General features: G+C 36.8%; 5 protein-coding genes and 1 long non-coding RNA gene across 11 annotated transcripts in view; 5 read left to right on the top strand and 1 right to left on the bottom strand.

Annotated features, from left to right (window-relative positions):
* LOC105970607 (uncharacterized) overlaps positions 1–3,757 on the top strand; it is a 4,138-nt gene extending 381 nt beyond the window's left edge. Inside the window, exons 2-4 of the mRNA XM_012995437.2 lie at positions 104–174; positions 2,705–2,785; positions 3,504–3,757. Coding sequence (XP_012850891.1) covers positions 104–174; positions 2,705–2,785; positions 3,504–3,527 — 176 coding nt within the window. The 3' untranslated portion in view covers positions 3,528–3,757. The remainder of the gene's footprint in view (positions 1–103; positions 175–2,704; positions 2,786–3,503) is intronic.
* A 9,308-nt stretch (positions 3,758–13,065) lies between these two features.
* LOC148768581 (uncharacterized) lies at positions 13,066–13,482 on the top strand. The gene has a single exon (XM_088821279.1). The coding sequence runs from the start codon at positions 13,066–13,068 to the stop codon at positions 13,480–13,482; it is 417 nt and encodes a 138-aa protein (XP_088677405.1).
* Positions 13,483–17,443: 3,961 nt separating this feature from the next.
* LOC105970630 (folic acid binding / transferase) lies at positions 17,444–19,366 on the top strand. The gene is made up of 2 exons (XM_012995464.2): positions 17,444–17,951; positions 18,685–19,366. The coding sequence occupies exons 1-2, from the start codon at positions 17,549–17,551 to the stop codon at positions 19,206–19,208; spliced, it is 927 nt and encodes a 308-aa protein (XP_012850918.2). The 5' UTR covers positions 17,444–17,548; the 3' UTR covers positions 19,209–19,366.
* Positions 19,367–32,228: 12,862 nt separating this feature from the next.
* On the top strand, positions 32,229–34,571 carry LOC105970600 (formiminotransferase cyclodeaminase-like protein). 2 transcript variants are annotated; one of them, XM_012995429.2, is made up of 3 exons: positions 32,229–32,576; positions 32,679–33,093; positions 33,818–34,571. In XM_012995429.2, the coding sequence occupies exons 1-3, from the start codon at positions 32,547–32,549 to the stop codon at positions 34,342–34,344; spliced, it is 972 nt and encodes a 323-aa protein (XP_012850883.2). In that variant the 5' UTR covers positions 32,229–32,546; the 3' UTR covers positions 34,345–34,571. The 2 variants fall into 2 exon arrangements, with proteins under 2 accessions (XP_012850883.2, XP_088678057.1); XM_088821931.1 differs by having other exon boundaries at positions 32,508–32,576; positions 32,685–33,093.
* On the bottom strand, positions 33,212–39,250 carry LOC105970599 (putative disease resistance protein At4g27220). 5 transcript variants are annotated; one of them, XR_016033165.1, is made up of 4 exons: positions 39,124–39,250; positions 35,150–38,191; positions 33,770–34,288; positions 33,212–33,484 (listed from the first exon to the last, which is right to left on the bottom strand). XR_016033165.1 is itself a non-coding variant. In XM_012995428.2 (3 exons), the coding sequence occupies exon 2, from the start codon at positions 38,180–38,182 to the stop codon at positions 35,195–35,197; it is 2,988 nt and encodes a 995-aa protein (XP_012850882.2). In that variant the 5' UTR covers positions 38,183–38,191; positions 39,124–39,214; the 3' UTR covers positions 33,212–34,288; positions 35,150–35,194. The 5 variants fall into 5 exon arrangements, 3 of the variants coding, with proteins under 3 accessions (XP_012850882.2, XP_088678055.1, XP_088678056.1); XR_016033166.1 differs by having other exon boundaries at positions 39,030–39,174; XM_012995428.2 differs by having other exon boundaries at positions 33,212–34,288; positions 39,124–39,214.
* A 1,110-nt stretch (positions 39,251–40,360) lies between these two features.
* LOC148768580 (uncharacterized) lies at positions 40,361–41,142 on the top strand. Its single transcript, XR_016032866.1, has 3 exons — positions 40,361–40,681; positions 40,757–40,865; positions 40,982–41,142. It is a non-coding gene; the product is annotated as an uncharacterized LOC148768580 (long non-coding RNA).
* The last annotated feature ends 30,947 nt before the right edge of the window (positions 41,143–72,089 follow it).

The following is a 72,089-nucleotide window of genomic DNA, read 5'->3' as shown; positions in this document are numbered from 1 at the left end:
TTCGATAAATGTAATTTTTACATTTGACCTTCTTCGCTGGCTATTATTATGATTTGATATAGATCTCTTGGAAAAAAATGGGTTTTTATTTCATTTTTTTTAGATCACCATGGGCCGCCAAAGGTTAATTGCTGGTCGAAACCATCGGATCCAGCCAACTGGAAGGAAGAGCATGTGAGTTCTTTAAGTGTTCCTTTTTTTTTTTTTGCCGTAATTTGGTGCCGCTTTTCTATATCAATGGATTGTAGTTATTTTTTTGTTAATTGTTACAGTTTAAGATAAATGTTTGTTTTGCTGTAGCATATGTGGAACTTTTAGAGTAATGGTTTTACCAGTTTGACTGAAATAAAGATCTATTTTTATGAACATTGGAAGAGGAATTAATGAAGCTGATAGGTTAGGCATGAACGTTCCGATACTACATATAATTTGAGGCAAATAAGCAAGATTACTAGACATACGTATGGAACGAGTATTCCAATAAGTGGACAATGAACAAGATCTTCATGACTAACCAATTCATAACACTAGAGATTATTTGTTCCAATGACTTAAATCCAGAGAAAATTCCACGTTCCTGCTCCGTAATCAATGATAATGGAATTCTTAAGGAAGAAAAAACAGATAAGCTCTTAATATTTATTGATGTACCATGGAGGTTAAGATATATGGGTTAGTGGTTTAACAAAGCTACGCTTATTACTTTAACTGGTGACATAAATCTGTATATCTTGATGAATTAATAAAGTTGCGTCTGAGATCATCATTCTTGTATGCTGAGGATGATATGTAAGCTTGAAGTAGAACAGTTTGAAATTCTTGAAAAATCTCCGGGCATTTTGAAGGAGGTGGAAAGGTGGGTGGCGTGTGAGCCGGCCATCCGTTGTTCGGCTAATGGACTTATATAAGTTTAGCAAGATGAAGGGGTTTACAAATAATTACTTAACATTTGGTTTTGTCAAAATGCAAAACCACGGTGAAGCAGAATAACTTTAGTGCTATTCTGTCAACAGGGTTATATCTCTAACTCCTAGAATATAAGGGACTGTCAGAATCGAAGAGTCTCGAGGTGTAATTATTTGGGGGGGAATTTATATAGCATCTATCTTATGACAAAATTTCTTGATGAACCTTAATATCATCATTAATGATTACATATATGTCGTATAATTCGTTTTAGATGATGTCTTATGCTCATATGTTTTGTAGAATCTTTTTCTATTCATGCCGCAATTGGCTTGAAATTGAATTAATTTTTTTATGGAGACCTTAGACTACATGAGGAATAATGAACATGCTTCTCCTCTTTCAAACTTAATCCTGCTAGTTGGTTACGATGTCCTTCTTAGAGTAGAAAGCCCATAGGACAATGCTTCAGACTAGAAAAGGCCGTATGGTTAGTATTACTTAAAGAGCACACTCTTGTATAGAGACAAGAAAAGAGTTATAACAAGGAAATATTTTTTTCCAAGACAGACAGATTTTTATCTCGTACTGTAAGATAGACACAAACTACTAAACTGACACAGATCCCCTATCTCCTAACCTAAGAAATGCTCCTTAATATTATTTAAAACGTCTTCTCAAGATGAAACAATTTGATCAGACAAAAAGATGCAAAATTTAAATATTCCCTAATACTCCCTTGGTTCATGATAGCCACCAGTTGTCTTCCTCGTCTGAGAAGCAGTAAAGATACTTGGAGACAGGATATTTTAACACCTTTATCAGAGTCTTGGCGACTTAGCGCAACCATATTAGATGTCAAAGTTGATGGCTCAGTTAGCTGAAGTAGGAGGGGCCAGTCAAGTTTGCCAAACATGATTAAGTATTTATCAGAGACATGAAATTTTTTGATTTTCGAATGTTACAGTTTAAAGCCTGATAGAGCAGAATTTTATTACCATCCTGCTTCACAGATAATAACTTCTCATTCAACCCCAGTACCCGAAAGTTTTGTTTTTCTGAGAGTACATATCATCAACAACATCTCACATCTCTTTGACAAAACTCGAAAACATAATATAGGTACTAACTAATACCTCCATTGGTATTGAGAAGCCATGTCATAACAGACTAGTCATATTGTTGCCAAGTGGCAAATTTGGCATCTTTAGAATGTAGAGGGTGCAAACATATGTGTCTACTCACTAAGAATCAGGAAAAAGTTTGAAACCGACATATATTTTTCCAACCATTCAATTTTACAGCTGTACTTGGGGCAGTTGAACCAAGGAAGAGTTTGTAATCTTGAAACCATAATAGATTTATGGTTTTCTTAGAATACGGTTTCTGATATTTATTCCTTTCTTTTGGTGCTATTTTAGGAAATCTAATCTCTTCTAGTACTATGATACCATGTTAGAATAGAACAGGCAGGACAACCGAGTCTAGTGTTTAACAACAGAAAAGCCAAATGATTAATATTATTCAGTTGGCCCTTGCATATAATGAGGAAATAGTTCTTCCAAATATAGACGCATGTCTCCTAACCTAAGATAGATACAAATTACTAAATAGACACAGATCTCCCATCCTAAGATAAACTCCTATTATCTAACAGTTACGATTGTTATTAGACATTCTTTATCATTTTAATGTCGTCCTCATGATAATAATTGTTTTTTATTTTTATTTCTTCAATTGGCTGTAGATTTGTTTGCAATTTGTTTATATGCATTACTGATTACTTTTGGTTTTGTAGTTTGTCATTGTCTCTTTAACTGGCTGGGGTGTGCTTATCTTCGGAGGGTACAAGTTGTTCGCAGGAGGAAAGAAGGAAGAGGTACTTGTTCACCCTTTTCGTATAATTAGAGTGCAGCGTGAGATGTGGTTTTATTAATAGTTATATACTACGACCTCATAAAGATTGATGCATTTCTTAATGTTCTTTTGAGACTCTGATTGTGATCTTCTCTGTCAGCATCGACTTTAATATTTTCTTATATATGCATGTTAATAGCTGTAAAATTTGCATTTTTGTGAACACCTTTTCTTCACGAGTCGTGTCCTTCATTGTATGTATAGTTACTAAATGATAAAGAAACAGCTCAAAAGTAAATTCAGATTAAACAGATATCTACGACTCCATTAGTGTTTTGTAACCTTGTCTTTACATGCTTGGATGTAACTGCTTAGTGATGATTTTACCGCATAAATTGTTTAACTCTAGGGTTTACTAGAGTAGCCGAGTTGCAAATGACAGTCTTGTTTTTTGTCGAAATTTTATCCATCAGAAAACACCCACCAGCTACCGAGAATTTGAGTAACACATAGATAGCACAAAGCCGTTGGCTTCAAAGACTACGCTCGTACTTTTGCTTTTAACTTTGTAACATACCATTAATAAAATAAAAAATAGAATTCCTTTGCTGTACACCACAAGCTTTAATTATATGATAATTATCATTTGATATCCAAATATGATGTCTTAGATCATCTTGATTGTGTTAACTGTTGTGATATTATATTAGTTATACTGACGGTCGAGATCTTGCCTGCAGAAACTAGTGGAAGCAGCACAATAGGCTGGAGATCCATCCAAAGGTTCATTAAACTAGTTTTATCTTCTAATAATATGTGCTTCAACTCGATTGTTTGTATGGAGAAAGTTTATCTCCGGTGATATTTGTTATCTTTTTTTACTGAGGAAGAACGATGCTTTTTTTCTTATTGTCCTGGCGATTCTTGTTCGTTTTACTACACCTTCCTGTTTGTTTTATCTTTTCGTAATAATGGAAAAAAAGAACATTTGCCATTTCGAGCTGTCATTGTTAGCATTTTGTCTCCTCCTGTTTTATTTAGTGGCTATGCATTGCTAATTTAGTTACTCGGTTGTGTCTTCAAAGAAAAAACAACTATTGTTAAATATGCTCAGGATATCTCGCCTTGTCCACGTTTCCGGGTCTGTGCCACATAGGTTACTGCACATATGGGCGTTGCTTCTTATTCTGTTCCATTTCAAATTACTATTATTATTAAATTACCGTTGATGACTTTTCTAATATGAGAAGAATGTAACAATTAAACAGCTTCAAAGATGATAATATCAGGAAAAAAAAAATGCAATAAAACATCAAAAGTTACAATGTTAGAAAACTTTTGAACCTAGACTTAAATTGTCAACTATTCATTTTGCATATCATATGTATGTGTGTATAATTTCTCTCATCATATATAGGTACGTATTTCTTCTCCACCTTTTCTCATTTCATTTTCCAATTCTGGGAATTGTAGACTCTTGAGCAATGTTGTCAGAATCAGACCGCCTTGTCTAAGACCAATAAGTCCGATTCAACACAAAAAATCTGAAAAGAAAAAAAGAAAAAAAGAAAGAAAGGGTTGAATCATGTATAAATAAGACTGAACTAGATTTGATCAGGTATTAAAACCGAGCTCGATCAAATAAAATTGGGTTTGACCTAATAAAATCGAATATTTGTAGTTTTAAATGATAATATTTAATTTTATTATCTTTATATATAAATATTTATGTGTATGACTGATAAACTGAATTAGAGTTTTTAGATTGATATTTTAAGGGTGGTTATATACGCAGGCGCTATTTTGGCGAACGTGCATTTTTTTACCATAAGTTTTTACCTTTTTACTTTAAGTTTTTACCAACTTACATTTTTATTTTCAAATCCTATAATGCTTTAAAAATCGAATTTCAACATTCATTGCAAAAAAATTAGATATTCAACAATTTCTGAAATGGATCCAACAAATATAGACCCAGAGGTAATATTTTCATTTTTTCTCGAATCTTCAAGTACTCTTGTGACATTACGCGAGCACATGCCATGTGCTCGCGTAATATCACACGAGTACTTGAAGTTTTTTTTTTTTTTTTTTTTTTTTTCTTCTTCTTGTGTTCGTGTGATTTTACACGAGCACATGGCATGTGCTCGTGCAAAATCACACGAGAAGATGAATATATACATATTTATATTTTTTTTTGTTCGTGTTATTTTACGCGAGAACCTTCTCAGTGCTCGTGTAAAATCACGCAAGACCTGAGTCGGTGCTCGTGTAAAATCACGCGAGCACAATTTTTTTTTTTTTTTTTATTTCATTTTTTTTTTAAATAATACATATTTTGCTTACTTTATTTATTTGAAAACAAGAAGTATACATAAATGTTGATGAAGATACGGAAACATCCGAGTTACATGATTTTAGTCAATTTTTCATAATTTCTACTGCATTCGAGAGTAAAGATGCACTGGTTGAGTGGGCGATGAACATGGCCGTCAGTCATGGTCATGAGATTAGACGACATTCTTTCCACGAAGACAGATAATATCTGACGTGTAAAAGGGCCTATAAAGGACGAGGAAAAAATTTCGGAGTCGTAACAAGCCGGAAGTCTGGTTCAATGAAGTGCATGTGTCATTTTGCGCTATGGGGTAAAGAGGGTCGAGATGGATTATGGCGTCTTACCATAAAAAAATGGCAATCATAATCATAATCCTCATAAATATCCACAAGGAATACGTTCGTTAAGTCGCTTGACTCAAGAGCAACGAGAAGTTACAAAGTTACTGAAGAACAGTCACGTGAAGCCGAAGGAAATTTTGCATCACTTGAGACAGACTAATTCGAATACGTCTGTGGCTTTGAGGGATGTGTACAATGAATCTGCTAAAATTAGACGAGAGGAAATGAAAGGAAAAACAGTTGTGCAACATCTGTGGCACAAAGTTAGTGAAAGTGGATACAGCAAATGGCATCGAACAAACTCAGCTGGCGAGACAGTGCAAGACGTTATGTTCGCGCACCCCCATTCAATCAACCTTCTGCAATTATTTCCATACGTTATACTGATGGATTGCACTTACAAGACTAACAGGTAATATTTATTTAAATGTGAATTTTAATTTATTATATTATATTTACGAGTTGATAAAATTATAATTACCTTCATGTAGATATGAAATGCCTCTCTTGGAAATTATTGGGATTACTCCGGTGGGAAGGAACTTCACTATTGCTGTTGCTTTTATGTCACGTGAAGATGAGGACACTTATGCATGGACTTTGAGATGTTTGCGAGATATATTACCGTCGGAAGCAGAACCGGAAGTGATACTGACAGATCGTGAGCTGGGCCTATTGAAAGCATTGCCTAACGTGTTTCCACAGTCGAATCACATGTTATGTTTATACCACATAAACAGAAACGTTGAGGCAAATGCGACGAAGTTCCTGGACAATAAAAATCACGGCGTATTGTTCCGGAGGACGGTCTGGGAAAAGTTAGTGAATTCGGAGACTGAGGAAGAATATGGATTCAATTATAGCGAGATGGTAAGTTTGTACGGGGAATATCCCAAGCTGATAACATACGTCAATCACACGTGGTTGATTTACTAGGAGAGATTTGTAAAGTATTGGACTAGCAACATCCTCCATTTTGGTAACACGACGACAAACAAGTATACAACATGTTTTTTTTTTTTTTTTTTAAATATTTGTTATGTAAAATGTTACATGTATGTATTAATTGATTATTTTTTGAAACATGGTGGAGAGTGCACATCGTGCATCGAAGAGTTGGTTGCAATCATCGAGTGGAGCTATTGACACTGTGCAAAATCAAATAAATACGCAAGTTCACCTTCAAGTTAATGAATTGAAGGTAAAAAACGAGAGAAGCAGAACAGTCAGAATGTACGGTACTTCATATCCCTGTTTTGGTGCTTTGATATGCAACGTATCACATAATGCATTGGACCTTTTGGATGAAGAGTTGGAGAAATTGCAACAGAATCCGGACACATGTAACTGCTACCTAAGTAGAACACATGGTCTCCCGTGTGCATGTCAAATTGCAGTTAAAATTGCGGAAGGAGATACTTATTACCCCCAACAGATACATCCATTCTGGAGAACATTGGCCGTTGAGCCGATAACAATTCCATACCAAGATGAGGAACCGTTTGATCGCGCAATTGCAATTAAGAAAGTTCTTTTTGACGAGTTCGAGAAATTATCGAAGATGGATTACATGTCCCAAAAAAATGCAACCAACTATTTACGGGACATAAATAATCCTGCCTCAACACATTTGGAAGAGCCGTCATTTGTGAAGGCCAAGGGACGACCCAAGAATAACGTGATGAAGCGTGATTTGTCCGGATATGAGCACATCATGAATCGAAAAACGGAAGTTAAATCATCTTCGGGGTCAAGGGGGCGCAAAATCCCGACTAAAGAACCTACTGAAGGAACGCCATAATCGAAGCTCAAAGGTCGTGGTCGCGGACGTACTAAATCTACGGTGTAAAGAAATACTCAGCAAATCATAGAAGAAAGAGAATAAATTTATTATTCAGAATAGTAGAGTAGAATTGAAGTTATGATAAAAATTCAAGTTACAGACTCTAACTTTTATAGATAAATAAAAATAACTAAAACACCTAAATAAACTCAATCACTTTGACTAAACTATAAACGTGCTTCCTAAATAAAATGATAAATAAAACAAACTCTGACTTATTCATAAATCCTAAAGACTAAGAAAGATTAGTAAGTTTGACTAATTCTCAACACTCCCCCTTAGTGCAAACTTACTGCCAACTACACCTAGAGCCAATCGAAAAACTTCAAACTTCATTTTAGGTAGTGCCTTTGTAAATATATCAGCAACTTGGTCATTTGTTGCTAATTTCTTCAGCTCAACATCTTGTGTGAGAACCTTCTGCCTTAAAAAATGATACTGAGTTTCAATGTGTTTTGTGCGGGCATGAAAAATTGGATTTCCGGCAAGCTTTATTGCACTTTCATTATCACAGTGTATGACAACGGGATAATCCAAGACTGAATCCACTTCTTCTACCAGCCTCTTAAGCCAAACACACTCTTGAGTAGCCATAGCAGCCGCTACATATTCTGCTTCACAACTGGAAAGAGCAACCATCGTTTGCTTTTTGCTACACCATGAGATTGCCGTTGTACCTGTACTAAAACAATAACCGGTTGTGGAGCGCCTGTCATTTACGTCACCGGCCCAATCTGCATCTACAAAGCCACTCAAAATAAATGGTATATGCTGCTTGTACATGAGACCAAAATTCAAAGTGCCTTTTATGTATCGAAGAATCCTCTTAGCTGCAATTAGATGTTTCTCACATGGTTTATCCATAAATTGAGCAATAACACCTACAGGATAAGCAATGTCCGGTCGAGTGATAGTTAAATAAATTAAACTACCAACAAGTTGCCTAAAAGAAGTTGCATCTTTAAGAAATTTTCCTTCTTTTCTTAACTTCAAGCCAGGTTTCATAGGAGTTGCAATCGGTTTTGACTCCCCCATACGAAAACGAGTCAATAGACTTGTTGCATAACCTTTTTGAGATACAAAAAATCCATCTAACTTTTGAACTTCAAGACCAAGAAAACAACTAACTTCACCCAAATTTTTCATATCAAAACGAACAGACAATGCATCTCTAAGACTAGATATTTCTTCATTATCGTCACCAGTTATTATCATATCGTCCACATATAGGAGAATCATTGTGCACACAGTAGAAGTTTTCTTAATAAATAAACTAGGATCAACATCAGACGACTTAAAACCACAAAAGTCAAGATATTGAGCAATCTTACCGAACCAAGCACGTGGGGCTTGCTTGAGACCATATAGGGCTTTCTTGAGTCGGCATACATGGTTTGGATGCTCTTTAGATGTAAATCCATGTGGTTGTTCCATAAAAATATCACAATCTAACTCACCGTAGAGGAACGCATTTTTCACGTCAAGTTGCCACAATTTCCAGCTTTTATAAGCTGCCAATGAGATAACTACTCGTATTGTCACCATTTTTGCAACCGGGCTGAATGTCTCCTCGTAGTCAAGGCCGTATAGTTGGGAAAAGCCGCGAGCAACGAGTCGAGCTTTAAACCTGTCGATAGTACCATTGGCCTTTTTCTTCAACTTGTAAACCCATTTACAAGTAATTACTTCAGCATTTTCTAGTTTTCGAACTAACTCCCAAGTATCGTTTTTGTGCAAGGATGCAATTTCTTCATGCATGGCCTTTTCCCATTCAATAATGCCCTGAGCTTCGCTGTAAGACTGTGGCTCATCTTCATATGAATCTCCAACCATAAAACATGATAAGACTGAGGAATGATTCGTCTGAACTTCATAGTCGGCTAAATGAGAAGGTTGCCTTCTTACTCTAGAAGACCTTCGTATTCCAGCCTCAACAACCTGTTCTTGTTGAGCATCTTCTTCGGTTGAAATTGAAGAGTTGTTGTCTGCCTTATCGAGGAAAGCCTCTAAATGGAAATTATCGCTCTTCTCATTTTCATTCGAATGGTGCAATGATACTTCATCAAATACCACATCTCGGGAGGTAACAATCTTCTTTGTTTGCGGATCCATGCATCTCCACCCTTTCCTGTGTTCATCATAACCGACAAAAATGCAACGTCTGGCCTTCGGATCGAGTTTAGTCCTGTTACTTTTTGATACATGGACATAACAAATTGAACCAAAAACTCTAAAATAACTCACATTTGGTTTTATGTGGTATAAGGCTTGAAACGGAGATGATTTTGTACCAGACCATGGAGGCAAACGATTTCTGACGTGGCAAGCCGATTGAATAGCTGCAGCCCATAATTCTCTTGGAAGATTCTTAGCATGCAACCACGATAAGCAAATGGCTGTCAGTTGTGCTAACTTACGCTCAGCGACCCCATTTAGCTGTGGAGTTTCTGGACATGTCATTTGACGCCGAATCCCGTGCTCCTTGCAATAGTTGAAAAATTGATCAGACATGTATTCCCCACCATTGTTTGTGCGTAGACATTTCAGTGACAACCCAAACTTTTTCTCCACCTCTTCTTTAAACTGTACAAACTTGGAGAAAACCTCACTTTTGTGTTCTAAGAAAAACACCCATGTAAACCGAGAAAAATCGTCTACTAAAATCATCACATAACAAAAACCAGAGTAACTTGGAATTTTTGTTGGTCCCATAACATCAGAGTGCACCAATTCTAATGCAACAGAAGCTCTATTCTTTGAATTAGAAAAAGGGAGTCGATGTGATTTACCGTATTGGCAGCCGGCACAAACCACGTTATGATGAAATTCTTTAAAAACAGGAACTCCATCAAGAAGTTTCTTCGAAGAGATTTTCAGCAACAATTGGTAACCAACATGTCCCAAGCGAGCATGCCAAAGTGTCGCACTTGCATTGTAACCTGTCTTTTCAACATATGCCTCACTTGCAGATAAAACATATAGCGACTCTTTCCTTTTTCCAGTAAATAAAACATCACCAACAATGTGTTTTACATTAGCAAGAATTTTGACATCATTTGGGCCAAAAAGTGTATACCTTCCATAATCGGCAAGTTAAGACACCGAGGCGAGATTCTTCTTTAAGTCCGGAACGTGATACACATCTTTGAGAGACACGTTGCTAGTAAAATTGTCAGATTGAACATCAAAATTTCCTTCCTTCACTATTGGATGTAATGAATTATCAGCCGTCACTATAACTCTTCTCCCATGATGAGGATGAATGTCTGACAACAACCAATCATTTCCAGTTGCATGATGAGAGCAACCGGAATCAATAATCCAATCCTTTTGGTAATCTATTGAGTCACTGGCATTTTTGGTTGTGCCAATTCGGTGCTCAACGGAAGACATACCAGCCGATTCCTCGGCAACTTCAATAGAGAAACATTGTTCCCATACAGCCTGATCAGACTCAGTAGCTTCATGTGAAACGTTTGCTTCTGTTTCAGCGAGCTTAACACGAAAATTTTGTTTGATATGACCCGCTTTCCTACACCGATTGCAAGCCACCTTTACACGGCAATCTCGTTTCATGTGGCCCAACTTTCCACACCGATAACAACCTTTTGAATTGCCTTTGAATTGTCCTTCACTTTTGGGTTGCTTGTAATCAGCTTCTTTGGAATAGACATTCTTTTTCTTATGATCCTTAGTGTAAAGAGCATCCTCCATTTGAGAGTAAGTCTTGTTGTTGCTGGTCATCTGTTTCACCAAAGCTTCCTGATTTGAAAGCAAATTTTCCAACTCAATAATTGAAGGTTGGGCTGCCCACCCTTGTACCTAGGGGTGGAGATCGGACGGATCGGATCGGATACGGGCTCTTCGGAAAAATTCCGATTTTTTTCGGAACTCTAATATCACTTCCGATTCCGATTCCGAAATTTTCGGAATCTGAAAATGAGTTCCGATTCCGATTTTTTCGGAATTTTCGGAATTTTCGGAAATTTTCGGAATAAAAGGGAAGAACAAGAAATTTTTTTCGAAAACCGAAAACGCAGCTTAAACCCAACAAAAATCGACGGCAAATCTCTCCACACAGGAAAACAAATCAAAAATTTATCTTATCAAGAAAAAATGAACAGATTACACACAAATAATTCCTAAAATTTCTACCAAGGTTAGAAAAATAGAAAAACATATTTGTAATTAGCTGAGATCCGTGACCGCCAAGGCTTAAGACAGCCCGACAAAGACGTCTTTACCCTTTGGGTGCTCGAAGAAACGATCATTATCATATGGAATGCAGCTGAATGTTGAAGAAGAAGAAGAAAAAAGTCTAGTAAAAGAGAAGCAGAGCAGCGCAGCTAGGAAGTAAAATAATTAGGTTTGAAGCAAAAGATGAGCTGGATGGTGGGTGGGTTTATTTTGTTGAATGGGCCAATAACTTAAAATTCTAATATTTGTAAGACTTTTTTATGGCCCAGCCCAAAGTAGTGGCCTACTTTTAGTATGAAAATTTATATTAATAATCCGGAAAAAATCGGAATTATTTCGGAAAAAATCGGAATTGTTCGGAAATATTTTCGGATCGGAATTCGGAAATTCCGAAAATTTCATATCAATTCCGATTCCGATCCGATTTTTTTCGGAAAATTCGGAAATCGGAATTTCGGAATTCGGACTACAAAAAATCGTTCCAAAATCGGAAATTTTCGGATCGGAATCGGCGGAAATCGGAAACTTCGTTCCGATTTCCACCCCTACTTGTACCGAAGAGATAAAGGGCATAAATTCTTTTCGTAAGCCTCAGATAAGATACCGACGCAAACGTGAGCTACTGATAGGCTCGTCTGTATCTAATTCTGAAATCTCGGCACATAAAGTTTTAATTTTCAGAAAATATTCTGAAATTGAGAGATTTCCCTGAGTCATTCCGGCGAGCTCATTCTCCAAAAACTGCAACCGCATCGTATTCTTTTGAGTGAATAGCCTTTCGAGTGTCTCCCACACACGTTTCGGCGATTTTTCCTCACGAACATGCTCGATGTACTCCTTGCTGATAGATGTCCGCAAAGCAAACAAAGCTTTACCGCATTTTATCTTCCACTTCCTCCGCAACTCAACATTCTGTGATGTATCTTCTGGAATTACAGATTCATCACCAGAGATAAGATCCCACAAATCTTGCCCATGTAGATAAGCTTCCATACATAACTTCCAGTAACTATAATTGTTACCATCAAGCTTATCTACAGATGATGCCATGCCTCCACTATTCATTTCACTGAGTAATAAAATCAAACACTTGATAGGCAACCAAGCTCTGGTACCATGTAAAGAAATACTCAGCAAATCATAGAAGAAAGAGAATAAATTTATTATTCAGAATAGTAGAGTAGAATTGAAGTTATGATAAAAATTCAAGTTACAGACTCTAACTTTTATAGATAAATAAAAATAACTAAAACACCTAAATAAACTCAACCACTTTGACTAAACTATAAACGTGCTTCCTAAATAAAATGATAAATAAAACAAACTCTGACTTATTCATAAATCCTAAAGACTAAGAAAGATTAGTAAGTTTGACTAATTCTCAACATACGGAAGAATCGGTTGTAACTGCCGGAGAACGGGTCAATTTCTTTTCCTTTTTTCCTTCATTTCTCGCACAATCTATAGCCTCATATGTTAATGTGAGGGCCGATGGTAATTGTGGGTACCGATTCATTGCCGAAATTATTTATGGAAGTCAAGAAAGATGGCCACAAGTAAGAACAGACTTGGTTGCAGAGTTTATGGAGCGTCATCATTTATATGCTGATATGTTTTGTGGAGATGAAGAGGGTCGTAATGCAGTCGCTGATCATATTCTGACATGCAGTCATGAAAGCGGGCCTGCGCCACAGACCAAATGGATGTCAACAGATATTGGACTGGCAATTGCTACGAGATACAACGCAATGGTGATAATATTCACTGAGTTCGGTAGTTTTACTTGTCTACCTCTAGTTGGGAATCCCGCGTTATCAAATATTATTCCTATGTCGTTATATAACTATCATTTCATGATTCTTCGAGTACCGATTTACTGCCCTCTACCTCGTCTCCATCCTCAGTGGAGGTATTACGCAGCTCCCAATTTACTCGCCATACAAGATTTTTACGCTGATCGACTAGCTTTGTGGACGACGTTAAGTACTAGGCATGGGTAGATTTGGCGTATTTTCTTATGTTTTTGTATGTCGAACTTTGTTATTGTACTTGGATATTGAACTTATCTATAGTATTTGGATGTTGAACTTTGTTATTGTATTTGGATGTTGAACTTATCTATGGTATTTGGGTGTTGAACCTTGTTATTGTATTTGAATGTTGAACTTTGTTATTTGGATTGTTTTTTTATATTTTGTAAAATTAAAAAAAAAAAAAGTATATATACGTCTACTCGCGTGATTTCACGCAAGCAAAACATCCCTGTTCGCGTGAAATCCCGCGAGTACCTTAATTAAAAAAAAAAAAACTTACTCGCGTGATTTCACGCGAACATAGATGTTTTGCTCGCGTGATTTCACGCGAGCAAAACATCCCTGTTCGCGTGAAATCACGCGAGTAAGTTTTTTTGAAAATTAATAATAAATTAAATCCGAATTAAAAAAAAAATTGTACTCGCGTAGTTTTACGCGAACAGAGAGCTTCTGCTCGCGTAGAATTACACGAGTACATGGTCTCTGTTCGCGTAAAACTACGCGAGTACAATTTTTTTATATTTTTTATTCCAATTTAAATTATTCAACATATTTAAAATACAAAATAGAAATAGAGTAATTTTTTGACACAATAAAAATAGAAAATCGAGTAATCGTCCAAACACAATCAAAATAGAAAATTGAGTAATCGTTCAAAACAGTAAAAATAGAAAAATAAGTAATTGTTCCACACAATCAAAATAGAAAAACGAGTAACAATCATCCTAGTACAGAACCAATGAAAATAGAAAACAATAGTCAAAATGAGAATTAACTGTCATAACCATCCTACTGAATAACCCTCGATCCTCTACCCCTAGTCCTCGGTCCCCCACGACCCCTCCCCCTCCCGGGTACAAGATGGAGATACTGAGCATGGGGCATCATCAAATCAAGTAATTGTGGCTGGATTGACATCAATTGTTCTGCCGCATCAAGCCCATTTTGTCCGTACACGATCGGAAATCGGAGACGAACTATCTCGTTCGCAAACGGCTGATCTGGTGGGGGGGCAACAATGGGCTGAACTGAAGCTGACGCTCTTGCTGGGTTGCACAAATACTGGAGCGTACGTTTCACATACCACTTCATATAGTTCGGATGAACTGTTTCAGGAGGCCACGCTTCCTCGTAGTTCGATAAGTTAATGAAGTTGGCGTTTTCTTTCTCCCACATGCCGCCGGGTGCGTGAAATGTGACCTTGTAGCCCTTAGCATACATACCGCGGTGGTGGGGCTCAGCAGATTCGATAATGTGAAACGGGATCATCTGGACTCTACCATATTGCTCTATAACACGGTCTAGCATGTACGGCTTCACTATCTCCATGAGTTGTATAGTGCCGTAATACATACTACGAGGAATCTGGTAATGTGCATCAGCCCCGTATGGTGTCCAGTGAACCTATACAAGTTTGGCACAAGTTAGAAAAAACAAATTACGAACGCATGCTGTATCTAAATTACAAACTAACTTACATCTCTTTCTGACATTTCGTCGAGCATCTTCCGATAATACTGCAATTTCTGCCTACAATTACCGCCAGAGACCCACTTTCTGCACCGAGGCTCGAACTCTGTATATGTCGGGGAAACCTCTGGTCGAAAGCAAGGGAAATACTCAAATATCCAACACTGCAAAAAAAAAAAAAAAAAAAAAAGCCACAATACGTATTAAAAACACCAAATATTGTACAAAAAAATAAATAAATAAACAAAAAGTTAGAAAATAGTAATATAATTACCAGAAGGAGAATCGGGCACCCACAAAGTCCGTTCATCCCAGCGCGAGTAGCAATACCCAATTGTCGGTACATGTTTGCTAAGCAAGCCGCAGCCCACGAATACTGGCCGACTCCGTCGATATCATTCGTATAATGTATCCACCACGGCTTCATCATCGAAGATGTTTTGTCTACAAACAAAACCAACCCCAATAGAAACATCAGATATCCTTGCATCTTCTTCTTGTCCGTGGCAGATGGCTTGCTCAAGAGCTCTTGCACCTTTGTCCAATTAATTCCCTTATTTCGAAACATGTCAGTCGTAGTCATCACCCCGAGCCTCAACAGAGATGCAAGACTTTGGGAACACTCTAATGCTTGGGAAACTTCTGCCACTAACGGTCCGTCCACTCGCAACCCCATGATGAAAGCAACGTCGTGGAGCGTGATCGTCATCTCTCCCCACGGCATGTGGAAGCTGTTCGTCTCCGGCTGCCACCTCTCAAGGAACGCTAACATTAATTGTTGATTCATATTGGGGAGCCAACAGTGTCGTAAGTGGTAAAGCCCGGTTGCCTCCAACCTGCTAATCATCATGTCATCCTGCGGGCCGAGGTAGGTTTCCAGTGCTCTATTTCTTGACTCGACCCGTCCAGTAGCACGACGTTCCTAATTAATTGCATTCATTAGATAGCACAAAACACAAATTATAAAAATATATAAAACACGTATTAAAAACAAACTTACATGTCCATCCCAAACATAGATCGCTATATGCCACTTGAACCAACGCATAAACTCCAAATTTTCCGGCCCTCCCTCGCACGGACCCTCCAAATACGGCGGACCATCCAAAACTTTAAAATTTATGCCACGACCACCTTTACGTGTCGGCTTCCCTCCATCATGATCATCATTGCCGTCATCATTATCCATCATCTCCTCGTCATCATTAGCCACCATCTCCTCGTCATCATCGGACGCGTACTGCAACTGAGTACGAACATGACCGACTCGAAGATCATTAGAAGGCCCGACTCCGACTGCAGTAGCTTCTTCCCGCTCTCTTTGCTTCTTCTCTTGCCGTCGCTTTCCTTCTACGATCGGATGCAACAACTCCCCGATCTCCAATACGATCCAGATTGTTCGACTTCCGACCCAAAGCTTTCATTAAACTCTTACCTTTTCCCGTAACTTGACTCATTAAACTTTTCCCTCTACCTCCGGCCATCTACAATTTAACAAAAAAACTTAATTAGTATTTAATTTAAAAAAAAAAAATTAAAGTTGCTCGTGTGAAAACACGCGAGGAGACCAATTTTACTCGCGTGCAGGTACGCGAGTAAAATAGATCTCCTCGCGTGTTTTCACACGAGCAGCAAAAAAAAAATAAAAAAAAATTAAGCTCGTGTGATTTTATGCGAGCTCGATGAACTGAGCTCGCGTGGTTTCACACGAGCACAAACACCCTGTTCGCATAATAACACACAACCTCAATTTTTTTTAATTTTTTTCAATAAAAAACATACGAATTTAAAAAAAAAAAAATTACATTCATCTACTCGCGTGGTTGTACACGAGTAACTCCGATGTACTCGTGTAGAATCACGCGAGTAAAATAAAATGCTTCGTTTTAAAAAAAAAATTCAATAATCGTAATCTACGTAACGAAACAATCAAAAAAATGTAAGAATTACCTCTGATCTGTTATCGTCTCAGTCGGGATCTGAAATCGAAGTCCGAAAGCTTGAGAGAGTTTTTGTGAAAATTTACCTTTTGATTTTTCAAGAATGGTAAAAAAAGTGTCTGTACGATTAAATTAGTATTTTAATTATGAATATTTGTATGAATTTTTACAACATAAACCGCTTTATAATTATTTATAAATAAATCAAATAATAAAAAAAATCCGGGTGAACGGACTTTACTAGATAAATTGCTTTATAATTATTTGGGTAAATTACAACCACCTTCTTGAGGTAAAGTAAATTTACAAAAAAACCGTCCATTTGCTATAAATTACATCCAGCCAGACCCCTGCAGTTTGTAAATTTCTTACATCCCAGTAAAATGGTGTTAATGTAAGAAATTCACAAACGTCAAGGGGGTAGATGTAGTTTATGCAAAGATGTGGGGCTTTTTCGTAAATAAACCTTATGGGATGACATGAATAAATTTACAAACATTGATGCTCAGTCTTAAGAAATAGAATCCCACAACAACCACACACTTTTTAGAGGCCTCGTTTAATTTTTGCACCAAATCAAATCAAGTCTTCATTCTCTGTAAATCAATAGCTTTGTGGGGAAGATGCTGAAGCAAATGGTGGTAGGTTGCTGCAAGGTTTATATATCCGAAAGCAGAAACAAGGCTGCGCTGGAAGCCATTGAAAGGGCTGCCAAGCTTTTCCCAGAGGCACCCATTATCAACAAATTCGAGGATCCGACTTACAATCGGGTCGGATACACACTGGTTTCCAAATTGGGTCCGAACCCATCTTCTTCTTCTTCGTCGCCGTGCCCATTGAGAGGCGCTGTTTTTGAAATGGTGAAAGCTGCATTTGCGGCAATTGATCTTGAGAAGCACCGTGGGACCCATCCCAGGCTCGGTGTAGTGGACCACATTTGTTTCCATCCCTTATCTGGTGCTTCGGTGGACCATGTTGCCCGAACCGCCAAATCTTTGGCTGCAGATGTTGGCTCAAGTCTTCAAGGTTTGTTCTTCTCTCTCTCTCTCTCTCTCTCTCTCTCTCACTGCATTTTGCTTTAGCTTTAAGAAAAATTAGTTTATCAATTTGATCCTGGTTAGTGATTGAAATTAGAGAGCAACGGTCGTCGATGTGAAAGTACTTATTGAGACTTGTTGGATAAATAGGGATGAAGTTTTTGCTGACTGAGTTTAACAATTCATATGAAAGTGTGTTCGAACTCGGAAGTATGGTTAACTAAGGGATTACGCTAGTTGTGTAAAGTGTAATTCATGTAAAACGAAAGTCCGAACTATATGAGATCGCTATGAAGTTTGTGAGCTAATGATACGTACAAATGTTATATGATCTCGTTTGCTGCAAATTTGCTAGACACACATATTCGGAAAAGTAATTCATTATGGTAATGTATTTTTTTCGAGATATTTTCTGCTAGATTGTAGTGGCAAAACTGTGATAACATTGAGAATGTGAATTTAACGGGCGTATGCCACATCATCCGACATATACAATGAGGCACATATAGCGGTAACTTCCTGTTTTCGTGATATTAGTGGAATTTTTCCCGCTATGTTTTCGTTTTGGTATTTGATCGTTTACGTGTTTAACATTTGTAGTAACCTCTAATTTTGAAAAATATCGTGTCTATTGACATGTTGAACATTTCTTTTTTGAAGAAGTATTCAGTTTTTGGTTTAAAAGTATTGCATTTTTTAACAACGTCACACGTAACATGCAGTTGCCACATTCTTATACGGAGCAGCACACAGCGAGGGAAGAACCCTCGACTCAATCAGAAGGGGTCTCGGTTATTTCAAACCAAACTCCGATGATAACCAATGGATAGGCGGGCCCCACTCAGAGACACTAGAACTGAGCCCAGACGAGGGCCCACCTCGTGCACTTCAGAAAAAGGGGGTGGTTGTGGTGGGGGCAACCCCCTGGGTTGATAACTACAATGTTCCGATATTCTCTAATGATATGGATTTAGTACGAAGAATCGCAAAGAAGGTTAGCGCGAGAGGGGGTGGATTGCCTTCGGTGCAATCGATGGCACTCGCTCACGGTAAAGGTATAATCGAAGTTGCTTGCAATCTATTAGATACGACTAAAGCCGGTGGAGTTGAAGTTCAAAGGGAAGTCGAGCGGCTCGCGAAACAAGAAGGTATGGAAGCGGGAGAGGGATATTTTACCGATCTTTCTCGGGCTAAAATTATCGAGACTTACTTACAGATGATGACTGCTCGGGATTCTTCCCAATGATGATATGAATAATGTATTTTATCGATCTTTTCGATAATGTATATACATGCATTGAATTAACGAGAATGCTTGCTCTATATCAGTAGGTTCTTGTTTCGAATATTGTGATGACTTAACACTTTCATCAATCCATTTTTTAAGTGAACAATTTAATTCAATTTTGTTCTGTATAATTTCAGAATAATAAAAAAATTATTATTTTGAATTGAAATGATAAAACTTTGTTCCGAAATTGAATTTTTTTAGACTGTAATTGACATAATTAATTCTGAAATTATATTTTCATGTGACTTATAATATAAGTATCGCCAGAAAATCATTAGAAACTCAGCTTTAAATATTTCCAGAAAGTTTTTAGACAAAATACTAGGTGATGTCGGATTTTGATGGAAGTTCGCCGACCGCTAATTACCGGTTGCGGCCCCTGAAATTTGTAAAGGACTGCCGAATTTTTTAAACCTTCAAAGTAAATGTTGATAATTTGAAATTAAACTTATAAGGAGGACGATGTTAAACAACAATATATCTCGGGTCTTTTAAAAAAAAAAAACAATTATTGATACTTTAGGGGCATTTTGAAAATTCCCACTTTACCTTAGGGGTTATATTATTGTTGGATTTTGTGCCGAGTTCAACCCATTAACCAAAATTCTTCAGGCCCAACTATTCAGAAACCCAACATTTAAGTTTACTCGAGTCCGATCAAACCTTTGGAAAGTTCTAAATTCTTGATCTTGATCATTGATTTATACCGTTTGATCCAAACTGTTCACTCGAGGTATTTCACCTCGGCCTCTTTCTGAAACCTCAATTTCTGATCTCTCTCTCTCTCTCTCTCTCTCTCTCTCTCTCTCTCTCTCTCTCTCTCTCTCTCATACATCCGCATTGAATGCATCTTGGAGACATGTGATGGTCGTTTCTTTCTTCATCTTGGAGACATGTGATGGTCGTTTCTTTCTTCACCATTCGACTATGAGATGGTCGTTTCTTTCTTCATCTCTCTGCTTTAGAGACATGTCTTCTTTTCCATCTATAAAGTAAGCCTTTCTACAAGAGAAAGAGAGCCAATTGAACACATACAATCTGAATCTCTACTTGATTTCCGAGTTCTCTGTTCTTAGGTGAGCAAGTGAGGGAAACAAGAGAGTTCAAATTTGGTGGAGTTTAGAGATTTGGGTGAGAACCTTTACCAAAGTTTGAATGATTCCGGTCAAATATAGGGTTCTGATGACTGTGTTTTGTGCTCGGTTGTTGGAGCCATCTCCAGTGAAATTTGGATGAGAAAAAGTGACAAGAAAACTGAACCATGATAAAAAGCTTAGCTTCTCCATTTGTTGGAATTAAGTTGTTCATAGTTTTACCGTTTGGTTTCTAATTCCTCTTATATTTTTTTTGTCTTTCGTTCTTAGTCAAATCTATAATCATTAATCACCTATTCTCTTTCCCATAGGTTACAATCTTAATACTCATAATGCTCATAATATTAGTATATTATTAACGTTCTCAATCTAAACACTCGCTCTAGTGCGTGAAGGATAAATGTGCATGTTCATTTGATTTTTGACTAGTTTAATCCAATTATAGGCATATTAGGCAAAATAAGAAAAATATATATTAAACTTTAAGTGTGTTGTAAAATGGCCTATTTATCTAGCTCTTTGATTTGTGTTTGTGGAAATACATAAGAACATAATAACGATAATGGAGAGCGAATGAGAGAATGCAAAGAACAAGAATCCGTAGAGAGAAAATTGTGGGTATCCATGGGGAGGGAGTTTTTCTCATTAATATAGGTGTAAGCCACCGGAAGTTACAAGGAGGAGTTACAAATGGAAGTTCCATGGAAGTTATTTCCTGCACACATCATGGGACTAAGGTGTGGGAAGTTTACACTAGTGGGAGGTTGAAAACCATCAAGTGGTTATGTTAGGAAACCACACATTGCATACTATTTACAACACTCCCCCTTGGGTTCCTATCAAACCACTATTGTGCTTTTTGTGTTGCCTCGTTAAAACCTTCCGAGTCATAAAACCCATTGGGAAAAAAACAATCTCGGTTAGGGAAAAGAGTACAACGCACAATCTTTTCAATCAACAAATGTTGCCTCATTAAAACCTTGTCGAGTAACTAAAACCCTGTGGGAAAAATAAACCTCGCACGAAGGAAAAAGAGTACAACAGGGCACTCGGGTATCTTCTGGATACTGAGTACCTACAGGGTACTCCCCCTCAAGTTAACTCCCTCTGATGTCTACAAGGGAGCGAGCTTGTATAATCTACGCAAGTCAAAAGCCTTAACATGAATTTTCATAGTGACTTTAGGCGAAGACTTAGTAAATAAGTTTGCGTAGTTAACTTAAATCATGATCTGCTGGATCATTTCAGCTCTTATTGTTGTTGATTGAAGAAAACTTCAAAGCTATGTACATGGAGTTATCACTTTAATGAAGCCCGTCTTCATTTGCTCAATGTATACTGTATTACAGTAAAATACAATATCGTAGGATCTTTTGTGTTAGTCGATTCACAGGAATCTCGAACATGCATAATCATGGCTTCAGGCCAAGTGCATTCACTCACTATCTTGTGAAACAAACATCATGCATGATTTGATCTAGTGACAACCGATGTACATTTCATAGAATCCCAAGACATAGCTATTTTCCCAATACTTAACCATGGATTGGGAACGAGCCTTTTGTGGATATGACTTCTAGTCAATGCCAATATAAACCACAAGTTTCGCCTCATTCATTGATGCATAGAGTAAGGTGAGATAAGTCTATCATATAAATTTACCGAAAAATCTTAATCATATCGAGTACATGGAGTTAAGCATAATAATGCATATATTGCATTTACATATGGCACTTCTGGTGCTAACACTTCCTCGTCCTTCTCCATGGGACGAAATGAATCATTGGACCTATTCCACTTTCCAACTCCTATAGGTGTTACTCGATAATTTATCTTTATCCATAACATCTTCTGGATGTAATTCGATTGATGGACAAAAATTCAATTGACATGATAAATTTGAAGTCGGTAGGGACAAGAAATTAGTCTTCTTTAGATCTTTGATCTTGAACTCAAATTTTCAACAATTGAGTTTTTCTTACTTGACTTCTAGTCTAAATCAAGTTTATGTCCTTTATATAAATTGTAGTAATAGGAACAATCAAAACCAATTATTGTTCACATATTCTCTTCTGAGCAATTGTTCACTTAGGCAATTGTCTTATATTCTTCTAGAATATTTCTAGTCATAATTAAAGTGAACATCTCAGCCCAACTGAGTTTATGTTCCGTGATCTGGAACTAATTGCTTCGGGAAATCGAAGTCCTTCTGGAACTTTCATATAAATACTTGTATCTAGATTCTCATTAGATACTTTGTGACCACGTATTTAATAACATTCACCATGAAAGAGTATACCTCTTTAAAATCAATCTCAGTATTCTGAGGAATCTTTGAATTATGAGATGAGTCTTCGAGCTCCCAATCTCATTTGCCCATAAATCATTGTACTGTGAGATGAGTCTTCTGGCTCCAAATCTCGTTCGAGCTATGAGATGAGTCTTCTGGCTCCCAATCTCGTTTAAGCTATGAGATGAATCTTCAGGTTCCCAATCTCATTTGAGCTATGAGATGAATCTTCTGGTTCCCAATCTCATTTCATTGATTGAGCTATGAGATGAGTCTCCCGGCTCCCAATCTCGTTTAAGCTATGAGATGAATCTTCTAGTTCCCAATCTCATTTGAGCTATGAGATGAATCTTCTGGTTCACAATCTCATTTCATTCCTTGAGCTATGAGATGAGCTTAATGGCTCCCAATCTCCTTTGAGGTATGAGATGAGCTTTTTGGCTCCCAATCTCGTTTCTTTTCTTTGTGAGTACTCACTTATATCTCATGGGTGAAATTCAAGGAGTTGTAGGAACTACTGGTCTCTACACTCTCCATTTTATCAAGGAATCAAATTCAGCTTGGATTGATTTCGGCCATCATCCATTTGTTTACACTTATCAATTGATCGAGGTTTTTATCAATCACTCGTTAAAACATTCAGTAGCTACTGTGTAGGGAAGTTTATCATCGATGATCATTTCATCCCAATACCACATCTCGTTCATGCATGAATAACTAACCGAGTTTTTACTATTCACGGAATGGATATTAATGTCGAGGCGTCCCCCGACTTCGTCTGCAGGACGAATCCATAGTCCGGAATTATTTTATGAGATGGATCAAGTGGGATCCCATTTATACTAGTGCTAACCGGATTCAATTGTTGGACATTCATCCACTTCCGGGGGTGAGAAATCATTTGGTCCCATTGCACTCCCCCTATCCTAGGAAGGGAGGCAAGACTAGTTAGCATGGATTGATGGCCTACCCGTAATTGTCCTTCTAGGACATCTGCCATTGCTGGCTTACTTGAGATCTCGTCACTTTTTCAAATCAGAGAATGAGTCTGGCATTATTCGTTCTACACGACTTCATATTGTTCTTTAGAAACATTAGTATGGACGTTCTTTTCAGATTTCTAAGTCGTCCCATACGACTTGACGCCGTTCTTCGGGAACGTTACGATGCACATTACTTGCAAATCTATATTTTCATCCCGCACGACTTCACGTCGTTCTTCAGGAACATTAGTATGGATGATCTATTAATCTATGTATCAATTCTCTGATGTAGGGGATCTTGATGAGACACTGTGGGGTCGTCTCACACGACTTCACGCCGTTCTTCAGGAACGGTAGTGTGAACGTTCTTTCCTCCCCCTAACGGCGGGAAGACAGTCTCATCAAAGTGACAGTCCGCAATTTGAGCGGGTAAGAGATCGCCTATATTAGGTTTTAAATTTTAGTTAAAGATGGTGATACATAGTCCACATATATCTCCTTGGATTACCTCCAAGAAATGAATTGAATCATTATATGTATGTGCGTATGCTGACATATAATCAAATTACTTGATTTCGAGCAATCGACAACTTATGCTTCTGGCATACAAATTGTGGTTCTACATAACCGTGTCGAAAAATTCCTCTAATTTTCCCAATGTACGCTTCTGGTCGTACATGTTAGAGATGATGCACATATATTCGATTTCTTGGCTTCAATGATTTCAACATAATAACCATTAGCTCAAATATCTTTAAAGTTTAACAACGTTCTACTGGAACGTGGAGAAAAAAATTGAGCTACTTCAATGGGCAAAACTGTGCCATAAAATAACATAATGTAGACATTACCATAACCATCTATCAAAACTACATGTGCCTCATTTAGTTATCAAAGAGGTCTTCCTACAAATAGACATGAAATTAATAAAAATACGACTTATCTCTAAGGATAGTATGTGTAGTCGCACTATCTGCCAGACATTTATCCCCACATGTCATGTCTACAGAGTTATATAAATTTAATCATATATATTCAGTACTTCAGGTACTAAATAAATTCAACAAGCAAACACCACTGAATAACATAATAATTAACTTAGAACACATAGTGACATAAACATATGGTCCAGAGCATAAACTAAACATGATCCACATACGAATACAGTTCATAACATGAGCATATGAAATGCGATGATTGAAATTCTATACACTAATAGCTAGAGCATAAATGACCATAATGCATATTTCATGAAATCAACACTTCAATCATATCCCAACCTGGATCATTTGGTCAGATGTGCCCAAGTATGGGAGTTAAGTAACGGCCTCCCGAGATATTAACATTTACCAAATCAGTCGATGTTGGTGCATTATTATTTGCATACCCAACCCCAATGTTCCTCGCACTTCAGGTGCGCGACCAATTCTTAGATCCACTATATATAAAACATATATTTATGTTCTGATTTTGAGCTCTATTCGGATTTTAAAGGTCATATACAAATCGTTTATGAACATTTGCTCCTTGCTTCAGGCAAGCGTATTGTCTTTTGGTAATCAAAACGACTAGTCAGGGTATCCCATTCTTTATGAGGACCCTCGTTCGATGAATATTCCAAACGAAGGATTTCATCTAATTATCTCGTAATCAGAAACATAGTCTCAGCCTTCTGGGCTTTATTTACCTAATAAATTATACTCGAAAACAACCATTCTCAATTGCTCACTAAGCTTATGGATCTTAACATCCATTCTCCAACCAAAAAAAACTTTCACCAAGTACATTAAGTTGGGTAAACTCGAGTTTGCTCATGTGTTTCATCTCAAATCAAATAGAATAATGAGTATTATTGTTTTATGGGAATGTAACCTCCATAAACAATTTCATGAATATTTTGCACATATTAGAACTTCCGGTCTAATAATTCATACACCACATGTTCATTCACATTCATGGATTTCATACGATAAACCATAACGACAAACAAAATATTGTTTACCATTTTCATATCACAAAATTACATATGGCAAATATGGATCAATTGAATAAAATTCTCCATTAGAGATGGACCAAAATCTTCATGCAATTAAGACTTTGTAAATTGTCAAATATACAAAATATAACATGCTAAATAATATAAACAATATATAGCATGTAAAATCTCATATAAATTCAAGGAACTAATTCTGAAATTATTCCGGTAGATAATCATGAATTAACTAAACAGATCCATAATGTTATCAAGTATCAGCAGTGCATTAGATCATCTTAAAATCAAATGACCAAGTAATTGTAGCAAAATTTTCTAACAATTCATGCAATACAAATTCAACCAAGAAAACAAAATATTAATATGCCTACAATCACGTTCAGTAAGAAACATAAACAATTTCACATTCATCATCAAATATATTCACCCCTCATTCTACAGTGCATATTTATTCATAAGCTTCTTAGTGCACTGTATTCTAAAATATTATGATAAAACATTCATAATACAATTTCATATCAAATCCTCGAAACATGAAATAAACCAGCAAGGTACTATAATCATTTGACAATATACAATCACACATTTATCGTCGCTATTCATTGAATCCGGAATGAATGCAAATGATAAAATAATTTGCTACACCACATACCAAAAACAATCATTGTGATATTTATACCATACTGTAACATAATTAAGCATGCTTCCAATAATTAAGAATCACATCATATTTTGAAATTATCCACAGTATAGATGAAGTAATGACTTGAAGATAAATATGTACTTCATGCATTTCATGCCATTAAATAGATCTAGTGCATCTCTTATGAAATCGAAATTGCAAGGGATTACGGCTTACTTGAAACGCTTAAACCCAAATGTTGAAGAATATATTGTATTCATCGAACAAGATTACCATTTCACGAACGAACTCGAATCACAAGTTCTTCAAGCATCTACGTGCCAAAAATGGTTCATTTTTCACGAGCACCTGAATCACAAATTCTTCAAGTATCCTAGTCCCACGAACGATTGTCTTTCCAGAATCACAACGAGCATTTCGTGCTGATAACGTGTTGTAAAATGGCCTATTTATCTAGCTCTTTGATTTGTGTTTGTGGAAATACATAAGAACATAATAACGATAATGGAGAGCGAATGAGAGAATGCAAAGAACAAGAATCCGTAGAGAGAAAATTGTGGGTATCCATGGGGAGGGAGTTTTTCTCATTAATATAGGTGTAAGCCACCGGAAGTTACAAGGAGGAGTTACAAATGGAAGTTCCATGGAAGTTATTTCCTGCACACATCATGGGACTAAGGTGTGGGAAGTTTACACTAGTGGGAGGTTGAAAACCATCAAGTGGTTATGTTAGGAAACCACACATTGCATACTATTTACAACAAAGTGACTTTAATCTAATTAATTAATAATCCATGAATGAATTGATTGATATCTAAGTAAGTGGATAAGATTAGAACACTTGTGATATGGACATATTTTCGATTATTGTAGCAATCAACTTATGTAATATGTTTAGGTACAATTATAATTGCATAAATAAACATGAGTTGGGGGACATTATCCTAAAGGATATTATTAAAAATTCGTTTTATTTCCGAGTTCAATAGGTGACGTTTGTAAATAATTTCTACATATTTCATCAGATGCATAACTTTACCATTTAAAATATATTACGTATTAAAATAAGATGATGCTGGTGACATGTCATTATCTTCAAAACGAAGAAATTATTTGTTTCTGAATAATAATTTGGGAAATATGCAATACCCCTCAAATGGAATTTTTTTAAAACTAACTCAATTGATTTTTAAAGACCTTTGTTTATAATCAAATTTCATTCTTAATTAGTGAAACTCTCCTAAATTAGTGTGATTAAGACAAAAATACCCTCAACTACTATAACCCTAATTATTTATTCATCTCTATCATTTTCATTTTATCTCTTTTCCACATAAATCCCTCAACTCTCTCCCAAAATTTCGACCTTCTTCCACCGTTGTTGCCGCCGCCGCCGCTTCCTCCTTCGTCTCCACATAAATAATCTCTTTCTCTCTTGTTCGTTATTTCTCTCGATTTGTCTCTCTTTATACCACTATCGTCTCCATATAGATCTGTACACCACCACCACCGCCGCCGCCACCTCCTTCATTTTCCCACAAGGCTCTTTCTCTCTTTTTCGTTAACTCTCACGATTTCTCAGGTTTTTTTTCCCAAATCTGTACCACCACCACCGTTCCCGCCTCTCTCACTCTCTTTCGTTTACCGCTGCCACCGTCGTTGTCGTCGACTCTCCGTCCCGCTCTTTCGTTATTTTTCTATCTTTATTTCTGTATTTTTCAACTTTTTTATTTTTTCTATTTCTCCAGATCCGAAAATACAGTTTCAGATATGAACAACAGCAGTAACATGACTGTAGTCATACTCGAATATGACTATTGTTGAATATGACCGAAGTCATATTCGAATATGCTCTATCTTCTCGTTTCATGTTGACTTGTAATAACAAGATTCAAATTGTGATTTTTTTGTGTGGATGTTGATTGGATTATTTTCGTAAAAAATAGAAAATTTTCATTGCTTTATATAATTTGGTAAACATGACTGTACCACAATATATAATTAGAATTTTTAAGTTGAAAATGTAAAAAACTGCAATATAAAGAAAGAATATGACTACAGCTGATATAGTCACATATAGTCATATTAGGCTATAGTCATATTCGGCATAGTAAATATGTCGAGAAAAAAAATTATTTAAAAAAAAAAATAAGAATATTTTTACTAAAAACATATTAAAAATTTAAATATTAAAAAAATTAAAAAAATACTAAATAAATCCGAAAATAATAAAAAAATAATTTTTTTTTTATTTGGTAGCAGATTTTTTGGAATTTTGAAGCAGATTTTTATGAATTAGATTGTTGTTATGGAAAGAGAGAAAAAAAGAAAGAATAATTAGGACAAACTATGTTAATTGACATAAGGGTAGCATTGAGAATAAAATCTATAGGGGGTTATCACAAAGAAAGATTTAAGGGTGGACATATCACCATTTCGTAGCGATATGAGGGGCTTATTGCTATTCACCCCTAATAATTTATCATGTCTTATTTTGTCTTTTATGCATGTTTTTTTACTGGATCTTCCCGGATCTAATAATATAAGGGGGTTTTATGCATAAGTCTTTGACCAACCATCTTTATTATTCTGTATTATAAATAAAAGTAAAATCAATGTATATGACAAAATTACCTCCAACCCTTTTAAACTCACTTCCTAATTGTAACCCCAAATTAACTTCAATTTATGCCACAAAAATCCAATTTTGACTTTTTCAGTTTTTTTATTTTGCCACCGGTCTCCGGCGTGGAATTTTTTTGAACTTTTTTTTCCCAAACATTTTTATCCGTTTTTTTACGCTCGCTGCTAAACGTTCAACGTAATTGTACTGTCATTAATATTAATTATACTGCCATTGATTGTACATTTAAGTCGGAAAATTACAAAAAAGCCACCCCTCTCAGTTTAAATAATTATTAAAAAAATTAAAAAAAAAATTGTCGCTGGCGTCGTGGACTATGTTTTCTCGTTGTCTTGATTTTTTTTTTTTTTTTTTTGTTTTATTATTATTATTATTATTTTTTTTTAATAATTATTTAAACTGTGAGGGTGACTTTTCGGTAATTTTCAGACTTAGATCAAACGGTATTAATGTCAAATGTCTGAAAACTAATTGCGAGGGCCACATTGAGACAATTTTTCAAGTACATGGGAGCAAATCGATGCAATTGAGAGTATAAGAGGGTAAAATGATATCTAGGCAAAGTAAAATGGGGAAAAGTGGAATTTACCTAAGAAAAATTGATAAAAACTCGGTAGAGCAATCTTTAGCATGATCTTGTTCACCCTTCTTTGCATAGACAATTGTCATGACTCATAAGTGATCTGCATATTTACAGATACAATTAAACTTGTATAAATTAATATAATTTGGACTAATAAAATTTTATTAATTTAACGAAATATTAAATTATCAAATTTATGATTTAATATGTTTTTACCGAGCCTGAATCGAAAGAAATTATTATTTAGACGATGTTATAAATTTATCGAGTATTATTATCGAAATTATACTGAATGAGCAAAAACTATAATTATTATAAATTTAAGAAAAAGTTAACTACATATGTTTTCATCCAAAAAGAAATGCCTTTGATGGATGTGGTTATCTTCGAATTTTATACTAATTTAAATTTGGAAACAAACGAGGGAGGGTCCATTTGGAATATGAAAATCTTTTGGTTTGGTATTAAGATTTAAGATGAGAACACGAATTCATGATAAAATAGTTAGATGTTACACCTGGCTATTAACAGTGGATGGATTTGAATTGTGGATTTAATTAAATAACTACTGCATCCGTTTCAAAATAAGTGTCGTTTAAGATTAATGTACACCCATTAAAAAAATTAATAATTGCTCTTGATTTTGGAAAAAATAATTCATATTTAACAAAATTAACCCTTTTCTTGCTTTAAATATCTCTTTCATTAATTAATTAATCTCTATTCATTGTAGGCTAAAATTAAATAAAAAAATATTGTCCTATTTTGGAATTCTAAAGTGACACTTAATATGAAAAATAAAATTATGGCTAAAGCGATACTTAAAAAGAAAATGAGAGAAAGCACACAACACATGGATGTGTGTGTAATTATGTGTAGATCTACGGTTCAAATTTACCCAGTATAAATAACCAGGTGTAATATCTAATTTCCCGTCATGTTATCTTCAAAATCAAATTATATATGTAAAGGGGTCTTTACAAATAAGCCCCCTTTGTGAGTATATTTTCTTTTTATTATGTATCAAATTGATTATTTTTTTATCACTTTTAAAATACGATCTCGTGCATCGCACGGGATTTAAAAATGCTAGTGTAAACATAATAAAAAGCCAAAAAAATTAATATTACTGTGAGTGACAATAATATTACTATAACAACAGTAATATTACTGTCAACTACAGTAATATTACAATAATAGACAGTAATATTACTGTCTATTACAATAATAGACAGTAATAAAAGTCAAAATTGGAATTTTTTGGACAAAATTGATTAAATTGAGATTACAATTAAGAATTGGGTATAGAGGGTGGGGGTAATTTTGCATATACACGAATGTTTTCTTTATTTATAATAAATATTAAATGGATGAGCTTATTGGTGAAATAGATGTATCCCCTAAGAGGGTGTCTGGCTAAGTTTATAAGATGTTAAAAAGAGCTTATAAGCTCTTCCAAAGTGTTTGGTAAATTTTTAGGAAAAAGATCTTAATTTTTTTTTTTTAAAATAAGCTGTTGGAGAGCAAATAAGATCTTTTTAAATAAGTACCTCTACCCCACCTTTTTTATTTAAGATCTTTTAATGAGTAAAAATAGGAAATAAGCCCATTATCCAAACACTCTAAAAATTAATCTTACAAATAAGATGTAACAACTTATCAACTCTTAAAACATCTTATCAGACGTAAGAGCTTATCAGCTGTTTAAAATAAGCTTAATCAAACACCATTCTAGAATAATAAAGATGATTGGTTAGGAATTTATGCACAAAAACCCCATTTGTAAAATAACCCTCAAAATCAATTCCCTTCAATGATGTCCTTATTTTCAAATATAGATAAAATAAGTACAATTTTCTGGGAAACGAAATATACGAACTATGAATAGACTAAATATGAAAATTGAATTACAAATAAAAATAAAATAAAAAAGAAGGTAATAAGAAAAGGTAAATCACGAAATAATTTCTCTTCTTTGTAAAAATAGATGCACCCCTAAAATTAGAGGTCTATCATTTTTTAAGAAAAATAGATTTTTATTTTTTTAAGAAAACAAGAAATTGCCCCTAGATAGAAATATATAGACGATAATGAAATAGAAAACTTAAATTATAAATAATCGTAAAATATGTATGAATTACAAAAAATACCTCTTTTGTTTGTAAAACTGTATTTACCCCTCTCAAACCAGCTATAGTTTACTGATTTGTTCGATGCTACACCCGGTGAAAAACACCGGGTGGATCTTCTGCTGCCACGTGTCTCTTTTTTGTATTTTATAATAGATTCCCCGCTAGGGTTTACCTTTAGGGATTTTAGAAAAATAAAAAAAAGAACACGTGGCAGCAGAAGACCCACCCGGTGTTTTTCACCGGGTGTAGCATCGAAGGAACCTAGTTTACTTGAGGAGGTTTGTAGTTTACAGTTTACCAAACAAGTAAAAACACGTGACAATCAACACAAGTTACACGTGAACATTTTATTTTTGGTCACATATGAAATATTTTGTTTTATAGTTAAGGGTACTTGTCCAGTTGAGAGTGACACGTTGGAGATTGTTAGAGCCATTTGGCCAAACTATGTGCTGAGTCAATAATACGTACACCATCTATCCAAAGGGCTTATAATATATATATATATATATATATATATGGATAAATTACAAAAGCCCCCTGAACTTAGGCTAAATAACAAAAAACACCCCAACTTATCCGCAATAACTAAACCCTCCTCTTATTAACTGTTGATCGAGTTTTTAAAACGAAAATGTGTACAGTCTGTTATACATTCTATTAAATAGCTGAGAAATAAAAGAAAATATCTAAAATTGTCTAAAATCAATTTCCTGGAATAAAAAAATATCTGTGAAAAGTCACACCGTAAGAGGTTGGTGTAAGACGGAAACAAAACTCAGGGAATTTTTGGTAATTACGAATAGGTGAAGGTGGTTTTAGTAATTTAATCTAAGTTTAGGGGTTCATAGTTTACCCTATATTTTATATATATACACACACATGAGAATATGTCATTCAATTGATATCTTGCAAGAGAAAACAGAGGAAAATGGATTACTTCGACCCAAGTTACAATAATGTAAGATTTTTTAATTTATTGTTTTGCATATTTTCTTGTGTATTAAAAAGCTGATGGAGTTAATTTAAATTTCTGACTGTGTTTTTCTGCTACATGCACAAGGATAAGAAGAAAGCAATGGCGAAGCAGTCAATGCTGCTCTGCTGCAAAGTCTACATTTCCGAGTCGAGAAACAGAGAAACCCTCGATTCGATCGAGCGAGCCGCTAGGCAGGATCAAGAAACTGTAATAGTGAACAAGTTCAAGGACCATGAGTACAATAGAGTCGGATACACTCTCGTATCGTACGTGGCTCACGATAGCATAGGGTGCCCGATCTACACTCCTTTGCACCAAAGTGTTGTGGCCATGGCCGAGGTTGCTTACGAAGCCATTAATCTCGAGCTGCATTGCGGGGCCCACCCTCGGCTTGGCGTTATTGACGACATTGTTTGCCATCCACTCGCTCGCTCCTCACTCCATGAAGCCGCATGGCTTGCAAAGACAATTGCCTCTGATGTCGGCATTCGATTCCAAGGTGCCTTTTCTCTATACGGATTTCGATCTTTCGAATCTTTATTACATTTTGCATTAGTCGTGGCTTTATTGCATTTAGTATCCCTGTGTTATTTCGAAATGCTAAGAAAATACATGTCTTAGTAACAGCGAAAAAAATAAACGATATAATGCATTTTTTAGCACACAACATGTTAAAGGGTTATTCCGAACAGTACCATGTGTTATATCGAATTACTAAAAAAAGTAAAAAACTACCCTGTGTTATTCATTGACAAAAAAAACCCCTATGATTCATTTTTTTGCAGCAATCAACCCATAAATAAGGGGATTTTTGCCAATAAAATAAAACGGGTTAGTTTTGCAGCAATTCGTTATAACACGAGTACTAATTGCAATAAACTAAACTCCCACTTATGTGGTGTTTGCAAAAGCTTACTTAAAAGCAGAAGTTATTGAGTGTGAGTTACATTGGTCATAAGCGCTTATTTCTAAAAGTTGGTGGTGTTTGCAAATCCGCTGGAAAATCAACTTAAATAGAAGAAAAAAAATGTCATGGGGTGCTTTTTGAATTATAGCTTAAAAATGCTCATTTTAAGAGAAGCAAAAACAAAAGTTTGAATTTGAAAACATCTATAAATTGATTATGAACAAAAAAAAGCTCATAATCTCTTTCTAAAAGCTTTTGCAAACACCACCTTAAATGAAGAGTTTTTACCATTTACAAATTCAATATTTCACTGCAGTGCCGGTGTATCTATACGGTGCGGCCCACCCAACGGGTAAGTCCTTGGAGACGATAAGGCGCGAACTAGGTTACTACCGGCCAAACTTTACAGGAAACAAATGGGCCGGTTGGCCACATGAACCAGAAACAACACTTGCTGAGAAACCGAACGAAGGGCCCGAAACGGTTTCAAAAACCAAAGGCGTGGTCATGATCGGTGCCCGTCCGTGGATCGCAACATACAACGTGCCAATCATGTCCGTTGATTTCTCCGCAGCTCGGAGGATCGCTCTTATGGTGAGTGCTCGTGGTGGGGGCCTGCCAACCGTGCAGACACTCGGATTGGTCCACGGTGAGGACACAACTGAGATAGCTTGTATGTTACTCGAGCCGAATCAGATTGGAGCCGATAGAGTGCAGAAACAGGTGGAGATGCTGGCGGCAGAAGAAGGGCTCGATGTCGATAAGGGCTACTTTACGGATCTTTCTCCTGAAATGATTGTCGATAGATACATCAAGTTGATCTCTAACAATGAATCTTCTTGAATCGAATGCCACTACTTTGCATGTGTGCACGTGTGTGTGTGTGTACGAGATTCGAACCTGTGTTTCTCTGTAAATTTGTCAGTGTGTGAATGAAGCAAATACACGGATGATTCAAACGTTGTATTTGCTAAATAAATATTAGGGTAAATTTTATTTTCCCCCCTTGTATTTTGGTTCGATATCACTTTACCCCCTTCTACTCTCAATTCGATCGATTTGCCCCCGTATACTTGAAAAATTGTCTCAATGTGGCCCTCGCCGTTAGTTTTTAGACATTTAACCTTAATACCGTTTGATCTGCGTCTGAAAATTACAAAAAAAATCACCCCTCTCAGTTTAAATAAATTATTAAAAAATTTTAAAAAAATTTAAAAATAAGTTGTGGTTGCCGTCGTGAGACTGTGTTTTCTCGTTGCCTTGAATTTTTTATTATTATTATTTCTTTTAATTTCTTTTTTGTTTTTTTTTTAATTATTTAAACTCGGAGGAGTGGTGTTTTTGTAATTTCAGAGCTTAGACTAAACGGTGTTAAGGTCAAATGTCTGACAACTAACAACGAGGGCCACATTGAGACAACTAACATCGAGGGCCACATTGAGACATTTTTTCATGTACAGGGGCAAATTGATGCAATCGAGAGTAGAAGGGAGTAAAGTGATATGAATCCAAAGTATAAGGGGAGAAAGTGGAATTTACCCTAAATATTAATGCTTTATATTGCAATTATTATAAGGTAATGAGTAAACAACTAACTCTTCGTCACACAAAAAAAGAAAAAAATAAAATTGAAAAACTCAAGACTTACCTAAAAGGAGAAGTCGAGGTTCGTTCAAGGTTCAGTGGAAACAAATTATCGAGGAGAAAGCGGAAAACTTCCGGAACCATCGCTGCACACGGAGCGATCATCTTCAGAATCATCTCCCACAAAAGAATCGTCTGCTACTTCTTCAAAGACTGCATGCAATCGGTTGGTGGCATTTTCGTGATTCCGACTTATTGCCTTCCACCACCTTTTACCTCCTCTTATTTCCTTGACAGAGTTAATCATTTCGTCCCTTATCTCGACGAGGAAGGGCAATGTTGTCAATCCGGGACATCTATAAACATCCACGCTAGATAACGAATCACAAATCATTCGTCCTCCGCATATTTTCTTAAGTTCCGGCAAACAACTCAACTTCAGTATCTTTAAAGCAGGCAGCACTATATCAACATCGTTTATTCCCGTCACTTCAATTACTTGTTCAATTTTTTCACAGTTTTCGATTTTTATTTCGACAATGTTTGTCAAGTTCTTGACAAGCTCAAGTGGGAGGAGGGTCGTAAGGCTGTTGCACGCTCTGATATGCAATACTTCAAGTCCCGCAAGCGTGCCCCCACGCACAATTCCGTTGCAAATTCCGCTTAACTTACTCAAGCCGTCAATTTCTAACCACTCTAATTCACAAAAAGTGCTCCGTTCAGCAACATCAATTACGAATTCCATTTGTTCGCAATGTTGGATTCGACAGTGTTGTAGCTTGGAAGATGTTATGAAGGCCGGTAAGTGAGTGATACTTGGGCATGCACGGATCGCCAACTCGTTAACCTTATCGGCCAACCAAACAGCACCTAATGTATCGTATATATCAACCCCAAAGAAGCTTATGCTGTTTTTACCAGTATCCACAGACGACGTGGGGTCGCCTATCAAGAATTTGAAATTCTCGAGTAAACTCCAATGCCCAGAAGTGATGTACCGATCAAAGTCTCGCATGCAATCGAAGCTTAGCTCCAGTTCAACCAACATGTTGCAACTTGCGAGAACGTCAACTAGACTTAAACTTTCTCCGCCTGCGGATTCCAGTTGGAGGCCAATTAACGATAGACTCTCGATGAATTTGTAATTTTCCAAAGGAAAAGTTGAGCTGGACATGTTCGAAACTCTAGTATACGAAAGTCCTAAGTGCCGAAGGTTTTCTAACATGTCCATCCCTTCGGGCATTTGTTCGATCGGTGTATAAGTGAGGTCCAAAACCCTCAATTTTTTAAGATTCGCAAGCGTCGGCACGCGCAACAAGTTCCAACAACTGCGCAAAAGTAAAACGTGAAGGCTCTCCAGATGGGAAACCGACTCGGGCAAATGATCAATACCGGTAAAAGACAAATCAAGAACTTCGAGGTTTGGCATGTGCCTAAAGAAAGAAGAAAGAATCCCTTTATCGAACGAGTTATACTGCAGCAGCAAAGTGCAAAGCTTAGGACAGTTTGGTTCGCAGCATAAAGAGCTTAAATCGTTCCGCATTAACGAAACTCTCTCGAGATCCGTTGGCCAATCATTCTCCATAGGTGGGACCCGCAACCCATGTCCTGATTTGACCATAAAAGTCGAGTTTTCTCGAGTAAGTGCGATTACCATATCCCTAATCAAATCATGAATCTTCACATACTTATAATCAGCGGTGCCTTCTCTCTCCAGCATGCAAGTACTCGTGAGCTCATTCAGAACCATCTCTCCCATTTTCATCTTATCGACCAGACTCCCGGATTTACCAAAAAGCCCTTCCCATACCCAATACTTTATCAGCTCCTCTGTTTCGATAAGATGATCTTCCGGATATAAAGCACAGTACAGAAAACACGAACGCGTGACATCATCTTTTAGCCTGTCGTAGCTAAATCGTAACCGCGCAAAAACATGATTCGTCATCCCTTCGATGCTTGTAGTAGAGTTTCTTAATTCGGATAATGCAGTCTGCCAGTATTTAATTTTGTTTTCGTTTCGTAGGGCCCGCCCGACTGTGATGAGGGCCAAAGGTAGGCCACCACATTCTTTTGCAACTTTCTTCGCAAGATCATTTATTCTCGGTGACGAAATTACCCTTTCGCCCACCTTTTGTTTAAACAAGTCCCAAGCTTCTTGCGGAGAGAGCACATCAACTTCAATCTCTCTCTCCGCTTCCATCCTTCGGCACACTCTCAACAATCTAGTTGTTATTAATACTTTACCTGCTCTAATCGGAACTCCAATCTCTTCGAGCGAAATTGCTTCCCATAGATCATCAATTATCAATAGAAACTTCCTCCTTCGCCACAATGCTTCGAATAATTTGCGGGCCCTTCTCGTTTCACCGTCTTCGTCATCGAAGCACAAACCGATCTCTTTTGCAATATCCTTCTGCAGCTTCTCTGTGTTTGAATCCTTCGACGCCGTCACCCAAATGACGTGATCAAAATGGGTATTTTCTGCTAATAGCTTATTATTAATTTCTTTAATTATAGATGTTTTCCCAACACCTCCCATCCCATAAATTGCAATTATTTCGCTATTTATTTCCATAAGGTACTCCCAAGTTCGGTGCAGTACGATCTTGGCCGTTTCTCCTACAAGCGTCGTCGTGGGCAAAGTCTTCCCCTTCTCCGGCAGCATATTATTAACCAATGAAATTCCAGGAAATTGGCTCTGTTCGAGGAGCGTGTCAACTTCGTGGATTCTTTTACTAACAAACTTCCCCAACTTTAATCGATTGTAATAGTTAGGAAAACATCCGCATAAACATGTCTTATTTTCTTGAATTTCCGCTTCAAAACTAGCCAATATACGTTTCATCTTTTGGATGTTATCCAACCACAAATTGACTTCGGCTGTAGGATCCATTCCACGAAACATTTGTTCCTCGTCTAACTTGGTTCTCACGTCAGCCTCTCTAGCGTTAAGCAGTTCGGCTTTTTGTTGCAATAACTTTATTCCAGCTTTTGGTCTTTTAAGGTAGCTGCATTGTCGGGAAACTGACTGGCTTGAGCAGCATCCTCCGCATAAGCATTGGGTAATGCTTGCGACAGCAGCAACAATTTCCATGCCCAGAAACTATAAAAGTTTAAATGAAAAGGAATTAGTTATACTAGTAATAAACGGAACTTTAAGAAAAAACCGGGAAAGGGAAAAGATTTAATAGATTCGACAAAATAAGAAACTTGTGCTAATTTTGGTCGACGTGGATTGCGTCAAATAAAAAATTGACAACCCCATAGAGGTAGATTTGGTAAATTGACGAAGTTCGTAACAAAAGATTCTACTAATAAAAGAAGATAGGACATCAAAGAAACCACAATGGTTAGTGAAGAAATATCGCACAATCAAAAGTAAGCTACTGAAACTTATCGAAGGTGCACGAGCATATGTGCTATGCCTTAGACAATATTTACATAGAAACTGCATGCAAACATGTAACATGAATACGTCTCCGAGATAGAACGAATGCGATGCAAAAGAGATTGATGAGAACTATGACAAACATAAGATTCTATACATATTTACTACCCGTGTAAAAATTGCAACTGTGCGATTCCCTGCTGTCATAAAAAAAATTAGCAAATACCTCCCTATGCTTATTTTTAGACAGCACAATCGACCCCAATTACCTTTTTTTTCCCATTGGCAGATTGTGAAAAGACAAAAATACCCTAGGAAGTTTTTTTGCAAAATTGATCCATACACTCAACAAAATTCTAAGGTTTCAATTCCATGAACTGAAAACACCAAGTGAGAGAATCAGCAATTCATTGAACAAAATCATTCAGAAATTTCGACTAAAAAATAATTACATAATTCGAGAAAGACAGACGAACCCAGTACAAATGAACTTCTTAACCCTTGAATTAAGTTATAATTTTTTCCATTTACTTAATAATTAAAAACTCCTAACCTTCAAATGATTACTGCTGAACGGACCTCAAACGGAAATGCACAAGAAATTATTAAGAGTAATGAGTATGGTGTGAAAAGAATATATTGATTACCTCAGGAATCAATTAGCTCATGGATTTGAAAATTCTTCAGTCGACCATTTTGGGGGTAGTTGGGAATTTTTTGCGTCAAATATAAATTAAATGGGGTCTCACTTTGACTTTATATGGTTGATAAAATAACACTGGTTGGAGTCGGATGGCGCCAAACTAGCTATTTCCTAGCAATTTCTACTTCGATTTTTTTTTTTCAAATAATATTAATTTCACATTTTAGTTTAATCCGAATGCCATTATATCAAAATTAGTACTTCCGAAATAATTCTATTTTTTTTAAGGGGGCAATTTGCTAATATGATTTTTCAGCTTGACATAAGCCCACTGCATTGTTAAACTACCTATTATACCCTTTATATAATTCACGTTATTTATCATAATTGTAAATTCTCATTCATTCCAATCTACTGTATCTTTTCGCCTTTTCTTTTTTCTCTCCCAAAACCCTAGATCCACTTTTCTTCTCTCTTAATGTCGAGACGAAGAACAACCGCGCCATTGTCGTCATTGCAGCGAATTTATCCGCCATCGAAATCTGAGGAAGGAACAATAGCATCTCTCATGATGGTCAAAGATCTCGCTTGGTTCACTTCATTCGCAAGCCTATTGGACAGCCCCTGCTTGCGGCTTTGTTCTTGTAAGAACCCTTATTATTATTTTTTCATTTTCTTGAAAACAGATCCATTTGCTTCTTGCTTAAGTTTGAAAAAAACGTTTATTTGTTGTAGATTGCATGATTTTGAACATTTTCACTCGTGAGAATTATGCCTCGACAATATTGGTGCTTCCCATAATCATTAATTTTGTTCCAATATCTGTTGTTTTGTTGTTTGAGTTTGTAAATATCATTTATTTTGTTGTCGAATTGCATGAAATTGAACACTTCCTCTCACGGGTGTTATTTTTTTGGCCAGATTAGCATGTCCCCAAAGCATTTTTAGTCCTAACAAGGACTTGATGTATGATGTTTGATGGGTTTGATATAGGATATGAAGAAAGATGCTTATTGTATTATTCTTGGTGGTGATGTAGTATATGTCATATGAAATAATGGTATTGCTAGTGCCTTTGGATGGTATTGAAACAGAGTATTGGAAGTACTGGTAGTGAAACTTTATAGTACGTTGTATTTTTTATAATTGAATTTATGTGTATGTAGTTGCAGGAATCGATGTAAAAGAAGATGGGAGCATGCTAGGATCAGGCTGCAGGTGCTCACCGAGAAGAAGCTGATGAAGAAACCACATTTTGAAGAACTGGAGAAAAATCCCTTTTATTACTACTGGCACATACCTATAATAAACCATAATTTTCAGCGGGTTGCGGCTCTCATGCAGGCGTACAACGTAAAATACCGTGCCTATTGGTTTGGGGGCAATACTATACGCTTGGTAACAAGTCACTGGAAAGGTGGATTTATCCGCATGTAGACGATTTTGAGATATTAGGGTCTTTTGCTTGGGAAAGGTTGGTATATGATATTCTTGTTGAGAATATCGAGATGTACTTAAGTGGAACATTAAAGTATTTTGACGGTTGCACTATCGACTTATTGGTAAGTGATATCTAATACATTATATATTGTGTTTATGCTAAATATACCAATTAATAGTGATTCCAAAATGAGCAGGCATGGGTGCATGAACGAATCACGTCACTGAGGGTTCCCACAAGTGTTTACAAACTTCTCCGGTTCTTTTGGCGGCATGACAGCAAAATCCCAACCGATCAAGAAGAAGGTAGGTTGTTTTTTTGCTCGGATAAGAGAAATACATGTAACACTTTAAGTTACACAATACATAATGTATTACATATTCATTATGGTATTAGCTAACATTGCTTTTATGTTTATTAGGTTGTACCATTTGTTGTGCACACGAAAGAAAAAGCCTTGCTTTGTCCAATTTTGGAAATAATTTTGGTCCATTTGTTGCATCACACTCAAGGCTAAATGATGAAAGGATTGTTGATATAAATTCTCAAAGTAGCAAAGAGGACAATGAAGACATGCAAGCAACACCTGTAAGTTATTAATACAATAAACCATAAACCCTAAACTCTAATGGGATTGTACCATCTATCGAATAGGAATGTACTATATGCAAATAAGAATGTACCCTATGTCACCTTATATAATATTGTTCTATAACAATTCCATACTAATCAGTATTGTTTTATTTTAAGTATTGTTTTATTTTAATTGCAGTATCTTTCTCCAGGCGCAATATCTAATGAAGGGATCAAAAGAAGGAGAATAAAAAAGGAAGAGAAAGAATGTGAGATTAACAGAGGAAAAAAGAAAAGAAAAAGAAATGAAGAGTAAAAGAAAAACAGCAGCAGGAAAATGAGAGAAAGAGAAAGAGAGAGAGAGAGATAGAGAGAAGGGAAAAATAATTGACACCAGAAGAAGGAGAAGGAGAGGAGACATAAAAAAAAGGAGAAAGAAACGAAGGAGAGAGCAATAAAGAGGGAGATGTAACATAAGAACAAATTGAGAGTCAATGAGAATAGAGGTCAAAGGCCAAAGAAGACCCAAAGCCCAAAGTTCCCCCATAGCCCAAAGTTCCACATGGACATGAACGAGGACGGGGACGTGAACGTGGATGTTGTCGCCTAACAAGGTACTAATGATTATAATCGGTGCGCGTTAATAGTCAGATTATTATTTTATATCATAATTGGTGTGAATTAGCCTTTATATAGAATTTCTATTATTACTAATGAATAAAGGACTACGTACGTCGTGATCAAATATCTAAATAAGAGAGGATAATGTTGGATCTTTTCTTGAAAAAAATGATTTAGGGTAAGAGCACAACCACTTTGACATTACATGTTAATATATTATGTGGTCAAGAATTTTTCTTTAATGGTATATGTCAAGTAAATACATAGTACATGTTGACCACCTATTATAGTATGTAGTAACTTTGTATATAGTTTAAGTTTACTAAACCAATAGTACGTGGTAATGTCTTATTGTAGTGCAATTATTGTGGAGAGAGGCCCACATCAATTGACTGGAAGAAATATCTGGGAACTTTTATTTGATGACTTGCTTAGTACGGAACACATAGATTTGTACTTGAGCCTCTTATGTTCTGAATCTGTCATGAACCAGCATGGACATGAGATTGATTACCTTGACTCCCTTGCCCAGGTATATAGTTGTTTAACAAACATGTTGCGTTCTATGTTGTTGATGCAATAAACAATTCATCAAAACATATGGTACAATGTTTATCTAATATTTTTTATTATGTTTTGTAGCAACAGTTACTGTCGCGACCTCATATAGACATCGAAAAAATTAGTGATGCCGAGTTTGATAGTCTTCTCGAGAATTTTACTGTTATTGGAATGATGGCGTTTCACAAACTAAATTCAGCAAATATCTTCAGTAAAAAGTATGTTATGATGCCTATCCATTCCAGTCAACATTAGTTCCTGCCTGTTCTGAACCCTACAGATAAATGTATTTACCATTAGAACTCCGTACACTATTCTCCAAATTTTCCAGGAATTGAGAAATATGCCGTAAGCCCATATTATTGTAGTCAATTATTCTTTATGTACTGGTTTGGTTGTAGAGTAATATAATATTTTATTTCCATAGGCCTCTTTTTACATCAAGGTGATTGGAAGAAGGTCTGGGTTGGAGATATAACCGTAAGCTAACCAGACAATAGTTAGCTTCCAGTTCTATCTCCAACCCAGACCTTCTTCCAATTTCCTTGCTGTAAAAAGAGGCCTACGAAAATAAAATATTATATTAGTCTACAGCCAAACCAGTACTTCAATAATAACTGATTGCAAGAATATGACCATACGGTATAATTCACAATTCATGGGAAATTCGGAGAATAGTCTATGGAGTTTCAATGGTAAATATATTTATCTGTAGGGTTCAAAACAAGCAGGAACCAGTGTTGATTGGAATGGATAGGCATCATAACATACTTTTTACTGAAGATACTTGCTAAATTTGTCTTGTCAAACGTCATCGTTCCAAAAATAGTAAATTTGTCACGAATAATATCAAACTCGGCATCACCAATGTTTTCGAGGTCTATGTGATGTCATGACGTAACTCTTGTTGCGAAACATAATACAAAATATTAGATAAAGATTGTACCATATGTTTTGATGAATTGTTAATTGCATCGACAGCATAGAATGCAACATGTTTGTTAAAACCACTATATACATGGGCAGGGGAGTCAAGGTAATCAATCTCATGTCCATGCCGGCTCATGACACATTCAGAACATAACAGACTCAAGTACAAATCTATGTGTTCCGCACTCAGCAAGTCATCAAATAAAAGTTCGTAGATATGCCTTCAGTCAATTGATGTGGGCCTCGCTCCACAATAATTGCACTACAATAAGACATTACCATGTACTATTGGTTTAGTAAACTTAAACTATGTACAAAGTTACTACATACTATAACAACGGTCAACATGTACTATGTATTTACTAGACATATACTATCAAAGAAAAATTCTAGACCACATAAGACATTAACATGTACTGTCAAAGTGGTTGTGCTCTTACCCTAAATCAACATTTTCCAAGAAAATATCCAACAATATCCTCTCTTCTTCGGATATTTGTTCACGACGTACGTAATCCTTTCTTCCACAATAATAATCGATATTCTATATAAAAAATAATTCACACCTATTATGACATGTAATAATAATAATAGTGTAACTAATTAACGAGCACCAATATAATCATAAATCCTTGATAGGCGGGATATGAAGGACTGGAATCTTAGACACATGGACTTGGTCACGACCACGTTCATGTTCACGTCCTCGTCCTTGTCCACGTGCATGTGGAACTTTGGGCTTTGGGTCTTCTTTGGCCTTAGATCTTTATTCTTATTGACTTATATAATGGATCTCCATCTATTAGGTCCAGAATTAGGGGTGTTTAGCAAATTTTCCCTTTTTTAAGTTACAAATTAATTCAAAATTTAGTCCCAAAATTTTCAGGAAAATCAAAAATCAAAATTTCGGATATTGAAATAAAAAGAAATGTTTTAAAATCAGAAATTTTCAAGTAGAATTCGGCTCAATTCGAAAAGTTTATTTTTTATTCACATATACTATAAAGTACAATTGATGTGTTAAATTTAGCTTGGTGAAAAATAAAATAAAAATGGATTATTTTCGCAAATTAAAATTAGAATGAATTTGGAATCCAACATTCATTTCGATTTGATTAAAACAATGAAAAATTAGAATTTTTTTTTGATTCGGATTAAAAGAATAGTGTACACTATACACGTCCATGGGCCGATTTTCGGCCCGGAACCGGCCCGTTGACGAACCGGACTGGCTCATTGACTGGAGAACCGATTCCGGAACCGTGAACCGGCCCGTGTTCCTCGGGACAGGCCCGGTTCTAGAAATAGGTGAACCGTGAACCGCCGGGCCGGCTCGGCGGTTCACCCAGATTTTAAAAAAAAGTTGAAAAAAAGCTACAACGGCTACTGAACCGGCCGTTATTTGTTTATTTTGACCCCCGACCCCCCCCCCCCCCCCCCATTTTTTCCCATAAATACCCTCACACCCAAACCGAATTTCTCACCAATTCGCTCACAGTTCTCTCTACTTCTTCAATATCAAAGTTTAGTAAAGTTCAATTCCCTCTTTAGTTTTTGCATTCTCGAATTTCTTATCAATTCTTAGTCAAAACAAAAAAAAAGTTGTTCTGCATTTTCGAATTTCTCTTCAATTCTTAGTAAAAAAAATAAAAGAAAAAATTGTTTTGCAGTTTCGAATTTTTAAAATTTTGAATTTAAAATTAAGTTCAGGTCTTTTCATTTATTTCCTTTTCTTTTTTCTATTTAAAAGTAATTCTTTTAATTTATTTATTCATCAAGTATTTCAAAAAAAAAATTAATAATTTCCGGGCCGGCCCGGAACCGGAGTGAACCGGTGGACCGGCCCGGCCCGCCGAACCGTGTGTTGTACATGCCGGTACCGGTTCCGAAAAAAGTGAACCGCGAACCGGAATGAACCGGCCCGAACCGGCTCATGGTCGTGTCTAGTGTTACACTATCGAAAATTTTGGAATTAAATTCGACAATATTCAAAATTTTGTTGAAATTTTCACCCCTAATTCCACTATTAGGTATATCTACTAGATAGTAGGGTAGAACACGTTAATTTGACAAAATAAGATAATTATATTTTAGTAAAATAGTTTTCCTGGCTCCTTAAAAAAAGGGTTAATGAGGCATACCCCTTATTATGCAAAATATTAAATATTAGAACTAATCACCTCTCATTATTTTTAATAAGACAAACTCCCTCAATTTGTGCCCTATCAAAGCTACACTCATATTTTGTGTTAGAAAAGACCCCCCTGACCATCTTACCAAATCAAACGAATGTTTTTGAAGCAATTCGTACAGGAAAAAAAAACTCTCCCTAAACTATCCGGATTATGTGAAAAATTCTTCCAAACAATCCGCAATAAAATGTGTCTCGATATCTACCACCTTATTTGGGCTGCAAAATAATCCTAGTTTGCTAGAGGCCATGCTCACTTTTCTTCTACTTTCTCGTTTTTCTTGTCTTTTTGTTCATTTTATTAGGACAATTTTTTATGCAATTAATTCCCTTATTTTTGGCAGTGGAAACATTTCAATTTTTCCCTTTATTCATTGTGGACCTTCTCCCCCTTTCAAAACTTACGTTTTTGATTGAACTTGTTTTGGTTAAACTGTGATCTTTGTTTTCAGGTTTCCCTTTGACGTCAAGCCTTCTTCACTGTTGCAAGATTGATCATCAAGACTACTGTATAGTGATTGATTGCTCTCTTCCGTAAATCATAGCATCTTTAAAGTTTTCATAAGTGTTGGGAATGGCATTTAGGAGCATAAATGATTTGTCTTCATCTTCCAGATTGTCTACCTTCAGCCATTTTGAATGAATACAACCTCACGTCAAATATAATCGGTTAGCCAAAGATTTTTTCAAATACAACTGCTCCAATTTTAACCGATTCATTGGGCAGTTCTTTCTTTGACTTCTCTCAGTGACTTATTCCCAACCTTAAGATAATGGAGATAGGGGCCTTCTTCGTTAAATTGCTCTTCTCAACATCACTTGGAGTATCAAGAAGAACTTTTATTCCCTTCGAAGCTCCGCTAGCGCTTGTTAAACCAAAATTGCCCCTCTTCTTCACCCTCCACAAACTCAAGTCATTAGTGCATGAAAATTTCTCAATATCAAACTTGGGAGTTCTCATGGATTCATATCTATAATTGTTGTAAAACTTGTTAATGTCAATCAACAACCACACACAACACTTACTGACCAACTCAATACAATCTATGCACACATGCAAATAAACCTTGTATAAAGAAGCAATTGGGTGTTACTGTATTTTCTCTTTACACTTGTTTTATCTATCAGATATGTTGGCGCCAGATTTCCGACTATTGAAGATCGAGGAAATCCGCCGAGTTTTGGAATTAAAAGATTGGCAAAGATTTGTTTTCCATATTTATTTTGGAATTTATTAGAGTCCTATTCTTATATACTTCTATTAGGACTTAGATTTATTTCCATGTATTTTATTCTAGTTAGGTATCTTTTGTACTTATCTAGAATAGAAGTAGAAATCAACTAGGATTCTATTACCTAGTTAAAACGATTTCTTAGGGCCCAAGTTAGGTCTTAGGGCTTATTTTCGTGGCTATATAAGCCTCCAAGACATACAAGAACCGTGTGCATTATTTGGGAGAAAAACCTCTTCATAGCATCGAAGTTTTGCCAAAGGCGTTCTGCGGAGCAGGACTGTGCCATCGTTGCACTGTGCCATCGCTGTGTGTGCCAATATATACAGATCTGCTGTATAGATCTCAAGGGAGATCAGCCGCGTTTCTGAAGGGAGTTCAGGCCTGAAGGGAGTTCGAGGCACGCGGTGTGGAGCTGCTGTTGGAAGAGACACGGAGTTCAAGTTGTGTACAAGAACGGCATATTACATAAAGAGGGAGTCTTTAGTGTTTTTAATAAGTCCTATTAATGTACACTGTAAATCTGAACTAGTGAAATCGTGTTTGCAGGTCCACGTGGATGTAGGGCACATTTGTGTCCGAACCACATTAATTTCTTGTGTTCATTTATTCTGCTTTTAGTAGATTTATAACTGTGTTAACACAAGAATTATAGTTGTAACTGAATACTGTTTTCACAACTTAACTGTTACAACTTAGGTTAATTGATTTTTATAGGCATATAAATTTACAATTGGCATCAAGAGCCTCTCACTAGATATACATAGTGTGTGATTTTGGGAATTTGATTTATTTGCCTTTTGTCTTCCATAGGAACTATGAATGCTCATATGGAAGGTGGTTCCACGACTCGCCCACCACTGCTTACTGGAACCAATTACTCTTATTGGAAGACCAAGATGAAGATGTTCATCAAGTCAATGGATGAAGATGCATGGCGCACAGTTCTGACTGGCTGGAAACGACCTGTTGCCACAGATGAAAAAGGAATTCAAACTGAGAAACATGAAAAAGACTGGAGCAAAACTGAACAGTTTGCCGCAAATATGAATTCCAAAGCATTGAATGCCATATTCAATGGAGTTGATATCAATCAATTCAAAATCATCTCAGCATGTGAGTGTGCCAAAGAAGCATGGGAAAAATTACAAACAGCTAATGAGGGGACAACCTCTGTTCGATTATCAAAACTTCAGATGCTTGCTACTCGTTTTGAGGATCTTCGGATGGAGGAAACTGAAACCGTGAGCGATTTCAACTCCAAATTATGCGACATCGCAAATGAAGCCCATGGCCTCGGTGAAACTTACCCTGAAGTAAAACTTGTTCGTAAAGTGCTAAGATCTATGCCAGACCGGTTCGCATATAAGGTGACTGCTATAGAGGAAGCAAGTGATGTGGACTCATTGCGGCTTGAAGATCTGATCGGAAATCTACAGACCTTTGAAAACAAGCTGAACATCAGTAGAATGGATAAAGAGAGAAAAATCGCTTTACAAACCGTGTCTGTTGCGACACCATCTGTGCCCTCAGCTCCCATGACAGCACTCGAAGTCAAGCTAACAAAATCCATGTCTTTAATAGCCAAAAACTTCGGAAAACTTGTGAAAATGAATGGACATCCCAGAAGTCCTACAAACAAGCAAGAAGTTAGGAAGGGGATTCGATGTAGAGAATGTCGTGGCTATGGTCATATTCAAGCTGAATGTGCAAACACTCACAAGAAGCAAGGAAAATCACTTGCTACAACATGGAGTGACGACAACTTTGAATCTGATGATGAAAGTGAAGCAAGTGATGCTGAAACAAGTATTGACTTCTGTGGTACATGCAGGGTTACTGGAGTGACACAAAATGGTGTCACATGCACTGAGCCACCACACCTCAGGTATGCTACTCGTAATCTCGAGAATCATAGAAATTTAAACACAATTTTTATGCCCACAGGAAAAGAAGATTCAGAAGATGATGAAGAATGCTCCATTGAGATGATTCAACAGCAACTGAATGATCTTCTAAAGCAATGTCATGAGGTTGGTGATGAAAACAAGCGTTTGAAGGAGAAAGTGAAGGAACTGGAAGAGGAGAATGAAGCAATTAAAGTCAATCTGAAGGCCAGAATCGATGAGCTAGAATTGGAAAATGAGGTACTGGAGGTAAAACAGGATTTTGCTTTGAAGGATATTGACAATCTAAAAGAATTGTTGAGGCATTTGCGAAACAACGATTGCAATAAAGCAAGGGAGATCAAGAAAAATCATGCTCCAAAGAAAAATGCTGAACCCTGCCCCAACCTGAAGTGTGGCAATGCCCCTGTTGCAACAGCATTAGAGGCATCAGTCAGTAAGTTAAATCGCACTGCGATTCTTCCTTCAAACAGGTTAAATGAAATTTTAAATGCTCATCCCTCAAATCCTGATAAACTTGGTCTTGGCTATATTGGGAGTAAGTTCGATGGTAAACCTAATCCAAATCGAAAAATTAATTTTGTGAATAATACTGTCAAACCTACTCCACAACATGTTGCCTCACAGTCTTATACAAAACAGTTTGTGCCAACTTGTCATTTCTGTCACAAAGTAGGACATGTTAGGCCAAAATGCTTTAAAAGATGGAAATTGATAAATAAGAGTTTAGCATATCAATCATCCAATTCCGCTGCATGGGATCACAATTCCCAAAGAAGATACTCTGATAATAAATGGATGAATAAGTTTAATGCAAACTGCTTTCCTGCTATTCTTTCTTTAAAAGCATGTACTACGAACTCTTGGTACTTTGATAGTGGTTGCTCCAAGCATATGACAGGTGTACCTGATCACTTAAAGAACCTGCAAAATGTGTCTGGTGGACAAGTTACTCTTGGTGATGGAAACAAGGCCGTTGTGAAAGGAGAAGGTAACTTGGATGTTGGAGGATTACCTAACCTTGACAACGTTCTGTATGTAGAGGGTTTGAAATCAAACCTACTCAGCGTAAGTCAGCTATGTGATCTATACGACTCAGTGTTGTTCACCAAGCGTAAGTGTGAAGTGTTTGATCGAAACCACAGGTGTGTTCTATCTGGTTATAGATCCTCTGATAATTGTTATAAAATTGATCAAACTGACCAAGTTGAACAGTGTCCCCTCGCCACCTCTGATATCACAGATATGTGTTATCATCGACTGGGGAATTTGAATTTTCAGGATCTAACACGAAATATCAATGCATGTTGTGTGAAAGGTGTTTCCCAACTAAACTCCAATACACCAGATTTATGTGGTGAATTTCTAATGGGGAAACAAACTGAGAGCATTGGAAGAGAAATACCAGAAGACAAAATCACAGAAGTATCAGTGCCGACATCTTATGTCACAACTGAAGATGTTATCACTGGTAAAGAAGGTATGAAAACTTGCAATAAGCCCAAGGTTGACTACCAGGAAATAGTCAGGTATGTCTATCTCACTTCCACTTTTGAACCAAAAAACATCAAAGAAGCAATTCTTGATAAATTTTGGGAGTTAGCCAAGCTTGAGGAACTTGAGCAGTTTTCTCGAAATGACATGTGGGCACTGGTTCTGAGCAATGACAAGGTAAAGCAACTAGATGATGAGATATTTATCTCACAGAGCAAATATGCCAAGAACGTGGTAAGTAAATTTAGGTTGAAAAAGGCAAAGCCTTTAACAACACGAATGACCTCAATTGAGAAGTTGGGACGAGATTGTGAAGGCACAGACGCTGGTTCCACACTATACAGGAGTTTGATAGGAAGTTTGTTTTATCTTTCTGCTAATAGATATGATATCTGTTTCAGTGTAGGTATTTGTGCTAGGTACCAAACAAGCCCTAAAGAGAGTCATTTGAGTGCTGTAAAGCGCATTATCCGATGTGTTAGTGGAACACACGAATTGAGAAAATGGTATTCAAAAGATACTAACAATTGTCTTGCAGGGAACAGTGATGCTGACTGGACAGGAGATGTGGATGACAGAAAAAACATCACAGGAGATTGTTTCTACATTGGTAACAATTTGGTATCTTGGTACAGTAAGAAACAAAATTCCATTTCCTTATCTAATGCTGCGTGTGACTACATAGCTGTAGGTAGCTGTTGCACTCAACTCTTTTGGATGCAACATATGTTAAATAACTATGGCTTTCGTGAAAAAGAGTTACATGTCTTTTGTGATAATGAGAGTGCCATAAATATTTCAAAAAATCATGTTCAGCATTCTCGAACCAAACACATAGATCTTCGACACCATTTCATCAGGCAATTAGTTGAGCAGAAACGTGTGACTATAGATTATGTGTCCACAGACAATCAACTAGCTGATATTTTCACAAAGCCTCTTGATTTCCTTAGGTTTGATTCCTTGCGTAAAGCGCTTGGAATTTGCCATGTGCAAAACTGAATTTTCTATGATAGTGCAATTAATACTTGTGTCCGGATTGCACTTGATTTTTTTTCGGACATTATATGTGTCATCTGCTCATGTGACATCATTTTTGGGAACAGTAATGATGGAAGTTTTCATTTTTGACTAATGGTTGTGTGTTAGTTTTTGTGAATTAATTTTTGTTTCCACAGTTAGCCATGATAGAAGTGTGCTGCCCCCTCTATCGGGAGTGATCAATGTCTATGACCTCATTCATCTCAAAGATCATACCTCTATTGGGAGAATTATGCTACCGCATATGCATCCCTGACTTCTATTTAAAAGCTATGTGGATTCTTGAGGAGGTTGCCCTCCTAATGTTTGCTTGAACATCATATCAACAAAAAAGGGGAGGAGTAGAAAAATAGTCCGATTAAAAAAAAAAAAAAAAAAAAAAAAAAGGGGAGAAGAAAAAATAGTCTGAATTAAAAAAAAAATAAAAAAAAAATAAAAAAAATAAAAAAATAAAAAAGAGGAAGAAAAAGTTGGGATGATATTCAAGCATATATTAGGAAATTCTTCTTGAAGTCCACGATCGAATTGCTGTGCTAATCGCATACGCATTCATAACCCTAATAAAATTACCTAAATTATGGTTTCTTGAGTATGGTCATGGGGTTATAGTTATATCGTGCATCCAAGAGTTTGCTAGGTGGCCTTCTATTGTGATTTTCTTTAAGATTATCTAATTAATTCATGAAAACCAAGCCCTCAACTTTTAATCTTGTGATCTTCTTGATTTTCTTTTCCTTAAAAGATGTGATTTTTTCCTTTTTTTTTCGTTTTAAAATTTTTTTTTCTTGAATTTTTTATATATGGGCTTTGTGAATTTTTTTGGCTACTAGTTGTCTCTGGCCACGTGGCTATGGCCATGTCATCTGCCATCTCTATTTTTTGATGTTTCGTGTGGAGAATATCTTGTTTGTTTTTTGTCACGGATTTTGTGGGATATTCTTCTGATTTGAAAATATCTGGTATTTGAAGAGTCCTCTCTTTTTCTGCCTCTTTTCTCGGTCCTTGTGCTTTAAATATCTGCCCCTTCTAGGGTTTCTGAGTTTATTGTGGCCTCTGGCTGACTGTTGACACATGGCTGTCTTGATACGTGATCTGTTTGAATCTCCGAAGAAGCGTGTGGGAATATACTTCTGTTTTATCATGATGTCTGTGGGATCTGTTATCATCCTATCTTTAGGGCTTCTAAGATTTCTCAATATTTCTTATACTCGACCTCTCTCCAATATCTCTCTATGCTTTTCGAAAGCTACTCGTTTCTTCTCTTTTTTGTGCTCCACAGATTTACTATGGAAAGAGAAAAATCGGTCGAGGGGTCTGAAATGAGGAAGCACAAACAACTGTGCATCGCCGTTTGACAAGAAGCCTGGAAAAACGTCAAAGTCTGTGACGACAACAGTGGTCTCTGTAGTTCTCGTTTCTCTCATGGCCACAATTCCGGAGCCTATACTCACACATGTGCAGTCACCAGCCTCAAGCTCCAAATAAGATGTTGTCTCTGATCTGCTGGACAATATTTTGGTTGAAAGTGATCCTTCCATGTATAAGGCAGAAGATGTTGGTGGTGAAGACCATGTCGCAATTGAAGAAGCTACTTTGCCGGCCTCAAAGGAAGTTTGAGAGCAATTATGGTCTTGAGGATGAGTCATACGCTTCGAGTGGCCACCAACCTCTTTCAGAGCAGACTTATGGTGCCTTTACTGCCGTACATCCAACTAGATCTGAGTCATCAGAATCTTCACCAGAGTCCTAACTCTCTGTTGATTCTCCGTTGATGGGACTCGCGGTTACTTGCGAAGGGAAATTTTTCAATGTGGCTCCTGAATTGAATAAAGATTTTTACCGGTGTTTAGTCCCTTGTGTCACGTACACCAAAGCCGTTGTGATCACTGTATGCTGAGTTTCCCTGAAGCGTCACTCATGCTGTTTTTATCAACATTGGGGAGTACATCTATGCTCAAAACGGAGCTCTTGCTAACTCTTGCACAAAAAGTTGGAGTGTCTGTCTTTTCCCTCGTTGACCTATCACTCACTGTCACAACATTTCTCAATGAGACCTTCAGCTTCTATGCCTGAACGACGCCACACTCCATCTGCCTCGCCTGCTGAGAAGAAGTCCAGAAAATCCTCAAAGAAAGTTCGCCCTACTGCTGTGGAAGTCTCTCCTGTTCCCGTCACCACAGATCTGGACCCCGTCTCTACTCCGGTGGCTTCACCTTCACCAAGTCTCCAGACAAGTGATGTGCCTGACCCTGTCGACACCGACATGGCTGATCTTGACGATGATCGACTCTCTGCAACCCCACAAGATGATCTGCCCTCAGATCCAGAGGTTGCCCCCCGCAATGTTGAGTTTCCTGTTCCACTCCGACGCTCTAATCGAAAACACGAAGGCCCATCTGTCTCCACTCCTGCCTCCGTGTCTGAAGTCCATCGTGCGAAGAAGGCTCCAATTGTCTCTGCCTCTATTCCGCCGCCAGTTGATGTGGTCACCAAGGATGAGCTCACTCGTTTTCAGGAGTCTATCCAGGCTCAGCTTGCTCAGGGATTTTCGTCTATTCAGGACCAGCTTCTTAAGACTTTGGCACAGTCTGGTCAGAAAGGGGGAGTAGCAACAACTCCAGATGCCCCCCGCAAAAACTTCAATGATGAAGCAGCAGTCCACAACCGCAAGGCAAAGCGTCCAACAGTTCTCATGATAATGATCAGCTCTCCGACTATGATTATTAAGGGAAGTTTCTTTGAAAAACTTTTTTGTTGTCCTTTTTGAACTGCTTAAATTTATGTCTTATTTAGGACTGTTATAGTTATGATTACTTTCCTGCCTTTTGAATATCACCTTGGTTATTTTTATTTTGTGCCTTGGGCTTGTTTTTGATAACTTTGTGCTGCAAGAAATTTCTCTGTTATAACATCTATGTGTTGCAACTTCTGTTGTACTAACAGTATGTGATGCAGGGGGAGTTAATCATTCCTGCAAAGAGAGAAAATCTCATATGCAGGGGGAGTTCTTGTTAAATATGGATTCTGACCAATCTATGCCAAAGGGGGAGATTGTTGGCGCCAGATTTCCGACTATTGAAGATCGAGGAAATCCGCCGAGTTTTGGAATTAAAAGATTGGCAAAGATTTGTTTTCCATATTTATTTTGGAATTTATTAGAGTCCTATTCTTATATACTTCTATTAGGACTTAGATTTATTTCCATGTATTTTATTCTAGTTAGGTATCTTTTGTACTTATCTAGAATAGAAGTAGAAATCAACTAGGATTCTATTACCTAGTTAAAACGATTTCTTAGGGCCCAAGTTAGGTCTTAGGGCTTATTTTCGTGGCTATATAAGCCTCCAAGACATACAAGAACCGTGTGCATTATTTGGGAGAAAAACCTCTTCATAGCATCGAAGTTTTGCCAAAGGCGTTCTGCGGAGCAGGACTGTGCCATCGTTGCACTGTGCCATCGCTGTGTGTGCCAATATATACAGATCTGCTGTATAGATCTCAAGGGAGATCAGCCGCGTTTCTGAAGGGAGTTCAGGCCTGAAGGGAGTTCGAGGCACGCGGTGTGGAGCTGCTGTTGGAAGAGACACGGAGTTCAAGTTGTGTACAAGAACGGCATATTACATAAAGAGGGAGTCTTTAGTGTTTTTAATAAGTCCTATTAATGTACACTGTAAATCTGAACTAGTGAAATCGTGTTTGCAGGTCCACGTGGATGTAGGGCACATTTGTGTCCGAACCACATTAATTTCTTGTGTTCATTTATTCTGCTTTTAGTAGATTTATAACTGTGTTAACACAAGAATTATAGTTGTAACTGAATACTGTTTTCACAACTTAACTGTTACAACTTAGGTTAATTGATTTTTATAGGCATATAAATTTACAAGATAGTTTGCTCACAAATTGTGTGTTACTATGTGATCTAACTGCCGACTCAACAACAACGACATTACTTTTATAAGGAGATAATTGCACATAACTCCTTGTGTAATCTCAAATGGCCAAAAAACTCATCATTTTAAAAATTTATCCAGAAACCCTCTATGATGTGCCACCTCATGACCAAGTTATTTAGTTGAAGTTAGTGATCAAGTCCTTCAGATGCACGGCTGCAGTCTTAATCAGCTTCACACTTCCATGACACGTGGAGTTTTCAGCTAAGCTCATGTTCGACCAATTGATTTAAGATCAAAGATTACCAATTCATAACGCAGTTTCATGACTAACTTTATAAATTATTGAGTATCATGTTGTCACAATTTTGTTTAAAAAAAACTTCAACATATTTTATCAATAAATTAAATGAAATATGAATTAAATACATACTTCAGTTAATTATACTTATTGTTGTAAATTCTATAAGTTAGTGGATGTCCGCCACTACTTACACTATTAAAGACCATTATTTACCACCGCTAAGGAGTTGTAACTTATGATCTTTGACTGATCATTCTTGTACTAAATGTATGATACCATTGTATTAAATTTGGTACACGTGAAAATATGGACTAATATATTACATATTCTCCCTACATTGTTTTCTACTTCTTGTATATCATTTATTACTTTCTCAACAGGTTATCAGCAGGATTATTCTATTTCATTTTTTGAGCAACGATGATTCAAAGAGAATAACATCTCAGCCATATATGAAGAAAAGGGAGTTGATTTCAAATATTTTATTGTTCTTTTAAATTGATAAAATATTAACCATCTTAATTTTATTGTAGGTGATTTTTCGTGCAATTCACGAGTCTCTATTTCGATGCATGTTTTGGATATGATAATGTCCGAATTTCAGAAAATGCAAAATACGAAACCTGTAGAATTTTCTGTTGGTTGTTCGAAACATTTTGAATCATCAAAATCGGATCTTGATCGAGAGAGATATACTTAAAATACTGAACTCTGCCAGAGTTGTCCCTTGTGCGAATTTATGAGATGAACATGACGTTTTAAAAACAAAAGGGACAATTATAGGCTTAAAGCCTAGACTACATACAAGATTAGAAATCTCGATTGAGTATATTAGACTTTAAGCCTAAATGATAAGACTGTTGAACATTTGTAGTGGGTATTCCCCATTTATAGTACTATTATTTCACAAATAAGTACTATACTGATTTTTATTATATATTGAGGCTTGAGGCCCAAATCGAGCACGTGCAATGGAGTGACACGAAGATTGAGTGGTATATTAAAGAACCGCTTGCTCTCTAATTTATGTGACTTGAAAAGCTCCATCAATCGAAAAAGAACTCGAAGTTCATAAAATTTAGGCTCGAAGTGAAGTTTAAATATGAAGGCTTGAAGGTTATGTGGAGGCATATCAAATATAAAGGCTTGAGGCCTAGATTAAATTTGAAGACTAGAAGTCTCGATTGAATATATTAAACTCAAGGTCTAAGTGATGATACTCAAACTTGAATATTTGAGTTAATGGGTATTTCCCACTCAAGGTACTATTATTTTACGATTAAGTACCAATTATAGGGCTTAAGACCCCAAATCAAGTACATAAATTCAAGGTATAACTCAAAAACTTGAGATTTGAATGTACTCCAAATGAGTATCCATTTGTGAAATAATGACATAAAAAATATCATGAAACTTGAAGTTATCTATGATTGTTCAAGAAGACACTACTGTTAGAGTAGGTGACCAACAAGCCAATATGAGGCTGTGGTCTTTCGTATTTATTATGGTAATAAACGAACATTTATTCGTATTAATGATAAAACAACTTGGCATTCTATATCTTTGTCCCTTTGTCACAAGCATAGGTATATCCTTACAGTTATTACAAGTACTAGTAATTGATCGTTAAGATCGTGAGATATTTACTTAAGTATTATAACTGTTAAACGTATTCCTAGTTGAAGGGTTACACCACCAATGAGGATATCGGCCTTTCCTATTAAGAGACTAGCACTTAGTGTATGTGTACTGCATCTCATCAGTAAACGGTATTGTGATATCGGCATGCATAAGTGGGTGCTCGTAAGTTGACGAGTTCACTGAACTCCCTCACCCTAGAAATCTCTAAGTGGTTCCCAATAATCGAGTAGAGATATCTATGGTATAGTTGTGCACCATTAGTCCTTATGACCTAGACATCACCGTGACTTCACTAGAGGACCAGCTATATCGTGACCTGTCCCTGAGTTCCACCGAGGACCATCCCAAGGGCCAGTGTTCGTGCAGTCCGAAATCTAGTGGGAGGTCTGTGCATTGTAGTCGGGGATTCGATCCCTAGAAAATTCTTGGATGTCCTTTGTGTTCTCATAGTTTGTAATCTCTCTAAGTCTCTGGCCAGAGCTGACTAAGTGATGATTAGAGAATTCGATTATCTAAGTCATGCACGTAACGATTACAACACTTAGAACGATTGCACGGTCATTGAACAAATAAAGAGGTCTCGATGAACCAATGCCTCTAGATCAATCGGGACATATGAATCGAAGGGATCGTACTGTACGTTAATGATATCTGAAGGTTCTTGCAGGCACTTCATTTGTATCTAGGGATTCATGATGCGTAGTTGCTAGACGCCAATCTTGATTCGTTGGGTGATTAAGGTGAAATCAGTTTCATCTTAATCGTAACTCTAAGGGACGAGTTTTGACCACAAAGGATTGTGGGCCCACGGCTAGCTTACACCTGAACCATCGAGGGTCACACTGCTCGTGCACATGAGATCTTTGAATAAACGGTCAGAGATAAAATGGTTTATCTTTGCATGATTGGAAGTCAATATGATTGGGTCCAACATTCATAATTTGGAATTATGAATGAGAATAAGAAAAGGAAAATAATAGGCAAACATATTAGTGGACTTTCTAAATCGGGAAGTTTCCAAATTTAGAAAGTGAACTGAATTTGGGTTTCCACTTTTGGAAAGTTGGAAATCGAGAGTTGGCACTCGCAATGATGAGGACATTATAATGATTCCAAAAATGTAATTTTTGCAATTTTCCGATCATTGAATTGAGAGAGACGAGCAAGTAAAAGAACTAACGAACTTAAGCTGTTGGGCCCGGTCCAACTTAAGCCCGTTAGGGTTTTATGCAAGACACTATAAATACTTGATTTATAGGACTTGCACACACACACAACACACGAAACCCTAACCCTAGCCGCTCCCTCTCTCTCTCGGCCATTCTCCTCACCCCCCGCGGCCACCACCTCCGCCGTCGCCGGAATCTTGCCGGAATCGGCCATCTCTTGGACGATTCACATTGGTAGTTCTTTTCTTCTTTCTGTTCTACCGTTTTTCTAACTATTACGTGTCTAGTGCCACGCGTTTACTAGATCGAAGTATACGAGGTGAAATCCGAGAGGAGCAAGATCGAAGATCGAAGAATCGAGGAGCAGCACACGAGCCGACGCCGCACGCAATCCCACGCGCCGCCCGAAGACAGCGCGTGAGCCACACGCGCTGCCGTAGCTCGTCTAGTAGCTGCTGCCGTTTTGCCGTTGCTGCCTCGGATTGCACGGATTGGTTTACGTGGCAATCTTGCTTTGCATAGTGCGCCTTTGTCACGCTTCAAGAGGTAAATTTTCGAATCCATTGTCGTTAGATTCGATTACGTTTAAATTGAATATATATGTTTGTTCTAGTATGAAACTTGTATGATTTTATGTGACTACATGAAATTGTTTATTTATTGCGAGCATGATTATTTGATTTAAATGCGAGCATGCTAATTGATTTAAATTCGGTTGAATAATTAAGCATGTATGTTGTTTTTAAATTTCGCTGGAAGCGCAAAGGTACGCAATTAATTTTTTTCAATTATTGGGCATGTGTTTATGTGTTTTAAAGTTATTTAAATCGCATAAAATTTTTGTTTTCCGCTGCGTACACGTTTCCGATTCCCAACATTGGTATCAGAGCTCATTGCGCAATTAATTGCGTCGTATTTTTAAGCATGTTCGATTTATTAAAGTAGCGATTGTTGTATTATGTAATTGGGAGTTTTCGTAAGTTTAAAATATTTTTGAAATATTGTTTAGAATTTTTCCAGCTTTAAAATTGTTTAAAATTGGAAAATCGGATCTGAAATTATTTTTAAAAAGTCGGTTTCTAATTGTTCGGATCGAACCGGTCGGACCGGCCGGTTCGATGGTTGTGCGCGATCCAATTGACCAAATCCACGTGGATTCGGGTCGGTCAGACCGGTTCTCGGTCCGACTGACCCGACCCATTGATTTGGGTCAACTGGACCACGCAGAACCGGACCGCTTCGGTCCGAACCGGTCAGAGCGGTCGGCCGAACCGGTTCACTGAAAATAAAAACAAATAAAAATTTATTTCAGATTTCTAAAATTAAACTTAAAACAACTTGATTTTCATTTTCGAAAAATTATTTCCAATTAATCCCAATTAGATAAGCGTTTCAACAATCATCTATTTTAGTAAATAGGTGTTAGATTAATTAATTAATTAATTTAAAATTGTTAAATTGATTTTAATTAATAGAACACACGTATAATATTGATTATAGTTCAACTTAATTGATAGTACCTCAACATTATTTGATTAATTTATGCGAGTTGAGGTTCTATAATTATTTTGAAAAACTCGATAATTAATTAATGTAATTAATTATGTAGTTAGGTCGTATGTTCCTCTTAGGACAATATGCGTTTCCATATACCTTTAGAGAACATAGATGTAGGAATCACATAGACCAATCCGAACCTTCTGATGAGATAAAACTTTTAATAAAAATCCCTCATTCTTAATCTAATTAAGAATCATCTCAAGCTATAAAGAAAAACCAATTTGTTGATTTTTTCTTTCCTTCTACCAACGGTTGAATTATGTGTAGCCCTTTACTGTAGTGCAGTAAGCCGTGTTAGCGGGGAGTGCTATGGTAAAGTTAGCTGTAATTCAACTGACATAGCGATGAAGGTAGCCGTAGAAAAGGGTTATGCTAGATTAACGTGGTCGGCTAGATTAACTAGGGACTGCATTAGTTTGGCATAATCAAGTTCTATCAGCATCTTTGATTGGTAGGCTAGACTTGACACACGACGATTTTGATATTCGCGAGATTAACTTAGGTCATTATCAAGTGTGAGGAAAATTAATTTAGGGTCATATTGTGGATATGATTGATTGTGATATCTACCTTTGGGCAAATATAATCGGGCTAGATTAACTACGGGTTATATTTGTCTATTGGACCTAAAGCCCATTAAGAAAAATCAGTTTTCTCGTTTGTCTACTAGAGGGAAGTGGAACTCGATAAAATTAGTGGGAGAACAATTAAATAACATAAGGCCAAACATTTAATTGTAACAATCACTTAACGCGAATCTCTAATAATCCTCTTCTCTATACCTCTCAGATAATCATGTCTAAGAATCCCATAATGTCAATCCTCGACGATAAACTCAATGGCCCTAATTACCTAGATTGGTTGCGTAGTCTTAAGCTTGTTCTAACCGTTGAGGGGCGTCTCTATGTTCTTAACGAGAGACTTTCTGCCACTATACCTGCCACAACGACTGATGCTGAAAAGGAAACTTATGAAGCATGGAAGAAAGATGACACTCATGCTAGGTGTTATACGATAGCCGCCATGGAGCCCGCGCTTGCGAGGAAATAAGAGTCTCACATGCATGCTTTCGATATAAAGGCTCATCTCGATAGCATGTATAGTGAGAATATTAGGGCATCGAGGTACGCTGCTACAAAGGAGTTGATCACGGCGAGACTGCGCGAGGGGACTTCGGTCCACGAGCACTGTCTCAAAATGATCACTCTCCTTGAAAAGCTAGTGAATCTCGATGCCACCCTCTCGGCCGAGCTCTCGTTGGATTTGATCCTGTTGTCTCTTCCTAGTTCCTATGAATCGTTCATAGTGAACTTCAACATGAACAAACTAGATCCTCGATTGGATGAGTTAATGAACATGTTGGTCAGTTTCGAGTCCACCATTAAGAAAGAGAAGTCTGTTCTCGTTGCTGCTACTTCTTGAAAGAAGAGTTCTTCCCAAAAGAAGAGAAATGAAAGAGTTCCATTTGCAAACAGCAAGTTCGAAGTGGGTGAAGGTAGTGGGGCCCCAAGGCAAAGGTCAGCAAGCAAGTTGATGATGCTTGCCATCATTGTGGAAAGAAAGGACATTGGCGCTGCAACTGCAATGCTTACATAAAGCAGAAAAGTTCTGAAAAGGGTACGTATTTCATTGACGTAAATTTGTCTATCAATTCTTCTTCTTGGGTATTGGATACGGGTTGTGGCTCACATTTGTGCAATGATTTGCAGCTAATGACAAGAAGTAGAAAGCTTAGAGCGGGTGAGACCTACCTAAGGATGGGGAATGGAGCAAGAGTTGCTGCTAAAGCCATTGGCACGATTTACTTAAATGTTTTGGATTCTAGTTTTCCTATTGTTTTGAACGATTGTTTATTTGTTCCGTCTCTCATTAGAAACCTTATTTCTATTCATGTATTAGACATTGAAGGTTTTACTTTTGTTTTTGGAAATTCGATTTGCATCATACAAAAGAATGAGAATTTGATTTGCAAGGGACGACTATTAAACAACTTGTATGAACTAAATCCAAATGAAATACCTATTAATGTTATATCAGCAAAACGTAAGGAGATAGATCAAAACCCCGCACAATTTGGCACGCTAGATTAGGTCATGTCTCTTTAAGAAGGATGAACGATTTTGCTAGTGAAGGATTGTTCTCTTTGGAGGACGTGAAATCACTACAAACTTGTGAATCTTGCCTTAAAGGGAAAATGACCAAGTCACCCTACAATGGGAAAATGAAACGAGCCGAGGATCTTTTGGATTTGATCCATACAGACGTATATGGTCCACTAAGTGTTAGTGCGAAGGGTGGATACAACTACTTCGCTACCTTTACCGATGATTATTCTAGGTATGGGTATGTGTACTTGATGAAGTACAAGTCCGAAACATTTGAAAAGTTCAAAGATTTTAGACATGAAGTAGAGAAGCAACTCGGACGAAGTATTAAGAAACTGCGATCCGATCGTGGTGGAGAATACTTGAGCATCGAGTTCATTGACTATCTAAAAGAGAATGGAATACAATCTCAATGGACTCCACCTGGAACTCCTCAACTTAATGGAGTTTCCGAACGTCGGAATAGGACTTTATTAGATATGGTTCGATCTATGATGGGGTTCACAACTTACCGGCATACTTGTGGGGTCATGCACTTGGCACTGCCGCGTATTTGCTGAATAGAGTTAACACCAAAGCAGTTAAATCCACACCTTATGAACTTTGGCATTCCCGGAAACCCAACTACAAACATATTAGGATATGGGGTTGTCCCGCTTATGTGAAGCGATTAGTGGGAGACAAGTTAGATAGTAAATCCGACTTATGCTATTTTGTGGGGTATCCCGAAGACTCAATGGGATACGAATTCTATTGTGTCAAGGAAGCAAAGACGTTTGTTTCGAGAAATGCCACCTTTTTGGAAAGGGAGTTTCTATCCGGTAGAAAAGGCAGCATGATAGAACTTGAAGTAGTTCAAGAACCGGAAAGTGAAGTTCAAGCGCAAGAACAAGTAATCGAACCAATACAACAATCCACTAATATACCTCCTGAACCTATGGTACGTAGATCCGAAAGAGTTCGGAAAATGCCGGATAGGTTATTCCTCCTCGAAAATGGTGAAGATCATGTTGATCTTGGACAAGATCCAAGAACATACAATGAGGCCGTATCGGATGCGGACATGGGACATTGGCTAACTGCCATGAAATCCGAAATGGACTCCATGTACTCCAACAAGGTGTGGACCTTGGTAGATCCACCTAAAGGAATTGTTCCCATAGGCTGCAAGTGGATCTATAAGAAGAAAATTGGAGTGGATGGAAAGGTATCGGCCTATAAAGCTAGATTGGTAGCGAAAGGATATACTCAAAGGCAAGGAGTTGACTATGAGGAAACCTTTTCGCCAGTCGCGATGTTGAAGTCCATTAGGATTTTGCTGGCCATAGCTGCGTGGTACGACTACGAGATATGGCAAATGGATGTGAAGACCGCCGTCCTTAATGGAGATATTGAGGAAGAAATTTACATGGCGCAGCCGGAAGGCTTCATATCTTCTGGAAGTGAGCAAAAGGTTTGCAAGCTGCAGCGATCCATTTATGGATTGAAACAAGCATCCCGTAGTTGGAACATTAGGTTCGACTCAACAATCAAAGAGTTTGATTTTGAGAAGAATCTGGAGGAACCTTGTGCATACAAGAAGGTTAGTGAGAGAGCAGTGATATTTTGAGTGCTTTACGTTGATGACATTCTACTCATTGGGAATGACGTAGGAACGTTGCAACAAACGAAAGCATGGTTGTCCACACGTTTCTCAATGAAGGATTTGAGAGAAGCATCTTATGTATTAGGAATACGCATCTATAGAGATAGAGCAAGAAAGATGCTTGGATTATCCGAAAGACTGACATAACACCGTTATGAAACGGTTTAGCATGGAAGAATCCAAGAAGGGATTCTTGCCAATGTCCCATGGGGTGCGTCTCTCGAAATCTATGTGTCCGCAAACACCTAGTGAAATCGAGGAGATGAAAAGGACGCCTTATGCTTCTGCCATAGAAAGCATAATGTATGGCATGCTATGTACGAGACCCGATATTGCGTATGTTGTGAGTGTCACAAGCCGATATCAGTCTAACCCCGGCCCGGCTCACTGGAAGGCCGTGAAATATATCCTCAAGTACTTACGAAGGACTAAGGATATATTTTTCGTTTATGGGGGTGCCGAGTTGAAATTAGAGGGCTTTACCGACTCTAGTTTTCAAACGGATGTGGATGACTCAAAGTCGAACTCGGGATTTATATTCACCCTTAATGGTGGTGCCTTGTGTTGGAAGAGTTTCAAGCAAAGCATGACGGCTGATTCCACTACCGAAGCGGAATACATTGCAGCGTCCGAAGCTGCAAAAGAAGGGACTTGGATAAGGAAGTTCATCCAAGAGTTGGGTGTCATTCCTAATGCTAGTGATCCAGTACCGTTGTACTGTGATAACACCGGAGCCGTGGCGCAAGCTAAGGAGCCGAGATCTCATCAGAAATCGAAGCATATTCTGAGAAAGTATCATGTGATCCGAAAGATCATTGATAGAGGTGAAGTTAAAGTAGAACGAGTCACCTCGGAAGAGAAAGTATCATGTGATCCGAAAGATCAACATGAGGCTGTGGTCTTTCGTATTTATTATGGTAATAAACGAACCTTTATTCGTATTAATGATAAAACAACTTGGCATTCTATATCTTTGTCCCTTTGTCACAAGCATAGGTATATCCTTACAGTTATTACAAGTACTAGTAATTGATCGTTAGGATCGTGAGATATTTACTTAAGTATTATAACTGTTAAACGTGTTCCTAGTCGAAGGGTTACGCGACCAATGAGGATATCGGCCTTTCCCATTAAGAGACTGCACTTAGTGTATGTGTACTGCATCTCATCAGTAAACGGTATTGTGATATCGGCATGCATAAGTGGGTGCTCGTAAGTTGACGAGTTCACTGAACTCCCTCACCCTAGAAATCTCTAAGTGGTTCCCAATAATCGAGTAGAGATATCTATGGTATAGTTGTGCACCATTAGTCCTTATGACCTAGACCGTGACTTCACTAGAGGACCAGCTATATCGTGACCTGTCCCTGAGTTCCACCGAGGACCATCCCAAGGGCCAGTGTTCGTGCAGTCCGAAATCTAGTGGGAGGTCTGTGCATTGTAGTCGGGGATTCGATCGCTAGAAAATTCTTGGATGTCCTGTGTGTTCTCATAGTTTGTAATCTCTCTAAGTCTCTGGCCAGAGCTATATAAGTGATGATTAGAGCATTCGATTCTCTAAGTCATGCACGTAACGATTACAACACTTAGAACGATCGCACAGTCATTGAACAAATAAAGAGGTCTCAATGAACCAATGCCTCTACTTCAATCGGGACATATGAATCGAAGGGATCGTACTGTACGTTAACTATATCTGAAGGTTCTTGCATGCACTTCATTTGTATCTAGGGAATCATGACGCGTAGTTGCTAGACGCCAATCTTGATTCGTTGGGTGATTAAGGTGAAATCAGTTTCATCTTAATCGTAACTCTAAGGGACGAGTTTTGACCACAAAGGGTTGTGGGCCCACGGCTAGCTTACACCTGAACCAACGAGGGTCACACTGCTCGTGCACATGAGATCTTTGAATAAACGGTCAGAGATAAAATGGTTTATCTTTGCATGATTGGAAGTCAATATGATTGGGTCCAACATTCGTAATTTGGAATTATGAATGAGAATAAGAAAAGGAAAATAATAGGCAAACATATTAGTGGACTTTTTAAATCGGGAAGTTTCCAAATTTAGAAGGTGCACTGAATTTGGGTTTCCACTTTTGGAAAGTTGGAAATCGAGAGTTGGCACTCGCAATGACGAGGACATTATAATGATTCCGAAAATGTAATTTTTGCAATTTTCCGATCATTGAATTTAGAGAGACGAGCAAGTAATAGAACTAACGAACTTAAGTTGTTGGGCCCGATCCAACTTAAGCCCGTTAGGGTTTTATGCAAGACACTATAAATACTTGATTTATAGGACTTGCACACACACAACACACGAAACCCTAACCCTAGCCACTCCCTCTCTCTCGGCCATTCTCCTCACCCCCCGCGGCCACCACCTCCGCCGTCGCCGGAATCTTGCCGGAATCGGCCATCTCTTGGCCGATTCACATTGGTAGTTCTTTACTTCTTTCTATTCTACCGTTTTCCTAACTATTACGTGTCTAGTGCCACATGTTTAGTATATCAAAGTATACGAGGTGAAATCCGAGAGGAGGAAGATCGAAGATTGAATAATCGAGGAGCAGCACACGAGCCGACGCCGCACGCAATCCCACGCGCCGCCCGAAGACAGCGCGTGAGACACACGCGCTGTCGTAGCTCGTCTAGTAGCTGCTGCCGTTTTGCCGTTGCTGCCCCGGATTGCACGGATTGGTTTCCGTGGCAATCTTGCTTTGCATAGTGCGCCTACCTCACGCTTCAAGAGGTAAATTTTCGAATCCATTGTCGTTAGATTTGATTACGTTTAAATTGAATATATATGTTCGTTCTAGTATGAAACTTGTATGATTTTATGTGACTACATGAAATCGTTTATTTATTAAGAGCATGATTATTTGATTTAAACGCGAGCATGCTAATTGATTTAAATTCGATTGAATAATTAAGCATGTATGTTGTTTTTAAATTTCACTGGAAGCGCAAAGGTACGCAATTAATTGTTTTCAATTATCGGGCATGTGTTTATGTGGTTTAAAGTTGTTTAAATCGCATTAAATTTTTGTTTTCCGCTGCGTACACGTGTCCGATTCCCAACAACTACGACATTTGGATCATTGAAATTGAGATCCATTTACATGTTTTGAGGACACAAAATACTTATGTTGTTCATATGTGTCTTGAAGAAACACACCAAATCTTTCATATTGAAACGATGTCTAAAAGAGACTACAAAGTATCTTTGTATCTTAAAAATACAAGCAAATGAATTGGTGACATATATCTTGAACACACAAGAAAAGTAACATATGATATACTTACTTTTGAATATATGTAAGAGAAAATATTCTCTAATTTATGAATCTATATTATGATCATGAAGTGGCAACATAAACACTTAAGTTGCACTCATAATAGCAAAATAAAGAATTTTAATAGCATATCGTACAATAATACGAGTTGTGAGCTAATACAAAACTCGTTCAATTGTTGTTATTCTTTGAGAGTGAAATAACAAAATATTTCAAGGTATATCTTACATAGATATCATGGTGCTTATTACATTATAAACTTATCTCGCATTAGAGGTACAAAGAGGTGAGAAATATGAAAAATGATTTGTCATATATTCATTTTACGATAAAGCATGTTGATAAGCTTTATCAAGCATCAATAAAAAAGCAAAAGAAATTGCGTTGATTTTGGAGTCAAAATATTGACCAATTCAATTAAAGCTTTTGAATCACAACAGTTTAGTGATGCAAATTTCATTTCAAATCCATATATATGGAGGTATGTACATGATTTGGTGTAGATGAGATGAAATTTCAAACCAAACGAAAAAAAGGGATATGATTTTCTTGTTAAAATTCCAAACCCTTAGCATATTCCACTGTTTCTAAATTTAGAGTTTACTCCTTCAAAATTTTCAAAAATTTCATTTTAGTCCCACAAATTTGAAAATTTTACGATTCAACCCAAATGTTTTTCAGAATATGCAGCTCGTTCCTTTCATCATCTGCAATTATGAATATATTTCAGCATTTTTAGTTTTCACCGAAGTTTTCAAACATACAGTCTTGTCCCTGAATTTTTCAAAATTTACAGTTTGATCCCTAAAATTTTAATATTTACAGTTTAGTCCCTGAATTTTCAAAATTTTGAAATTTGATCATTTATGTTCAGAATCTGTTAGATTCTCAAATAAAGTTATTTTCAGCCACATAACATGATATCAGGAAGACCTTTGATTCCCTTCAATGATCTGGTAACGCTTGTTAAACCAAGATTGCCCTCTTCTTCACCCTCCACAAACCAAAGTCATTATTGCATGAAAATTTCTCAATATCAAACTTGGCAGTTCTCATGGATTCAGATATATAATTCAACCTCAGTGGGCGCCAATTGTTGTAAAACTTGCTATGGTCAATCTACAATCACAAACAACAACACTCATAGACCAACTCGATACAATCTATGCACACATGTATAATGAAGCAACAATTGCGTGTGTTGCTATGTTTCCTCTTTACACTTGTTTTATCTCTCAGATAGCTTGCTAACTAACTGTGTGTGTTACTATGTGATCTAATTGCCTGACTCAACAGCGACAACATTACTTTTATAAGAACCTAATTGCACTAAACCCTGTATAATCTCGAATGGCCAAAAAATTCCTAGTGTTAAAAATATTATCAAGAACCCCATATGATTTTTTTCACAAAGCACACTACCCCTTATATCATATTTGGTTGTTGACTTAGATGAAATGATAAAAGTATCCCTAATTACAAATATAATAAAATATTCCAGCACAAATAATTAAGAAGTGAAAAACAAAATTAGAAAAGAAGAAAAAAAAGGCAAAAAAGATAAAAGAAAAGTGAAGAACAGGTGATGTACTTCTTATCCCGTCAAAAACCCACCGCCACGGCCACCCCTCTCCCACCCCAAAGCTTGAGTAACCATTCGTCAAAGTCCACAAATGGTTCTTCTGTCGCCGCAGTCGGAGAGCCACTGGTTACCATCAACTGGAATCTTCCCCGGCAAAATCTCAAAGCGGAAAGAAACACTGAAACAACGGGATCTCCTCTCTACACGATGCATCCGGCATTTCTCAGCGGTCATTTTCCGGCGGAGGAGGGGAATTTGGGCACCGGCGTCGTGAATCCTCCTCCATCGGAGCGGGGCGCTTCTGAAGGCTTCATTTTTTTAACTACATATCTGTATAATTCTAGCTTTAATTACCATTTGAAAGCTAATTGTTGGATCTAGTTTGTTATATAATTCTTTGATAATGATTAAGAAAAGGTTTGTATACACTTTTGATACGATCTGAAGAGAAAACGGGGATAAGGTTTTGGGTTGATTTGGAGAGAGCGCCTATTTGAAAATGTGATGGGATTGAATTGAAAAATATAAAAAAAATTATTTTGGGCTCATGAAATTTTGGGGTAATTTTGTAATTTCCGTAAAACATTATTTAAAGGGTATTTGAGTATTTCACGCGAGTGTACGACACGTCAAACTCGCAAGATCATTTTTGCCTTTAACTAATTTTCACAAGGGGTTTTGTGCTAATTTTTTTAACACACGGGTTTTTGGTAATTAAACATTACACGGGGTGGTTTTTGCAAAAAAAACCCCTTTTATAAGTGCAAAAAAAATCCTTCTAGGACCATCAGCTGAACAACAAGATTCCAGCAGCTCCAATGGTGACGTGCCACCTCATGTCCAAGTTAGTTAGCTGAAGTCAGTGATCCAATCCTTCAGATACACGACTACAGTCTTGATCAGCTTCACACTTCCATGACACGTGGACTTGTTAGCTAAGCTCATTTTTGACCAATTAATTTAAGATGAAATATTATCAATTCACAACGTAGTTTCATGACTAACTTTATTAATTATTGAGTATTATATTGGCACAATTTTGTTTAAAAAAGAAACTTCAACATAATTTATCAAGAAATAAAATGAAATGTGAACTAAAAACATACTTCAGTTAATTATACTTGAAAGTTTTTCATTAAGAGTAATCGTTAAATTATTTTTAAAAGGAATTGGTTTCATTGCTAAAACAATTCATCATATGCTTACTTGTTTTAACTTTTAAGTCAGCATGTTTAACTTCAAGTCTTGTGGCGCTACAAATATTTAGTACGCAAATAGCTTATTATTATGGGCGAATTGCGTATAACTCCAAGGAGGGGACTTAAAAGTAGGATGACAATGGGTCGGTTCTGGGCCGGGTTTGCATAAACCCGGGACCCGACCCGTGAAAAATATATAAAATTCAGATCTACCCCAACACGGTTCAACTAGACCCAGACTCGCCCCAACCCAAACCCGAATTAAACGGTTCTGATCCGCTAGACCCACTAGACCCGTTAACATAAAAAAAAAAGTTTATCATTGTTTAACTTTCATAATCTTTTGCTTCTATATTTTAACAAAATAATTTAAAAATTAACATAAAATATTCTAAAATTCGTCTATAAGTGATATAAAGTGAATAATAAAATTATATAATTAATTATATTTAACTTGGACGATAAATAAAGTTTAAAAGGCAAGACGGCTAGCGATGGTCGACAAGTGATAGATTTTACCTACGAGAAAAGAGATTCAAAAAAATAAATGGTGAAAAATGGGTAAATAAAAATAGACACAATGAAAATTGAAAGTTTGATAAATGAAATCATAAGTTAATTTTCATATATAGATTAATTATTAAATATAATATATTTATATGGGTCGATTCCAATAAGACACGTAACCCGACCCAGAAACATCCGGTTCTAGAAACGTAAACCCATAACCTGACCAAAAACCATTTATCTTACCCAGACCCGCCCAAACGGGTCGATTTCGGGTCTTAGACCCGGCAAACCCGTACCCATTGCCATCCCTACTTAAAAGTTAAATGCACATATATACCGACTAAAAACAGTTTCACAAGTAAACTCTCCATGTCTTTTTCTAAAATACCCCTCATGATATAATCTACATCACTTCATCCATTAAACTCTAAATTCACAAATATTGCACATTAACCCCAAATTTAACAAATATATCATATTCACCCCCATTTTCGCAATTTGTTTAAACAATATTTATTTGTTCAAAAAGTATTTTTTTATGAACTTTTATTTTCCGCCCAGTCCTCGGCGCTAACTTTTTTTGTTCAAAATATTTTATTTCCCGGATATTATTTTCCGGCCGGTCTGTGCTTTGTTTCTTTTCTTCTGTTAATAACCAATACAGTAATTTTACTATCTCAGGTAGTAATTAATTTTATGGTCTGAGACACTAATATTGCAAGCTAAGACAATATTATTAATATTAACACAATAATATTATTGAAAAGAGTTAAAAAAACAAATGTTTAAAAAAAATTCAATGCTGGAGCTGGAGAAAAAAATCAGATAAAAAAAATTCATAAAGAAATTCAACGTGGGAGACAGGCGAGATTAACCTGTCGAAAAAAATTAAAGAAAAATATATTTTCAAAAATAAAAAATAAAAAGAAAAGTCAACAATGGGTCAATGGCGACTGACCTGTCGAAAAAAAATGAAAAGAAAAAAAATCAACGCTAGAGAATGGAAATAACGGTGGCTAATCGACAATCACCAGTGGTGGCGGTAAAAACAGATTAAAATTCAACCATTTTAAATAAAAATAATAATACTTAAAAAAACAAATAGCTTTAAATTACTTGGATATATGCATATTTGCAAAGTTTAGAGAACCATAATAGGATGAATTGAAAAAAAAACACATGACATAATTAGGGCACATAATTAAAGATGGACATCTTACTTTTATGTCTTACAAATATATCCTTCCCATTCAAGTTTATTTACTAATAAGGCAAACTTATTCATATATATCAAAATTACCCACAATTCCTTGAATCCCAAATTTGACTTCAATTTCATGTTGTAAACCCTAAGTTAGTCCCATTTTCACCAATTAACAAACTTTGATCTTTTTTTTTTGGTTCAAATAAGTATTGAAAGGATTTATTTATGCGAGTCGGAATGTAATTTTCAATTTTCGTCGATTCGATTGAAAATTTTCCAATTAGAGCCCATTTTTTCCACTTCAATTTTCGAAATTCTGATTTTAGATATTTCTTGAAAGAATTCAATGCCACTTAATTCGTACGTGTAAATAAATATATAAAATATAAAACTAGAGATTCGCACAAAATAAATAAACTAAGAAATGTTGTGCAAGGAAATTAAACAATAGAAGGTTTAAATCGTTATACAACATATAACTTGATATACTTGTGGATGTGCCTTTAAAGGTGATTTTTTTTATTAAAATAATTTCAAAGAATGCACAGAGAAGCCAAGATCTTCTCTTTTATGAGGAAACCATTAGGTTGATTTTTTCGTACAATAATTCCTAGAATCGATGACAATATTGGTTAACAGAACTGTAGGAGTACATACCAGTATTCAAGGATATTAATTACAAAGAAACATACTTATGTAATGAGAAAAATAAGGTGGTGCTGAAAGTGTACCAACACCTAAAACTCTATGCTCTCAACTTTCTACAAAAATCGGTGATAAATGAACAGGGAACTTCTCCTATTTATAGAATCCGAGACCTCCTTGTCCTACACGAAATAAACACACTAAAAAAGATAATGACTTAGT

This window comes from Erythranthe guttata, chromosome 8 (genome assembly GCF_056151865.1).
Source record: "Erythranthe guttata isolate IM_541 chromosome 8, IM_541, whole genome shotgun sequence".
In the NCBI taxonomy this organism is placed as follows: Eukaryota; Viridiplantae; Streptophyta; class Magnoliopsida; order Lamiales; family Phrymaceae; genus Erythranthe; species Erythranthe guttata.
Note: the sequence above shows the minus strand (reverse complement) of the source record. Positions and strands in the feature narration are given on the sequence as shown.

What these genes read in the sequence shown, in the direction of transcription:
- LOC105970600 (XM_012995429.2), top strand. Translation starts at nt 32,547, where the DNA reads ATGGATTACTTCGACCCAAGTTACAATAAT. An exon ending in TCGACCCAAGTTACAATAAT is followed by an intron (nt 32,577 to 32,678) that starts GTAAGATTTTTT and finishes TACATGCACAAG; the next exon opens with GATAAGAAGAAAGCAATGGC. An exon ending in TGTCGGCATTCGATTCCAAG is followed by an intron (nt 33,094 to 33,817) that starts GTGCCTTTTCTC and finishes ATTTCACTGCAG; the next exon opens with TGCCGGTGTATCTATACGGT.
- LOC105970630 (XM_012995464.2), top strand. Translation starts at nt 17,549, where the DNA reads ATGCTGAAGCAAATGGTGGTAGGTTGCTGCAAGGTTTATATATCCGAA. An exon ending in TGTTGGCTCAAGTCTTCAAG is followed by an intron (nt 17,952 to 18,684) that starts GTTTGTTCTTCT and finishes CGTAACATGCAG; the next exon opens with TTGCCACATTCTTATACGGA.
- LOC148768581 (XM_088821279.1), top strand. Translation starts at nt 13,066, where the DNA reads ATGGAGCGTCATCATTTATATGCTGATATGTTTTGTGGAGATGAAGAG.
- LOC105970599 (XM_012995428.2), bottom strand. Translation starts at nt 38,182, where the DNA reads ATGGAAATTGTTGCTGCTGTCGCAAGCATTACCCAATGCTTATGCGGA.